We start from the raw sequence: 72,089 nt of genomic DNA on the forward strand, positions 1-72,089 counted from the left end.
AATATTCATTGGAATTTGGAAATCATTGTCTTTTTGAAGTATATATCTTTACTTTTAATGTTACAACTAATAACTTTGCTGATTTCTAATCAAATTTATAATGAAAATATTTTTTCTAATATAGTGTTTGTATTGTCTATGTTGTTCAAATTGCATTAATTCTCAAGTCTTAAAAAACCATGCATTTATATAGCTCATTGATCTTTCAAGTATCATGATCATGATTTATCACACACAATTGGCTTAAATTTTACTATGTTCTATTGATTTGTACATAATTATGATTTATCACACACAATTGCTACTATGTTGCATTGATTTGTACATAATTAAGATTTAATGCCTTTATTGGTTACATTTGGGAGAGAGAAATGAGTGTCTATGAGCATGTAAGATGGATATATTTTATTATCAGCTTCATGCTTGCAACCCTCAAAGGTGCAAGTGCTAGTATTTATTATTTTTACCAAACATGCATTTGATTAAGTTAATCAAAGACTCCTTGCAAGGAGGCCTTTAATTATAATATTTTCTTACAGATATGTTGACCTTTTAAATCTAAGACTTGTATATTTAGAATCATTTCATGAATTAAGTTTAGTTAATTAAACTATTACAAATTTCATTCCCTAGATAGAAGAATATGTCATAAATGTGAAGACCACCACCATACTGAAAATTCAATTTGGTAATGAACTAGTATTGCATAATCTTGACATCTGATAGAATCATAATAGGAGAGAGTTATTTAATGTTAGGAGAAAGTTATTTAATGTTAGGAGAGTTAATTAATCAGCACAAATTAGTTAGAAGAATATGTCACAAATGTGAAAACCACCACCATACTGAGAATTCAATCTAGTAATGAACTGGTATCATATAATCTTGACATCTGATAGAATCATGTTAGAAGAGAGTTATTTAATGTTAGGAGGAGAGTTATTTAATGTTAGGAGAGAGTTAATTAATCAGAAAAAAATTGTAAGAAGAAAACAGTAATAATCTAACTTGAAATCCTAAAAGTTTCAAAGAAAACATTAATAATCTAACTTGAAATCCTAAAGGTTTCAAAGAAAACATTAATAATCTAACTTGAGATCCTAAAGGTTTCAATTTAATAACTGTAACAACTTAGTACATCTATAAATCTTTCATGTAGGTTTTTCCCATAATTACCATAAAGCTAACAAAACTAAAAATAGCCTTAACGTCACAGATCTCAAGTTTATACGTTTAACAAACAAGGAATATGCTACAAATATACTATTTTTAAATATGCTTATTTGTTAGAGGACTAACTCAGGAGTTTAGGTAGAATAATATATCAATCAAAATAGTTGATAATATTACACTGATTTATTTGTAAGGTGAAAAAAAGATCAAAATATTTCTTAATATTGTTAGATTCCAAATAAATTTTTGGAAGAATGACCTCGATGTGCCCTCTTAGTTGTATATATCATGAGGATTTTTCCATAATCAATATAAAACTTTAAACTTAGATAAAAATAACATTAGCCCGAGAAAATCCATGAAGTTTTGAAATTTAAAGATTGGGGAATGTGCTAGTCTTAAATATGGTGATTATTTGTTTGGCAGAGACATACTGCCTTAGTTTAGGCAGAATGCTAAATGGACCAAACAATAGTTTGTAACACCATTCATTTTTGTGTATGGTGATGACGATAAAAGTATTTCCTAATATGTTAGGTGTTATTGTGGAATTTAAGGGGAGGTAAAAATAATTAAGTTCAGGAAGACTGGTTATTAAAATATGGTATCGATCGTTAGACAGGCAAATTAATCTTCAAATAATTAGATAATCCACTCATGTCGCATTTAGTTTACAGTCAAGCTTCAGCTGACAAATCAAATTTGAATAATTTCCATTAGCTCCACTTGCTCTCTTCCCTTCTATATAATGCCTACTATTTTCATGTATCAAGTGGTGTACCTCTTCATAAGTCAATGAAAGAATGCACAAAATCAGAATGCATTCATAACTTGTGCAAATAACAGACTCTGCATATTTTGAATTTTCTCCCAAAAGCAATTACATTTTGGGCTTCCAAACAAGCATACTTCTAAACGCTGGCTGCTTTTTCTGTTTCTGAACTTCAATAACAACTTCCTCACTAAATAGGGGCAGAATACTGGCAATATTTTACTCCGTCAAGATCAAGATTAAGGCCTTGATCAAGTGAATCATGATACAAATAGGAGGCCTCCAATGAAGAATGTTCAACTGTAATTAATACAATAATGTATCTCAAAAGAAAAGAATGAATTAAAAAGAGAGGATGCCTGTAATTAAATTTACTAATCAGGTAGTAGCGTGAATGGAATCTGAATCACAGAGGATTTGCATTGGAATTGATTTTGCATTGGCAGGAGAATAATTAAGACCATTATTTGTCCATGGAAACCATCTCTGTGTACTTTTTGCTCTTTCTTCCCAGAGTTGTTCTACCTCTTGGAAAGAGAGTCCCTTGGTTTCCGGAACAGCTACAAGGACAAATGCTAATGCCAACACAGACAAACATGTAAACAAGAAAAATGTCCCAGCTGTTCCTAATAAACGCGTGAGTGATAAAAATGACTGTGCAACAAGAAGATTCGAAACCCAATTTGCAGTTGCTGCAATTCCTCCACACACCCCTCTCAAATGTGCAGGGTAGATCTCTGAATTTACTGCCCATGGAACTGGGCCCATTCCAGGGGAGAATGCCATAATGTACAGTACAAGGCCAACCAAAGCTAGCCAGCCATAGTTGCTTGGGCATGACTCGGTGTACCAAGATCTAGAGCTACTAGTGCAAATATCAGCAACAGTCCCATTGTGAATTAAACAGCTACCAGGTTGCATCTGCAAAGAGTAGACACAATATGATCAGAATAGATCTTTTAGGAAGCATAGGCTTTCTATAAGTGATTGGCAATAAATAATCTTTCAATTTTTTAGGTTGCTGTCAAATAGGATGACAGATATACCTTGTTTTGAGAAGCACCACAAAATGCACATGCTGTATGCAAACAGTCAAGGCATGATATAGACCGAGACGTGTGTTGCTCAAACTGTGTGACGGGGCATAGAAGTTCAGGAACGAAATGGTTGTCTGGTCTCATGACATTGGGTGCATCTGTTGTGGTAAGATAAAAGCCTACTGATAATAAAAGTAATGCTCCTGTTACACCAATCAAGCTCACCAATGCAAGCCGCCTCCTTCCAGTTCGATCTATTAGCAAGATGCCAGCGACTGTGCCCATTGCATTGACAGCAGCAACAACCAATGACAGCAGTAATGCTGTCTTATGAGCAGCAAATCCAGCCAGCTCCATTATGGATGGGCTGTAATACATTACTGTATTAATACCCACCAACTGCTGAAAAATCTGCAACAAACCAATTGACCCCACCAAATGAATAGACATAAAAGACTCTCTCCAAGTTATATCATTTTATTCGTTTGTAAATTGCAGTAACAGGCCACAGCATGATCATTCTCAAATTAACTTTTCAATTCTAGAAAATAAATGGATAAACAACAAAAAAAAGAACAGGCAGCACACTGACCTGCATTCCAACCCCTGCTATAAGTGCTAACCTCATTTCTTTTGTACCCAAAATATCACCAATGCTTATATCCTTTTTAACTCCATCACCCTGAGATTCTTTCTCTGCTGCCTCCATAATTTGCTCCACTTCAGTTTTTAAGTTGTCTGGTGAGTAAATCTTCTTAAACACAGAAATGGCCTCTTCAACCTTTCCCTGAGAAGAAAAGTTTATTTATTCAAATTTGAATTGGAAAAGTTGTCAGTTCCACTTCGGACAGGCATGCACATAGAGATTAAATATATATTTCATTTTGGCAGGGTGAGCTCTCATACTCACCTTTCCAAACAGCCATCTTGGGGACTCTGGCAAAAAGGAGAATGCAATTATCTGGCAAAGTGCAGGTACACCAGCAATTCCCAACATCCACCGCCATGTCCCTGGAACCTAAAAACACAAAATATAATTCCATATCAACTTACCACAAACTTAAAACTGGTACACGTCAACTCATACAGCTCAACAGTTGATAGTTCGAGCTGATAATAGAAGCCACAGTCAGATATGCCATACTTAAGTTACGTGGTGAGTGTACATCAGAAAAATGGGACTACATTACGACAAAAATAAGCTACTGATTTGGATAAGAGGAACCCAATAGAAGTAGTAACAGATTTGTAATTCGATATCCACCTTACTTTTCAGCCCATAATTTTGTCACTAACTCTCCTCCCAAATACACCTTATCTTTGCATTTCTGTAAATAAATTACAGGTTGCATTCACAAAATTGTTTTAATTTGCTTTCTCTTGTACCTCTCTATGGTTTATACTCGTAATCTTGTATAGCACTTATAAATATTGATATTTAGCATTTACATATCATTCTGGTCTGGCATGCGTTCAATTTTACCCACATGTTAATCATAAAATAAAAAGGAGAAATTGTCATAAGCCTTGAATTTGAAAACAAAACAAAAAATGGTAAAGAATCAAGTGTGGCGAGGATCGCAAAGTTGTTGAGCAAATAGGCAAGTAGGAATTAGGCACAATGTACCCCAGTGGAACTGTGCCAAATCTTATCATAAAATGAAACTAGCTATTCCATGTACGTAAAGAAATACGTTATAATGGTGTGCACAAGAGTATGTTATATGTAAGAGCACATTCTTCTTCCCGTGTGCAAACTATGACACATATTTGAGTCCTAACAGGCGCACATGGAATACATGGGCATAGTTGAATGAAGAGAAAAAAATAAAAAGTACTGTTGCAGATTGTCTTAATGATGAAACTAATGGAAATGGAACACGTGAGGAACATCATTGGAAAAGAGCAATGCTGACAATGATAGCATAAGCCAAGACATTGATAGAAAGATCCAATTATTGAGAGACATGCCGTACAAACAGAAACTGTTTAAATGGATTGGATTGAAGAATACAGAAGGATTTGGAAGATTGTGTCATCAGCAATACTTCGAGTTTACAAACTAGGATGTCCAGTTCATCCACCCTAGAACCACGGACCAGCCATGTTATGAACTGGTACGTGGTTCTGGTCCAGTCCAGGGGGGGTGGTTTGAACCAGACAAAGCCCAGCTTGGACCCAGGTGAATTTCTGAAAACCGCAGACAAACTTGGCAGGGACAGCCAGTCAAAGTCAGCGAACACATGGTTTTTTTTTTTTTTTGCAACTTTAATATTTTTTTGACACCCACAGCCCTTAAAAGTGGATTCTAAAGACTTTTGTTGCCTTCTAACTTCCATTTTTGACATATTTTTTCATCCACTCAGTAAAGTGCAATAGATTGCAATCAAAAAGTGTGGAGAACTTGATATATGTTCATTGCAACTTGTGTCTTGTCTCCCACAAGAATAAAGAACACAAAGAAAGGGAGACAGAGATGTGGGATTTACATGTAAAGCATCTGAACTTGGATGCTTCTACATCTCAGCTGGCAGTTGATGAATTTGAAGAATTTGAAAATTGAAACCAATAATGTTATTGGTGCAGCTGATCCCATTGGCCTTAGCACTGTTTGTGAATCAACTAACGCCAATGAAGAAGAAGATGATCATGATGATGATGATGATCAATAAAAAAATTCCATTAGTTGAACTTGAAACAACTTGAACTCAATGCTATGATTTATCATTTCACATTTTAATATTTTGAATTTTTGATGTTTAACTTGAAGTATATGATGCTATGATCATGATTCATCATACTATGATTACAAGTTTATGGTGTTTTTGTTGTTTTATGATACGATATGACCTAATCTTAACTCATGCTTCTACGCTGCAAAAATATGTTTGCGTATGTGTGGGTGGGTGGATGGGTGTGTATATATACATATTTTTTGTACTAATGAACCCAAACCCCTTTTCAAAATTGCACCATACCGGAAAACCAGTTCTTCGAACCCAAAACCAAACCAGCAACTTAGTTTACAAAGATAACACTGTAAGAGGACCAAACGAAGATCAATTATTCAAACTAAAAAACAATTATTCCAACTGAAAAAAAAGAGAATGTAAAGTTGAGAGAAAATTGATTTAAGATTGTGAATTAGATCATTAAGTAATGCTGTTGCACTAGTAAAATCCTAAAATGTAAATGACAGCTGTAAAGCTTAGATACTGATACTTGTCTATAATGACTGGATACCGAAGTGGATGTGTGCGGAAGCTCGCAGGCAGACAGATACCCTGTGGGTGCCACCAGGATGCCACTCACAGGCACCCAGATGTGGGCAGATGCCTATTTCAGGCATCCGGGTGCCTGTGAGTGGCATCCAGGTGGCAACCGCAGGGCCCCCGGGAGCTTCTGTCAGCATCCATGCAGAAAAAGTAACTTTTGAAACTAGCATTAGATTGTGGTCTTCATTAGAAGAAATGTGTGTTCTATTGTGTCATTTATTTTGCCTTAGCCTTTTTATGAAAATAAATGAGAGGTGACAAATGCTGAATCATTTGCTTTAGTTGTTTGATCAAAATCACAACTAAAAGAAAGTGCAAACCTGGCTATCTATTAACAGCCATATTTACAATTGCCTAGTCCCTCTACCTTACCAATACTATGAATAGATTTGGACTTTTTGTTTCTGATAAGCTTCTTTTCAGGGATCTCCATCTACATGCTGAACTTTATATTTTAATAATATTTTGCTGCATTCTGATTTTCTTTAAGGTATTTTTTATTTTGTAGTTTGGAATCTACAACTTCAGTGAATTTCAATGTGAATATTTGTGCCTATGAAGTTTAATTTGAAATTTGAACCATTTAATTGACATGTGAAATATCTTGAATCCTGAATCTTGATCAATGGTGAAGTATCATATGATTACCATCAAATGATGTACGTATATTTCTTAGTTTCTCAGTTCTTGTATTTATAAGTTTCTTAAATTCTTTGCATATATATTACTATTACACACATACAGATATATATACACATACACACACACATACATTTCTAAATGCATCCGTACCCAAAAAAATCCCACACCCGTATCCGCTTCTGGATCTGCATCCAAATCAGTAACTTATAGCTGTAAAGGTAAAATTATGGATGTTGGGGAAAAAAGTCATCATCAAAATATGGCAAATCAAGATCGTGAGAAAGCACCATCATTGGCAAATTAAGCCAAGGTGGTTATTAATATATATCTGACAGCATTGTATACTTTTTCAAAACAGTAAGCTCAGAATTTACAAATTCATCTATGGCAATACCAATTCATTAATGACAAGTTCATCTCAAAAGCTATCTGTGTTGAAGGCAGTCTAATTCAAGCTTGTATATCTGGAGGCATATATTTCATTAAAATTAAAATTTGGCGTTGATGTTTCATCAAGGGAACATTTCAAAGCATTGATAACAAAATTCAGATAAAATTCAGTGTTTATTTTTCATCAAGGCAACATCTCAAAGCATGGATAATAAAATTCACACGAAGAGTTGGCCGGTAGTTAACAGTCTAATCGAGGATATTATAGCTGGAGACTGTGTGTGATATTGCTATCAGGATTTAACTGTGTAGCTTTTTTAAGTAAAACTCATTGACCCATGTTTCATGAGTAGTGATTCACACATGAATCCATCTCTCATGAGAATAAATGAAACACTTAGCACTCATTGGATCTAGGTGATGTTCACAGAGGTGAAGCACCAAGACTTCCCAGGAGATCACCCATCCCAGTACTACTCCAGCTCGAGCGTGCTTAACTACGGAGTTTCCTCTATGGTTAAACCCACTCTGCTTACAAACCCATTTGTGAAACCTTCACCAAGTGTTGTGCCTTATGAACCATTCAGTAAAAAGCCCCTTAAGCTCATCAAGTGATAAGTAGGAGATATTTCCACAGCAAATCAAATTGTGATATTGCTATCAAGGTTTAACTATGTAGTTTTTTGAGTCAAACTCATTGACCCATGGTTCATGAGTAGTGATTCACACATGAATCCATCTCTCATGAGAATAAATGAAACACTTAGCACTCATTGGATCTAGGTGATGTTCACAAAGGTGAAGCACTAGGACTTCCCGGGAAGTCACCCATCCCGGTACTACTCCAGCTTGAGCATGCTTAACTACGGAGTTTCCTCATGCTTAAACCCACTCTGCTTGCAACCCCATTTGCAAAACCTTCACCAAGTGTTGTGCCTTATGAACAATTCATTAGAAAGCCCCTTAAGTTCATCAAGCAATAAGTAGGAGATATTTCCACAGCAAGTCAAATTTTGATATTGCTATCAAGATTTAACTGTGTAGTTATTTGAGTCAAACTCATTGACCCATATTTCATGAGTAGTGATAGATGTTGGAGACACATAGTTCAATAGGATAAATGTTGGTGCACAGTTTTTTAATAAAAGGCAAATCTCAAATCAAAATAAAGGGCACACTTGAAAAGACAAACTTATCAGCATTCTGAAGGTCTTCGAATTTCACTGGACCTATTTCTTTTCAGTTTGACTTAGGTATAGACGCATAAAATGGCATATCAAAGGTCTCCATGTAAGAAGTATTCTTCCAGAGGAAATCCAACCTTTAGTAAACAAGCATGATTATACTAACAGCTAGAATAAAGTTGGTAGTGAAAGATGGTCATGCACCAACATAAGATCATGTTTCCAATAACACTATAAAAGTTCTCTTGAAGACCCCAAAGGTCAAATCAATACATCTACATTATAGGAGAGACCCCAGTACAGGGTGTCATATTATCCTCTATTGACTAAAAATAAGGAAGGAAATGGGCATTTCTCTAGTCATGAGAAGAGGAGGAAATAAAGAGGGAAATCATTTGTTTAAGAAAAATTGGTCGAGGAAAAAATGGTATACAATAATTCAAATAAAGGAGGCTGTTGACTCCTCTTGGACAAATAACCAAGCAACTATTACAAATTTTATCCAGTTAAGAGGAATAAACAATGAGAGCTAATAGAATAAATCTACAGGAGAATATTCAGCTTGAGGTTGTGTGATATTATATAGCCAGTGTCCCCATCATTAGCCAATATCAGGTGTATGGCATAGGTTAGGTATGGAAATACATCCCACCCTTTGGGGTGTACATTTCATCTAGGAACTATAAATATTGACCATCTTAGCAAGTTACACCTAGGTCAGCTACCAAAACAATTTACCACTAGATTGAGCTTTAAAAACAAAAAAGGCATCTCAAGAAATAATAAGGCACGACTAAAATTGCATTTGAAAAATGAATGCAAACACAACAAGCAAGCTAGCCCATTTGCAATAGTTTCATTTGGGTTTGTGTTAAAGGGAAAACAGAATCAATTGCTGGGAAGTTTGCAAGGTACCTACCCTATTGTCTAACAAATATAGCTCAATTTCAACAAGACCTCTGTTGGTCCCAACCAATACTAGAGGGGGGGGGGCGGGGTGGGGGGGGGGGGGGGGATGGGGAATGAATCAATACAAACTTTTCTACCGGTTATAGCAGCATTCTTGCTCACGAAACTGGTTACCATTCTCTTCACTAGTAAGACAATGAGAAATGCAGTACAATAAAACCATATGAGATCACACAAGAAAGCATACATCAATGACACAGGTATTTATATGTGGAAAACCCCAATATGAGGGTGAAAGCCAAGGTGGGAGTAATATAACCACTAGCCTTTCCTTGCAAGAAAAGGGTTGCCCTGTTAAAGGCTTACATTTGTTCCTTTTAAAGGCTCACATTTGTTCCTTTTGAGAACTTATCCTGTCGCGAATGAACATTATCTGTTAGGATTACAAAAGCCTACTAAGGCTACCTTGTCAGAGAATTTTGATCTCTTTTTGAGAGAACTTGTTAGAGGATTTCAAAGACTCGTTACAAGTCTTCCCTATTAGAGGCTTACAATAGTCGCAATGGTAAGAAAGCACACCAAGGGTTATATCTAGGAATATGGCACACCTTACCTTGTAGATCCTCTGTGATTACCTTCGAAGATTCTGTTATATCCTACCTCTTATATGGCAATGTTTTGTGAACGCCTTCTGTTCACTTCTCTCTTCTACATGCTAGAGCACGGGTCTATTTTTCTGCTCTATGTTCTTCCTTTCTGATCTGTTTTTGCATTCTCTGCAGATCTTAGAGCAGCAACCAGCAACCAGCAACTTTAACAACGATGTTTAAATGTCTTAAATACATTCATACATTCTGGGTTTCAAAACCATAAAATTATCCCACTCAAAACATGTATTCAAAATTTGATAAACATAAGCGAGCTAATCATAATATACTTGTGACTACCTATTCATAGGTGCCTTTCATGTAGGCCTACCTGTCTGCATGTAAGTCTACATCTAGACTTGTGTCCTTGCTTTCTTCAGTTACTTCAGCTGCTTCTCTCTGCGTGCATGTCACATCGTTGTCAAACTATCCTCTAGTCCTATAACATCATTCATGACTCAACTTAGATGATCCATGATCAACTAATGTCTACACGTCTGCCGATTGTAGGCTTGACTGTACCATTCCTCTTATCATGATCAGAATGTCATTCTACCAGTGGTTGTTGCACTATCTTGCAACCTTCTTTCTCTTGTTAATCTGTTGCCAATCAATGACAACACTTCAATACTTACACAATGCTTAAGTCTTTGAGATGCTACAACTTAGTCATCACCATTTTGTTGGTCTAACATGCCATTGTAACTACTTAGTCCAAGAACAACCTCCAAGGGCAACCCATGGAAAACAGGGAGCAGATGCAGTTTTGCCAATGGCAATGGTAAAATGACTATTGTCTCGTCAAAATATTCATCCTGCATGGTACTAGCACTGAGGTAAAAGACTAGGCTTCAATGGAATTCCTTTACCTTTCTCTTGTGTGCCTATCAGCTCCTCAAGTATAAGGGGCTACTCAAATTATCATTTATGCTTGATAAAGTTGCAATCCCAAATTTTGAAAAAACCGTCTTCATACAAACATCTAGGGAATTATAGCGGGGTTTTAGATTAGCAGCTTCTCACATTAGTAAAAATAACACCAGCAAACCACCTTGCTATTGGAAGAACTGAAATGAAAGATTAGGATGACCTTGTGCCCCTTTCCAAGCTGACTCAATGTGTTTACAAATTAAACCCCGGAACTTTGGAAGCCCCACTATATCTTTCCATTCTCATTATTTAACGATTTGGAAAAAAACTATTATCAGAACTAAATAGGAAATTTAAAAATTAAACGATAAAACTCATGAAATAGTCCCTTTCCCACCCATGACATATAACAGCTCACCATAATGATGTTCAAAGCATTAATGAAGTTTCATCTCATTCATTTGTGACACTTGCTACGTAAAATACACTCTGCAAACTCTATGCAATTGACTCTCTAATTCTGAGGTCTTCCCTAGAATTTTCAACATGTCATTATTTATGGCTCTATCACCATTCTGTAGATACTGATCTGTCAAATCTAAAGCACAAATATTTGGTACAATTCAGGGACTACAGAATTGTTGTCCTTAATTCACTTCAAATGAAAGATATAGAATATTCGCCGGAATGCTTAAAGACTACAATTACTGTTGTATTGCAGAGGGAACATGATCAGTACTTGCAGCAAGATGTAAGAGTTATAAGAACTAAAACAAAATAAAGCATAAAGAATTATGAGTCCTCTATGCAATCAACATTCTAATTCTGAAGCCTCCCAAGAATTTTCCAAGTGTCATTCATTGTGGCTCTATCCTTGTTCTATGGTCACTGATCTCCAAAATATTGTTCTACTTGAATTCACTTCATATGACAGTTAAAGAATATTTGCAGACTAAAACTGATGTATTGCACAGAAAACATGGACAGTACTTGCAGAAACAATGAAACATTTAAATGCGAACAAAAATGTGAAGAAAACAAAACTAAAAGATATTGGCAGCCAAATTTTACCCTGGAAGCCCCAGTGTGGGGAAAATAGATGGAAATAGCACTTCCTTTGCTTCCTTAATCTTCTTATGGTGAGAAAATAGATATAAAGAGCATAATTAGAACTACAACAAGCAAATGTTGTTTCCTCTACAAATCAATTCATACTCTTGATAGCTATTATCTTCACAAATGCAAACTTGCCCACTACTTACAGTGAACAGATAATGTCCTTTATGCACTAAGTACTTTGAATGGTCACGAAAAGAGATGACAGTAATTTGTCATTACTATCCCTGCACTTCTTTTGGCAAAACCACCAGTTTAGACAGACAGGCAAATAATCATCCTAGGTTATCAAATCACCCCCATTGGAAAATGTAGTTACACAATAGTCCTGATGTCAACAAATCACCAATGCTGGAACTAGCAGTTACAAATTTGTCACCATGGAAACCATTAGGTTTAAAAAATACTGCCTGCATGAATTACAAACATGCCAAACTGTCTAACTGTCTAATTATAATTGCAGTCAAATCATGTATGGAAGCTCTAAATTTAGAGTAATCTCTAGATTTGAGCTGGCTTCCCTATTTGGGTGCTAAAAAATTGCTGTGAAAAGGAAGAAGAAAATATCTAAATCAAAATTAAACAAGGGAAAAACAAAAGAATACTTGATCATTCAAGCTCCTCACAAATCAGCATAAAACAAAGTACTTTTAAAATAAAGCTCTTAACATGAATAGCTAGGTAATAAAACCTAATACTATTTCAATTTTCAGAATGATAACCATCTATAATATCAAGCCAAGAGCTAAAATGACCCACAAAACATTCCATTAAACACTTCAAAAACATGCTGAGTTTCAGAGATTTAACAGCTTTAATAAAAAAAGGCGAATATCTTATTAAAAAGTTCGCAAAAAGACCTTAACTACAAATCTTGAGTTCTTATGACTATCTATATATTACTAATGTGTTTAATGTACTAGATCTTTGTCACACACCAATCATGCTACATTGCAAGCTTATAGATGGTATGCAGATGACCCACTTAAGCCCCAAAGTGGGTAGGTATGTCACATTTTAGCAAATTCTGAAAGGTTCTAGAAGAGATTTTATTACTCTCCCTGCAAGCAATTCCTTTCCCAATAGCATCCTTGACCACTTTTTAGTTATAATTGCCTTGATGCACCTGCAGACAATCTTCTTTATTCTTCATTTATCTCCCAACTTATCCACACCAAACCAAATTCCAAGCAGCCATTCTGTCACTTTACCTGCAGGTATCAAGCTTGTTTTCATATTTCCTTTAGAATGCATGTCATTTACTTGCAGGCATCAAACTTTTTTTTCACATTTCCTTTAGTCTCCATGTCATAGTTTTACAGGAAGCCTTTTATCAAAGTCAACAACATGGATCGAGATCCATTATGCGATTGGGCATGTGGTTGATTACAACTGTTAAAATTTTGAATAATGGGAAAAGAGATAGAGTGAAGCGGGATATCTTTGCTGTAATTGAGAACAATGCAACTTCAGTTTAATGCAAACTCCATCAGAAGTGTGAATTCATCCACAATAGCTCTTTATGAATGATCAATGCCAACTGTGAAATAATCATGTTCACTCACAGACCAATGCAGCCAAGTCAACTACATCAGCTTTGTCCAACTTAATTTTTTTCAAAAGCGTGGACTCCTAGGCCTGCAGTAACAAATCTGTCAAAAATCTTCGCAACAGTCAAAATGTTCAACTATTCATCTATGTGAGAAAAAGTACATATCCTGGAGATGCCCACCATCTGTTGCTAGCATTCTGACCTCTGTCCTTAAATTTGTGAAATCAAACGTGGTCTTTCCTCTAGTAAAATTACATCAATGCAACCTAAGGATGTCATAAAGACTTCCAAGGCTTCAAATGCCATGTCCCAGAATGCTTGATTTGCATCTTTGGTTATATTCACAGAGCTGCTTGTTCATTGTTCTTCCTTTATCTTACCAATTAAGTCCTTCAGCTGATTTTCCTTTAGCCACGGCATCATCTTTATTTTTTAGCATTTCACTCGGTTTGGCACATCACTTCATCCACAAGCTTTCTGATTTTCAGAGAACTTCTGTAGCTTAACATCTCCATTCTTGACTTCTGCTCGAGCTTGAGAAAACTAAAATTGACCATCTTACAACACTTGTTGCATCTGTTTAGTCACTGTAGAGGTCATTTGGTCATTTAATGTAGAAATGTTGATACCATCACCCCAAAGTTGGGCAGGTGCTTCTTAGCGTAAGCTCAACAAAATGAGAAAATCAGGCAGAAGCTCTCTTCGCTTTGCTGCTTCTACAAATATCTTTCTGTTTCAACGACCAATTGGGAAAAAGATAGTCTGTTGGATGTCTGAAATGTAAAGAAGTAAAGGAAATGGACAAATAAATGGAGTAAAAGTGGGAGAAGGGTACATGTACCTACAAGACAGGTTGAAGACATCCCAGGGGGGTTTTAACCAGGGATTTAGATAAGGGGGAAGATTTGAATCAGAAACAGTGTCAGTGAAAGAAGGAATGAGAACAGGTGGGCATTTGCAATAGGAACAGAAAGCATAAAATATGTTCCATGGTGTTTCAGGAACTGGATGGAAGGACAGCAAGAGACATGTTCTGGGTACGCCTGTCCAGCTTGTAGAATCTCTCTCTCTCTCCCCCCACACACACAGATCTTTTCTTCTAAACATTACAAAAACCTGCATGGCTGTTGGGGACATCTGGCAACCCCCCGGATGGTGAAGCAATGTCTCAGACATCCCCAGCTGACTCAAGGATGACGAAACGTCCCCATAATATTTCCTATTACTGCAACACGTGGAAATATTTTGAAGATCTTTGGTGATGGCAAAGGGACATCCCCTCCTATCTCACCATAATCAAATTGAACTCAAAATAATGATACTTTAAATTGATATTATCATTTTTCATTTGACATTTTAATATTTTCAATTTATGATGTTGAACTTCACATATATGATGCTATGAATGCATGAGATCATGAGTCATGATATATTATTACAATTCTAGGGTGTGTACATATACATACATACATGTATGTACATGTATGTATGTACGTGTGTATGTATGTGTACTAACGGACCCAAACCCATTTTCAAACCTTTGCCATACCAGTAAACCAGTTCTTTGAACTCGAGCCCAAACCGGCAACCTAGTTATAAACCCTGAAACCCCAATCTGTTGCAATTTAAATGATTCCAACTTTTTTGGCACTAGATTTTCTCACATCCCTTCACCATCATGCCAAATCTACTTTTCCACCTCAACTTCTAAGTACAATCATTTGCATTAAGTCTTTCAGCAACAAACCATTGGACTTTCCCATCCCCAAATACCATCTCTTGCCAACCACTACTGTCCCCATCCTTTTCTAGTTGAAGAACTGCCTAAGTGTTTCAAAATTTTGGACTTGATACTACATGCAACTTATTGCTTATAAACAAAAAAAATTAGCTTTTACCATCCATAAGTATCCTTTTTGCCCTGCTAAGAATATCGGTATTGCTTTTGTTGGCTTTAACTGACCATTGGCAAATGATTTTAACAACAATCCTAGAAATTGCAGCCCTTATTTCCACAAATGAGATACTTTTTTCCCTATGAAAATGGATTTGTCTATTTTGGTTTTCGATTAACCTAATGAACCACTCAGACATTCAAGCTCTTCTTGTCTCTATCAAGACATATGAGCCAATTTGACTTGAGGGGTTCTATCAAGACATGCGAGCCAATTTGACTTGAGGGGTTGCAGGCTTGCCATGAATTGCCTCTTCTTGTTGAAGCAAACTTATCAATTTTTCAAATAATTGGTCTCTACTAGCCACATTCAAGCAAGTGACAAACACTCAAAATGTAAGGACAGATCTCTAAAAATGAGGGTAAAAGAGATTCATTTAAAACAATTTCCCCTAGCACTTATGGTATGTCCACAATTCTACAACTCTTTTAATGCAGTTCTCCAACATTTCAGCATTCTACATTTTCAAGTAGTGTAACTAACTCTACAAATGAAGGATCCAATTCTAACTTTTTATTTTATTTTGAGACAAGCTTAAGTTTCTTAAGCAGCCATTTCGATGTGAGATTGAACCTCATCCATAATGCTGAACATGATGTTCGATCTGGCCTTCCAGTTGACCTTATCAAATCTTCCCTATTCATCTGCACCTTTTGCTGATCTAGTGATTGTTCCAACAACATGACAAGTTTGGACTGTCTTCCAAGTCAAATAATTATCAGCTATTAGTAACTTAAAACAAAAACATAAATTTTAGAACTTCAAAGCTATTCTTCTGAATGTGAGGGGTCCTTATCTCTCCAACAAGCTTCCCCGTTCTATATACCATCAATCCAATATAGTAAACCTCTATATACACCCACCCCTGTAATATACCCAACTAATGGGTGGAAAATGATTGTCCTCTCAGCATATGCAACTCCATGTGAAACTCACCTTAAGCTAACATGTATGAGGGCGGTACACTGTCCCAAGATAGTACAGGAAATTTGTAAAATTATTTTGTGACCTTACTCCCCAACAATTTGTCGGGTTGATGTCAAAAACATCATTGTTGTGGCTTTATCAAGCATTATATGCCGTATTCCATCACAACAGCTTTACTAATAAGAGTATGTCAAAGGCATCATTTATAACTGCCTGTTACAAAACATAACAAGTAAAAGGATTATAATTTTCCAAGTCTTTTCTAAAATTTTGCTCTGAAATACAAGTTTCATAGGGCAAGAAATCAACCCAATATAATTTTTGCCTTTTTCGTTATTGACTTCAGTAATAAGCATTTTTTTCTTCTACAAATCAACTTTACAATATAACAAAGAGGTAAATGTAAGTATCTCAAATGCAATTTCTTTTATCCTCATGTTTAACTTCCCTCATTACCACAAATGTTTTGGAAGTGGGATAAGCAGTTAAAAAAATGTGAAAACTTCTTATAAGCAGCTTTCAGCTTTTAGGGCTTCTTTCTCTATTGGCAGACTACACACATTCGCAAGGTAAAATAGCTTGAACAATTATTCACAGCTGATATGTAAGCACTTTCAACTTCCATGCTTCTTCAGTGGCAGATTCTTCAAACTGCTACTTTTCTTCTCATGACAAAACCCCCACACCACTTTCTAATTTGCCATTTTTGTTTGTTTGCAACGTTTGGCAGCAGCCTAAACATCAACAATGTCTAGCACCATGTTTATGCCTTTTCAACAGATTTCTCAGTATCTTTTGACATTTTGTGAATAGGGGTGCAGTTTACCAGATTTTACATTTTCTCATACCAATTTTCCATGCTCCGAAGAGGGCTACAAATCGCACAGGTGTTTGTATTAATGTTTACAAATTACAAAAACACTTGCTGATCTGCATTTTTGGATAATATGATAATGCTAAGATTATCTTGAGCACTGTTTTTGGGGTAGTATTCCATCTCCGTTTCCAAAATTAGAACCATCTTCAACAACCTTTATGTGCTTTATTTGTTTCCTCTCGAGTTCATTGACTTTTAAGTTTTAACTGCTGCTTCCAAGTTCTTCATGGCCTCATCAATTCACTGGCAGACAATCAATTTACTTGGATAACACAATAATTTCATGAAAGCAAGGAGCAGTTTATTATTGAAAGAAGGCTTCAGTAAATACAAAGAGATGTTAATAATCACAATAATGATATAATTGATTAAACCAGGCATACCCAAGCACCAACTACCCAGCTGCCAATGTTTATAATAATACAATACTTATTAACATTCACACAATGATGTAATATTATAGTATTATTCCATCAAAACCCCTTTAACAACTCTAGAAATTGTTCCTCCACTTCATTACTTCCAAAGTCATTGCTTTTACAAACTAATATCTTTTAATGGACATTCTACCAGCACTTGAGTCTCTTTTCTGTGATAACATCCAGCAAAATATCTTAGTATTTCAATCCTCATTAGCACTTCAAACTTATCCTTCAAAAAAGTAGTATAATTGCATATTAGTTTAAACAAGTCTTGTTACATGATTAGCACTTACCATGCCAATGGGCTTTCATTGACATGCCTACATTGATATATTTTGTCCTATTCTTAAGGCATCGCCTATATTTGTTAGCTCTCCTTACAAAATAACACCCATTAGGTACACAACACCTCAAATGCATCAATACAATTCACATCAACTTCTTCCACAATTGTTAGCTCTGGGTCAAAAGTGTTTACCCCTCCTTTTAAAAAAATGTTCAAGGGATTTTTAATGAATCTTAATTTAACACCCATATCTCAATTTAACTGCTTGTGAAATGGAAATTAACTGGAGTGGTATTCTGATTGAAATGGTAATCTTGATCTGAACAAATCAAATGAAAAATTCAAGCTCTTTAGGTAAAACTAAATATTAATGTAAGTTCATAAAGCCTTATTGGAACTATCAATGCATTAATGTTTGTATCCTGATCATCTGTATAAGAGAAATTAGTTTACATGATTCCACAGTTGTATTTGTAGTAAGTACAGCTTACTCGCAATCTATTAACCGAACACACTTCCCTCAGGCATCCTACTAATAGATATTAATCATAAACATTTCATTAGTTACACATATCCTCTTTCTTTTAACTAACAACAATATATCATTTATATAGAGAATAAAAGTACCTGAGTGAAAGCATAATTGACGACATAGGAGACAAACTGACCAGTTGTAACCATAAGAGTGTTTACACTAACTAGTGCTCCTCGGATGTCAGATGGTGAAGTTTCTGCAATATACAAGGGTGCTGCCATTGAAGCAATCCCAATGCCAAGACCAACCATCAGTCTTCCACAAATTAATATTGATGGAGATGGTGCCAGAGCCATAAGAAGGGAGCCAAAAAGAAAAATTGTATCAGCAATGAGCATGCTTGTTTTTCTTCCAAAACGATCACATGTTTTACCACCCAAAGCTGCTCCCAAGGCAGCTCCACCTATAGCTGTGCTCACAATGGTCTCCTGTTCATGGATGACCACCCTGTCAGACGACATATATTAAAAGCCATTTAAAGATTAAGAATCTACCCCTGGCAAAGAAAAGATCAGAACATAATACATTGTTGCATGGAATTATGATCTGGAATTCACCTGAAGTACTGTGCTCTTCTCGACGGATTCAAAATCTTCACGAATATAAAGAAGAGCACCAGAAATCACTCCTAGTTGTCATCAACACAATCATGTAAGTTATCTTCAAAAAGGGATTTTAAAATGACCCACCATTCGTGTTTTTGTCTTCCCCGTGTCCTTTTCACATTTCCACATTAGTCTATATAAAAATATGCATATATACAACTAAGTCGCTATCAAAACAAAATTATTCACCTATTTATGGTCATGAGATACATATTAGTGGACTTTTGATCAAGGATTTTGATCTGTGTGTCTTAAATTTTATGATACAAATCCCATTTGTAAAGTGTTGTAATAATTTCTGTATTACAAAGCAGTTACAGAGATTGGTTCAAATAAGCACCAAAAAGATGTTTGTAGGGATCACAAGCAAACAAAAAATCATCCAACCCTGCCACTGATCTTAACATTAAAAATCAAAACTACTTGTTAAATTTTAATTTTTATCAACTTTGCCACAAATTATGGTAAGCTTTCCACAGGTCAGACATCAAATTAAATAGATAGAGTGCAAGATAACAATAATCAGAATATCAGATGTACACATCAAGAAACAGAATTTAAGCATTGGATCAAGCTCAAAAACTGGACTAAGCTCTCCACCAAAAACAAAAATTTATTAAGCAAGAAAATTTGAAAACATCACTTGAACTTTCATTAATCAAACAAATCGATCAACTGAACCTTCCAAATGTTAAGGCCCTAGAAATCAAGTTTAAGCACATAAATGAAAAATGAGCAATCCGCCAAAACCCAAGTTCTGTTTTTGTGTATGTTTAAACTACAGCACATGTTAAAATTACCTTGGGTTGCAGTTTATGTTTTCCCTACTGTTTCAATATTTCCTGTTTGTATTGTTGTGAACTAAAAAATACCATATTCCTTAGATGGTTTTGGTCAAATTGTCCTACACCATGCTTTATTTTAATTTTAGATCTCTTGTATGTTGTTAAACTACCTTGTAATTCAAAGCACCATATTTTTGGGCAATTGAAGTCATAATCATGCAACACCCAGAGGGGCAGAAGGAGGTCATTATCGTCGCTAAGTGATACATAACACTATACAAAAACACCGCAGAACATACCATTCAGACTATTTGTCTGGTTGTTACTTTTAGTTACCACCTTTGCTTGGCCATCTGTCCACTAAGGATAAACAATTATTCACAAAATATACACACACACACACATATATATCCAAACCAATTCTTCACAGAAGATGTGATGATGGAAACCATCATTTTATTGATGTGGCAGAACAAGAGCTCGTCAACTTCAAAAGAAACTACCCCAAACTTAAACAAAGGAATAAACTAAGGATATTTAAAAGAACAAAGAGATAGGAAAAACTGTGGTGAATAGTTTAAAACTTTAAACATCCAAAAGCTTTGATACTAATCTTTTAGGCATTTTTTTCATAACCTGTATTCTCTTCATGTGAAAACCATATGTTCTTAATCAGCATATTTGTTTAACTAGTTAAGCACAACAAGCATTTGGCCTTTGCCTTCCTAATACTAGCAGTCTTGAAAAAAATGCTATTTCCCACTTCGACAATGAAATGGCATTTGATTGAAAGAGATCTGGAAATGGAAATTTTTCCAGTTAGTTATGCTGGTCACTATGAACATCACATTGTCAGGTTCCAAGTTATGCTAATTGAAACCAGTTATGCATGTTATCTTCTATGCACATTTTCTCATAAACTGTGTTCTTTGAATGCCAAGGTCTCTGAAGAAACCTTATGTTCTTAATAAGCATAGTCAATTAATGGAAAAGGAAATCTTTCCAGTTTGTTGTGCCATCATGTAATACACTCAACACTGTATGCATTCATACTATGCTAATTGAAACTGGTTATTCATGTTACCTTCTACACATATTTTTTCCTATTACCTGTCTTCTCTGAATTCCATGGTCTCTGTAGAAACCATATTTTCTTTAATCAGTAGATTTGGTTAACTGGTTAAATGCAAGAGAGACTGATGCTAGCAGCCTTGAAATAAATACCCCCTCCTATTTCCACTTTAAAATGACATTTGATTGAAGAATACCTGGAAACAGATATCTTTTCAGTTTATTGTGCTGACAACTCCTACACAGCAATATGAACATCACATTTTCAGGCTCACATTATGCTGAAACTAGTTATGCAATATATCCCTGTAGCTTTTCCGGAAGCTTAGATGCCCTGCAGTGGAGTGTACCTGCCCATGCTTATGGGCCTTTCAAAAAAGTGAACTGATTCCTGAAGCAGATGTTAAATTTGAGGCTGATATAGTTTCTACCTGGATAAGCCTTCCCATTCTTTTCATGGGTCATCTCTTGCCTGAGAAAGAATATAACAGTCACTCCTTTTAAGTTTCATCTTAAACAAACTCCTACAATTAAACAACATGGGAAATGCGCTTGCATGTAAATGATGTTCCATTACTTCGACAGAACAGATGCCACTATACTCTCTTTGTTCCTCCTGTATGCTGTCTCAATGTCCACACTCTCAGTCTATTTCTTTTGCCGCTCTAAATTGTCTCCTACTTAGAAGATGCTACCTAGGAGAAACTAATACAATTTGCCCGCTGCATGCAACAACAGCCAACATCCTTTTCCCTACATTGACATGCAACTCCCTATTTCATTCATAATTACATAGTCAACCAATGAAAGTACTCACTGAACCTAGATCCAAAGCAATCAAAGGCTTGAAAAGATCAGAGGCGGCCAACATGAGAGCAGAAAAAGGTAATCTCCAAGTCTTCCAAAGGTTTGCTAGACTTCAAACAAACTAACAAAAGCCATATCATTCCTGGTGAGGCCAATAGAGAGTCAAGCTATAATGAACTGCTTAACAAATCTATGGCTTAAGCCTGTTAACAGCATGTATCAGTGAAGCTTCTTAAAAACCTTCTACATACACAACTTCCATTGAAACAAGATGGCTAAAAGGGATCCAAAAATATCTTAAAAACTTGTATTATTGGGCATTTAAAGCAGAACTTAGGGCCATTTCCAAATGTTAAATTTGAGGATGATACAGTTTCTACCTGGATAAGGCTTCCCATTCTTTTCATGGGTCATCTCCTGCCTGAGAAAGAATATAACAATCACTCCTTTTAAGTTTCATCTTAAACAAACTCCTACAGTTAAACAACATGGGAAATGTGCTTGCATGTAAATGATGTTCCATTACTTCGACAGAACAGATACCACTATACTCTCTTTGTTCCTCTTATATACTCTCAATGTCCACACTCTCAGTCTATTTCTTTTGCCACTCTAAATTGTCTCCTACTTAGAAGATGCTCCCTAGGAGAAACTAATACAATTTGCCCACTGCATGCAATAACAGCCAACATCCTTTACCATACATTGACATGCAACTCCCTATGTCATTCATAATTACATAGTCAACCAATGAAAGTACTCACTGAACCTAGATCCAAAGCAATCAAAGGCTTGAAAAGATCAGAGACGGCCAACATGAGAGCAGAAAAAGGTAATCATCCAAGTCTTTCAAAGGTTTGCTAGACCTCAACAAACTAACAAAAGCCATATCATTCCTTATGAGGCCAATAGAGAGTCAAGCTATAATGAACTGCTTAACAAATCTATGGCTTAAGCCTGTTGACAGCATGTATCAGTGAAGTTTCTTAAAAACCTTCTACATACACAACTTCCATTGAAACAAGATGGCTAAAAGGGATCCAAAAATATCCTAAGAACTTGTTTTATTGGGCATTTAAAGCAGAACTTAGGAACATTTCCAATATGTAAAATACTAGTTTAATCTGACTAAACTTTAAGTGCTCCCAATTAATATGTTAGCCAATTCATGAATTATAAAAGATTAATACAGCATCAAGTGAGCTATCAAATGGGTCAACTGTGAATGATTACTATGCAACAATACTTAATAATATATGTAATTATGGAAAGCCATAAACGTTGTTGGCAAACATCATGGAAGATTGAATTCTTGTTTTTTCTACTGGAGCATACTCATATGGATATTTAACTAGGGTAATATTGGCTTTCAGTCAAGAAGCCATATTACAAACTCAAGTTGTACTCCAATGCATTTGTCCCATTCACTATGCTGTGACATTGGATTGAAATTTAATGGATTATTCTACCTCTGAGTTATGAACCAAAGTTAGAATAATGATTGCCCATTTGACAAAGAACCTGATAAAGATCTATAGTCTATACTTTTTACCTTTAATGTTGTCAGCAATGTATTTTAAGGATTTCACTGTGTTTAGTCTAATCCAAACATTCTAACATTATAAGGTAATTTATTTGGAGAAAAATGATCACTCCAAACAATCATCACCTTTATCTGGGAAAGGTAGGTTTAGCCTCTTACTTAAGTTTGTTTCCAGGTAAAAATATGTATGATAAGCAAACTATTACGCAGCCTCAAGGAACTTACCTCATCTTGAAAGGTCAGATTTGTATCCAAATCTCCCATACAACAATCAGATCTACCAAAAAACTTAAATATATACATAGAACTTTTCACTGTATGAGCATTTATTTTACCCCAAAACCATCATAGAGTACTCAGTTCTGCCAAAATACATGATAAGAAAATGTGTCCAGAAATTCTGAGCTATATTTTACAATCAAACCCCTCGGTTCTGCAGAAAATAGTTGGATAGGTTACTGTCTCAACAATTTGGCTTACAAATTGCTTTCAAACTACTCAACGTTAAACAGAAAGCAAGTTAATTAGAATGAAATAAACAACGGCTAACCTTATTTTTTTCACATTAGCAAGTTTGGGTATAGCCAACAAAAAATTTGAACTCGCCTTCAAACTATTCAGCTAAGGCATTCCGCAATTTAGCTCCTCTTCTGATACTGTACTTCCAACGTTTCACATACTCTTCCAGATCATAAAATTTCACTTTCCCAAGATTTTGACACATATGTGCCCAATCATTAAATGTCCCAAAACCCCTTTATAGCTAAATCTTTAAAATTTTGGCACATATTTGTGCCAAATCATAAAATGTCACGAAACCTTGGATAAATCTCTGTCCAATTTCGCAAAAGCAACCGTGTGCATCAAAAAGGGAACGTCTTACTACATATAATTTGCAACATTGGAGCAGTGCAGATCCACTTGAGATAGAGTGAAATACATTCGATCTGTTATGTCGTGCATCAATAGATGCAAACGGGCATATTTGTTTCTTATGCTCTGACCTAGAGGAGAAATAGTGAAATTTTATACGGTGGCTAGTTAGTCCAGGTTTGCTTCTCGCTTGTTATAAATGGGGAATCGACTCTCTCCCGCCAAAATATAGGGTTTCCCTAGCACATTGATCAACAGGAAAAGCTTCTACCTTTGGGTCATTAAAATAGCCAAAGAAATAATCTATTGATGAGATCAGCACAACGTGTTATCTTCAAAACCTAACCTATAGGAGATTTTACATTAAGTCACCTCAAATCACACAAGCATTCCCCAAATCTAGACACACATTTTGTGTGGGTTGCAACGCAGATGTCAATGAGTTTAAGACTAAACAAGATCTGAGTAGGCAAAGACTAACCAGTATCATATCCGAAGAGAAATCCGCCTATGCCAGCAACCAGAGTGAAAATTACTACGAAAGACTTTGGAGGCGACCGTGCACCTTCCAAGGCTATGAGATCTAAATCACTTCGTGACAGTTGAGGCTTCAGCAGATGGGCTTCGTCGCTGTAGTCAGTTGCAGAAGCCCTGCCTTGTTCTGGGTCTTGTCTTTGTCCTTCACCCGCAGCCATGGTATGTCCTTCCTTCAACACGCTTTACTCCTCTGCAATTTGTTCACCATTTCACAGCAGAAAAGGCTTGAACGTCAACAGCCTTTGCAATTGTGTTTGTTTTTAACCTTTCTGGAGGCGATCTAGGTCTGAAAGGGCTTGTTCAACCGCTATAAGTAATAGTAAATTGAAGCGGACTGGAATATAAAGCTGAATGGTTGCGATGGCCCAAGAAAGCGCGTATGTTAATTGGTGTGCATGTTAGTCTCAGATCCAACAACACTCTGTTGTGTGATGCTTACCAATGGATTACAGTACACGCATGAATCCGACGAAATTGACGTACGCTTCGGAATTCGAGACTCCGGAATTCTTGGAGTGATGGAAAAATTTGTGCGGCAGGCGGAACATGTTGAACGAGTGAATTGGATGGCATTCAAATGTCCAATTCGCCCAGCATGCACACGCCATGAATTTAACCTATTTGTCGTTTTAATGGTTTAATTGTCAAATTATTAAGATCCACATCGTTTCAATTGTCTATGCAGCTATTAGTTTTTTAAGAATTTTCAATTAATCAATTTATCCATTGGAATTGGTCAAAGGTGTTGGGATCAGTTTTTTATTAAGATCTTATGGTGTATGATGATGTTCTAGATAGAGTTGATTTTGTAACTTCCACGTCAGAAAAATTGATGTTTAATATTGAATAATATATTTGCTAGTTTTTTATCTTTAAGTGTTAGATAAAGACAATTTCAAAATTTAAGAGTTTTCTTTTTTCACACTTATAAAAGAATAAAGTAATTTCCCACATCATCCCATGTCTATTACTTTGAGATTGACATACAAAAAGTCAATTTTGGGGATCTAATTAAGAACATAAAGTTAGTTAAAAGTCAATTTTGGGGATCTAATTAATAACATAAAGTTAGTTGTGAAAGTAGATATCCTTATGACACATTAAATTTTGAGGCATAATTAGTTGTGAACTAAAAGAATTTATGAGATTATCTAAACTAGTTACATGTTTATATTAAGTTCAAGTTTTTACACGTGGAGTATAAGGAAGGGTTTATATCATGTTCAAGTTTTTACATGTGGAGTATAAGGGAGTGTTCGTGCATTAAGGCTTTTTTATCTGAGTAAAATGAAATTTAGGTTTATAGGTCAACAAATAGAGTGAAAATCTAGTGCTTTTAAAAAATTGTTTTGGATATTTAAATGGAAATTCTTGTAATTAAATAGAGTTATTTACGACATTTAATTTTGATATTTTAATTATTATTTTTAACTTATTTTGTTTTAGAGTAGAAATAAAAAGTTGAGTTCACTTCTCATGGAAGTTTTGGACTTAGTCAAAAGTGTGAAAATGCATCCACAAAAGTAATACCTCATTACACGTCAAGATTTTTTATCTTAATTTAGAACTAGATCTTGATACACATTAAGATCTCGAGCCTAATCCACACAACAAGACCACATTTATTACTAAATAGAAAGCAATTTTGTACCACATTTATTACTAAATAGAGAGCTATTCTATAAATGTGTTTTTTTTTTAAATAACTATGAGTTCATTTTTATCAGTGTCATTCTAAAAAGTTAACACCCATGATTAGATGCTCTAGGACCTATTACACCCCATTTTGGTGATTTCAAAGTCCAAATGTTTCTTATGCTTGATCACAACATGTATTTCTTCCCTTTGCGACATCCCTACAAATTTTGAGCCTAATTTTCCCACAAGTCAACAACTATAAATGGGTAACTTATCCCTTAAATTTGGGCCCAAACTTTGTCCAAGGCCTGATGGGCAACTTTCTTCCAAGGTTGAGATTTTTTGCTATGCCCTTAATATTATTGTATATAGGGTTATGAATAGTCAACTTGTGGCTATCTTAATCCTTAATTAAGTCATGTTATCATTATTATATTACAATTTAGGTAGGTAGGTTGGCCTAGGTGTTATGAAGGGTTGTGTCTATTCAACCTAAGCATAATTAGGTATATATAGGAGGTTGTGAGTCTTATTTCATCATCATATTGTGAAATGTTTTCTCATTGGAAATATTTGAAGGATTGCCCCCTCGAAGTGGTCTATTAATCTTAGCTATTATCAAGTATTTGTACAATATTTCATATTATTTCTTCTATTGTGCTAGTTATTTCATTACAAGTGGTATCAGAGCATGATCTTGGCATCATAGAGGCAAGATTTTTTCTCAACATTGGGGCAATTTTGTGAAGAGCATAACTTTCAGATTTTAGTAAATTTTTTAAAGATTTTTAAAGGGTTTTTGAAGAGCATATTAAAAAAGCTATAGTCCAAAATTTAGAGGAATTGGAGCAAATTTGAGGAAATTATTGCATAATTACTATTTCTACACAATTTTTTGAGATCTTCATATCTCTCACAGCCTGTCGAATTAGAGTATAACTTGTATTGGGTTTTTCAATACATAGTGGAGGAGCCTAAATTCAAAGCTTGGAGAAATTGAAAAACAAAAATGAGCAAGATATTCTCTCAAAAGACAGCAAATTTGCTAATTTTTTTGGGGATTTTTTCCAGGTAAGGATTTCTTGGCCCAAATAAGTTATAGTAAAAAATAAATAAATCAAAGAATTTACATTTCATTTGTGTGATTTATTTCAAAAATATTGGTTTCCATCATGATGGGACCTCCAACAAGAGGCAAAAAAAATTCTACCACATCGAGGAAATCCTCTGATCAAGATTGGGAAGCAACAGGATAGTAAGCCCAATGAGGAACTTAGTAACTTTGAGGAAGAGGTTAGGAAGGATATGTGTGACCTACGAGGAGATATATCAGATATATGAAGCATGTTAAGCACCTATACGAAAGAAACAAGGAAGGAGCTCTCAAGCAATCAAGGTGAAACCTTCAAGTCGACTACTAATGACACAAATTTTATTAAGCCCACGAGATCTAGGAATTTTTTTCCAAAGGTGAATATGCACAAATTTAATGGCAAGGATCCTCTAACATGGATAAATCAAATGGAGAATTTTTTTGAAATACATCAAATCCCATATGGACAAAAGGTTACAATGGCTTCCTTATATCTAGAACCAGATCAATTCATTTGCTATCATTGGTTTTGTACTCATAGGAGGAAAAAGGGTCTCACTATATCATGGTCAATTTTTATAGAAGAACTCAAGCACAATATAGCAATAGTGTGACAAAATACTTCTTTAGTCAACTTGCTAAGCTTCAACAAATAGGATTAGTTAAAGATTATATTCAACAATTCCAAAATCTATCCTTAAGAGTGAATACAGTTACAGAGGAGAACTTGAATGATTTATTCTTGGGTGGTCTCAAGGATCACATTCAACATGAGGTACGCATGTTTTGTCCTAGTTTAGTAAATAAGTCTTTTATGTTGGCACATAGGGCAGAGGAGAAGTTCTTGATTTCTAGAAAGCAAGGGGCTAATGTGACAAGAGACAAAGGATATTCAACACCTTATCTTCCTCAACCTACTAGGTTGACTTCACAGCAAATTGAGGAGAAAAGAACAAAAGGTTTGTGTTTCAATTGTGATAGCAAATATAGTCAAGGACATAAATGTAGTGAAAAGAAATTGTGCTATATTGAAGGTCCAAGTGAGGAAGAAGAGGATGAGCCCATATCAAAGGAGGATAGGGAGTCAGGTGAGGAATCACATGATTCTCAACCAATCATTTCTTGTCATGCACTTTTCAAGTTTCAGTGCACCACAAACTCTCAACGTAGTGAGTTTCTTAAAGAAGTAGAAAGTAACAGTGTTGATCAATTTAGGTAGGACTCATAATTTCATCAACAAAAAGTTGACAACTCTTCTAAATTATTTTATGTATCCAGCCCCAGAGTTTCAGGTTTTGATGGTAAATGGGTGCACAGTTAGTTGTTTAAAGAAGTGTCATAGCATCAAATTATCCATGGGAAATTATCAACTTGATACGCCAATGTATGTGATATCCATGGGTGTAACAGATATTGTTTCGAGAGTACAATGGCTTACTACATTGGGAACAATTGAGATGAACTTCCAAGAACTATCCATGTCATTTCAATCACAAGGAAAGGTAATGGAGCTAAGGGGATTGAAGGCAAAATCCCCATAGATGGTAAGCTCTCATCAAATGCAAAAACTTCTTAAGAAAGATGTGGATGGATTTGTGGCCCAGCTATGTTCATTAGAAGTCTCTCAATCTAATGCTCTTACTCATCTAGATTTACAAACAATAATTGATTGTCACTTAGTGTTTCTTAGAGATATGCCTAAAGGACTTCCTCCTAAGAGGGATCATGACCATGACATACAACTAGTTCTAGGGAGTCAGCCACCAAACATTAGGCCTTATAGGTACCCACACATACAAAAAAGTGAGATAGAATTTTTTTTTGAGGAAATGCTAGAGGCAAGAATTATCAAGCATAGCCAAAGTGCTTACTCCTCACCTATTGTGCCAGTGCGTAAGAAGGATGAAACTTGGCGCATGTGTCCAGATTATAGAGTGCTCAACAAGTATACCATTAAAGATAAGTTTCCTATTCCAGTCATTGATGATCTTCTAGATGAATTAAATGGAGTTATGTATTTTACCAAGTTAGATCTTAGATCGGGTTATCACCAAATTTGGATTAAGGATGAAGATATTTGTAATATAGCATCTTGAACTCATAAAGGTCATTATGAATTTTTGGTGATGCCACTCAGTCTTACCAATGCACCATCTACATTCCAAAGTTTGATGAATTCCATTTTTAAGAAGTTCTTGAGAAAGTTTGTGTTAGTGTTTTTTGATGATATATTAATTTATAGCAAGACTTGGGAAGAACATTTGCAACATGTAGATCAAGCATTAAAATTACTCGAAGATCATCAACTTTATGCTAAGCCATCCAAGTGTGCTTTTGGTCTTAAGGAGGTGGAGTATTTGGGATGCATAGTTTCACATGAAGGAGTAAAGGTGGACCCTAACAAAATTAAGGCTATTATGGAATGGCCTATTGCAAAAACTATTAAGAAGTTGAGGGGTTTCTTGGGATTGACAGGATACTATAGAAGATTTGTGAAGAATTATGGTTTTATAATAGCACCCCTTACAACTCTATTGAAGAAGGATTCTTTTCATTGGAATGAATCTACTAATGTACCATTTGAGCAATTGAAGAAGGCTATGTGTACAACTCGAGTGCTTGCCACTCCAGACTTGACCAAGGAATTCATTGTGGAATGTGATACTTCTGGAAATGGGATAGGAACAATTCTCATGTAAGAAGGTCGACCAATTGCTTTTCTAAGTCATCAATTAAAAGGTAAAAATCAACTCAAACCTATTTACGAGAAGGAAATGTTAGCAATCCTTCATGCAATTAAAAAATGGAGGCCTTATTTAATGGGTCGACACTCCAAGGTTAAAAGAGATCATGATAGCCAAAAATATTTTTTGGAACAAAGACTATCATCAGAAGAGCAACAAAAATGGGTCACTAAGATGTTGGGATATGACTTTGAAATTGCATAGAAGAAAGGTAAGGAAAATATTGTGGTCGATACACTTTCCAGGAAGGATGAAAAAGATGAAGCCTTATTGTGTGCCCTTTCAATATTACAAGGAAATTGGGTGGTAGAAGCCAAAGAAGAGTGGAAAAATGATGTTGCAGCAAGTAATCTCATCCAGCAAATAAAAAGTGACCCTAGTAGTTCAGATAAGTTTTGTTTAAAGGGGGATATTCTTTGGTATAAAGAACGCTTGTATCTCTACAAGAATTCCACTCTTGAACACAAGATTCTCAAAGAACTACATGAGTCCCCAATTGGTGGTCATTCAAGATTTTTGAAGACATATCATAGGGTCAAGCAAGATTTTTTTTTGGGGAAGGGCTAAAAGGTGACGTTCAAAAGTTTGTGGCTGAATGTTTGGTTTGTCAAAGAAATAAGGGGGAAACAATTAAGATAGCAAGTCTCTTGCAACCTTTATCTATTCCTAGCCAACGTTGGGAAGAGGTATCAATGGACTTCATCACAAGGCTCCCCAAATCTAAAGGTCATAATGTCATCATGGTAGTAGTCAATCACCTCACTAAATATCCACATTTTATTGCATTACACATCCTTTTACAACAAGTATAGTGGCAAAAATTTTCTTGGAGAATGTAACGCCCTACCAAGGGATCCAAAAGAATTAACCTAAAGTTTTAACTAAGTTTGCCAAACTTTTTTTTCAACAAGAAAGAATAACATACACATCAAACATAAAGTAGCGGAAGCAATAACATACAATCATAATTAAGCAAACATAACATATTACATTCCTTAAGGATCCCAAGACATTGAATCACATTTAAATATAATTAATATTAAATCTAATAGATACCACATCCATATGAAAGAATAATTAAAAGTCCAAAGTCCATTTAAATAATATACATTTGTTCTGAATGCCACTTGGCAATAAAATTCAGAATGCACAATCATCCATTGTACATGTCACAGGGTATGAAAGGCTAAAATAATATACATTTATAAAAATACGATTACATTATTCTTCTCGGATCCATGATACAAAGTACAATGGAATAAATGAAACCATCCATCATAAAAAATACAAACATCCATCATAAGATATAACCATCCATTATAATGATACAAAGATAGAATGAAAGGAAAAGTAGACAAGGAAACTCGAGCCACGGTATCAACAGACGAATCTCAATGATAAGAGTAAAAAGCACTACCACTCGACTGCATGGTAACCCAAAAAGGCCAACTCCCACTGCCCTAAGGAGATAGTCTCAAGTCCTAAACAAGATAACAATCCAAATATCAAAAGTACTCTCTAAGTCCAGGAAACCCTAAAAGTCATCTAACTCAAAGGTTCCAAGATAAATTAACATCTAAACTCAGAGGCACACAAAGACACGTAGGGAACCTACTATGTAAGCAGGCAAGTGTCATCGCACGAATCACGCTAACGTTATCCTAGCAGTCTCTCAGAACCCCAACCCCCTAGCGACCCCTATACGGTACTAGTATCCTCTCATACTGACAAGGCAGACTAATGATGCATGGTCGCAACCAAGTGTTCTCTCAACTCCCATCCTAGTCTGTACTAGCACTCGAGGCATGGGCGAGAACATACAAAGACTCTTGTTAGGTTCATTTTACTCTCATTTAGTGTAGTGTTTTCACTTATTATACAACTTACAATGGGTTACCCTGGCAGCCACTTAGGGCCCCAGCCTCCATTGCAAGCCCCTTCCCAACATTACATATAGATAATCTACCCTAAGCTCATGAAATCACAAAGCAAAGAATCATAGTAAAATCACCTTAGCCCTATACAAGTGACTAAAAAGCATCCACAAAATAAATCACAATACCCATCAGTTCTCTACGAGCAACTGGATAGTTATCTCAATAATATTGATTGAAGACTCAAAATGGTTAAGTCAAATATATCATAGCACTTATGTCACTATCCCACAATGACAATGAAATAAGTAACCAACAATATAATCACACTTATCATAGAGCATACCAACGCATTACCATGGTTAAGTTAAAATAATCAAGATCAAGTCAGCATAATACCACGCTCACAGAACTCCCAAGCCTCTGGTAGACGTCCTAAAATTGGTCAACACTCTAGTCAACCCAAACCCAAAACATAGATAACATATAGATACAAAGTGTAGGTTTCATAGTTTGGTTTGATTTTGAAAACATAATGATGAGTTAAATGTAAGGTTTCAGTTTTCATTTCAAAGTACGTTTCAAGTAAAAGATTCTCAATTTACCCTACAAGTCAACCCATTCATTTATTCAAATAAAATATAGAATTACCCCATTATATTTTAAGTCAATTACCTAAAATATTCTAAGGATAATCATTTATTTATTTATATTATTAAAATAGTAACTAATGATCTTTCAATAAAATCGTTTCAATTTTAATAAAATCATTATCATTATAAAATAAAATAAATTTGAATCCATTAAATACTCCTTATTTGTTAATTAAATTAATTGATAACCATACAAATGAATTAACTATATTAACACCCTTTATTAATAATTAATAATTAAATTGATTAAATTGAATTAAATTTAACTATATATTAAAAATTTATTAAGACTAGCAGTCGCATGCTTTTGTGCATGCAACAAGTGCGCCAATAGGAGAAGAGATTTAAGAGAAAAATGTAGAATGAACATTAAATAATGTAAATATAAGTTTTTTTTAAATGAAAATACAAAAATAAAAAAGTTGGAGATTAAAACATAGATATAAAATTTATAATATTTAGGAAATTTGAATATTGCTTTAGAAACATGTTCAATAATTTCAATATTTTACAGTTAAATTCAATTTATCAAATATGAAAGAAATAATCATTAAAAAAAACCCATCAAAAAATTTGTTACGAAAAATTAATAAGAGAAATAGAAAAAAATAATATGAAAAATAGAAACATCTCTAACAAATATTCTATTGACTAAATAAATTATAGAAACTGGAAAAACAATATTTAAAGAAAAAACTAAACTAATATATTTAAAAATAAAATTAAAATTAAAATAATTTAAAAACTAAAACCTAAATCAATTTAAAAAATCAAAAGTTTAATAAATAGAAATCACAACATAATCTAATGTGGAGATCACAAGTAATTATTTTAAAATAAATAAGAAAATAAAAACAATAGTTAAAAGTGAATATTTAAATTATGATCTTATGTGAACAAATTAAATTATTAATAATGTTTAATTTAAATAACATAATATATAATAAAATATTTTAAATAGATTAATAAATATTATTTATTTAAATTAAATTTATCAAATATGAAAAAAATCATTTAAAAAATCCATCAAAAACTCTATTATGAAAAATTAATAAGAGAAATACAAAAAATAATATGTCTAATAAATATTCTATTGACTAAATAAATTATAGAAACTAAAAATATATATTTAAAGAAAATAATTAAACTAATATAAATAAATAATAATAATAATTTAAAAACTAAAATCTAAATCAATTTTAAAAATCAAAAGTTAATAAATAGATCACAACATGAGCTAATGTGGAGATCACAATTAATAAATGGAAAAAGAAAAACAATAGTTAAAAGTGGAGATAACAACTAATAGATATCAAAACAAGAGTTAAAAGTGAAGGGAGATAAAAAAAATTGACCAATAAATAATTAACGGAAGGATTTTCAATTTTCTAGGCAAACTCTTGCAAATTTTCTGTCAAAAATTTAATTTCCGAGAACAAAGTTCTCACAAATAGCCTATCGGCTAAATTAAAAATTAACTTAATAATAAAATTTATTAATTAAAATTAATAATAAAATAAATTTAAAATATTTAAAAAAGAAATACGCCTTTATTTTAAGGCCCGCCAACCTTTTAGCACATAGTACCCTACTCTCGTAGGCCCTGTGGCAGTAGTGGTACAGAGTACCACTACTATCGCAGTACTTGCGACAGCGATACTCAGTCGCGAGTGGACGGAAAGGAAGGGGGGGTATGAGGTTATTCCCACCCCTCCCAACATTAATTTTTTTTTTATTAATTTTTTTATATAACATTTTTTAAGAAATGATTTCTTTTAAATTAATTTATTTTATGAAATTTTGTAAATATAAAATTAAATAAAACAAATTTCTTTCTTCGTTAAAACATTTTTTTTAAAATCACAATCCCAACATTAATCCGATGGGGAAGATATAGCAAACCCATCAATTTATTTTTTTGTTGTAAAGAAAATTCCCATTTTAATTCAAACCCTTCCCTAATTAATTTCCCATTTTTAAATCTATTGAAAGAGGGTTGTATTGATCTTTTAATCTTCCCGTATACAAAGGATTTAACATACATATTAGAAATACACAATACTAAAACATTCGTCACAAGAATTCTTCAGATAATCATTCAACAGTCATGATGAAGACAGGAAAAGAAAGAACGTAATAAACTGAGGGAATAATCACAAACGTCTACCTGGACTCTGATGTTAATTGCTACGCCCAACAAAAATTTCTCCTCTCAAAACCTTCTCTTTTCCGAAATTTTTTCCTCTTCCAAAATTTGTGATCCTTTAAAAATGAACCCTCAAATTGTGATATGAGTTCTCTCCTAAAATCGGGGCACTAATTGTGCGAAATCTCTGCTCACCAAAATTTAACTGTTTATTAACTTTTCTTTATCTTTTCTTTGTCTTTTCCATACACATTTATTGAATTATAAAATAACTTTATTTAATTTTCACTTGACTTCTCTTTTTTAATTAATTTATTAAATTTTAATCTCACGCACATATCATGCAATCTTAAAACTTTTAATAAATTAATATATCTTCACTTCTTAATTTATTTTCAAATATTTAATTGATAAAATATTTATTAACTTAAATAATAATAGTATTTAGCATTTATTTAAAAATGAACTCTAAATATATTATTATTGAATTAAATAAATATTATCACGTTCGAAAATTAAACTTATAACTTTTATATTTAAATTTAATTCTTTTTATTTAATTAATTTTTTAATTAATTAAATATAATTAAATATTAAAAATACCATTATAATTTTCCATTAAATTAAATCATTAACTTAATAATTTAATTTGACTTAATTAATAGAAAAATCACCAAAGACTTATAGAACAAAATACGAAAACCCATAATAGAAAACCACATACAAGATCATACCAAAGGGGTATGGTCTCGAATTAACATCATACAACGCATTCAGAAGGTAATCAACTTAAGTACTTGTCCTAATTTTCTAGGACAAATGGCTTTAAAGGTTTAGGATTTGGACATAAGAATTTATCTCCCCTCTCTTACCATTAAGATAATGTGATAGGGTATGCTCATCCTGGCAATTCAGGGAAGTCGATACCCAATACCTGCAATCTGTATAAAATCCACGCATGTACAAACACAAATATACTAAGCTAAACATATAATGGTAGGAAGTGGTGCATTGTGTAGATCCCAACTAGCAGGTGACTACGACTCCCTTAACCACATCAAAAATGTCATACATAAAGAAAACATACACACACACACACACCATACACATGCAATATGGGGTAAGTATGCATAAGAAAACACATATGATAATCCATCTAACTAATCATCATCAATAACTAAAAACACTATAATAATCATCATGCATACATGAAGTATAGAGTACCAAGTAATCTCATCATAAATCATCTAAATCTGAAACAATATTTGATAATCTCTAAACAATACTACTAGTCATCAAGCATAAAATTGGCCTAAAAGAGTTTGGCAATAATAGGAAATGTAAACTAGGGGCAGGCACTATAAAGAATATCCAAAAGCTACATGGTACACCTAAGGTTATTGTTAGTGATTGTGATCCTATCTTTACTAGCCACTTTTGGAAAGATTTATTCTCATGTTTGGGTGCACAATTGGCTCATAGTTCTTCATACCATCCGCAATCAGATGGGAAAACTAAGGTGGTTTCACTTCAGAAAAAGAATCTCAATGGGTAGATTGGCTACCTTTTGCAGAATGGTGGTACAATACTTATTTTCATAACTTATCAAAAATGTCTCCATTTTTGGCACTTTATGGATATCATCCTCCTTCCATCACATCATCATTAAAGGTGTCACCAAGAGTTCAAGCAATAGAGGATCACTTGCTTCATCAACAAAAGATACTTTCAGGACTCAAGGAGAATTTAGCTATGGCACAAAATTGAATGAAACAACAAGCAAACCAACATCGTAGTGAAAGAAATTTATAAGTTGGGGACTGGGTCTTCTTGAGATTGCAGCCTTATAAAAAAATCTCAATGAAGCAACAAAAAAAGAACAATAAGTTGTCTCCAAATATTATGGACCATACCAAATCATGCAAAAGATTGGTAGTGTTGCCTACAAGCTTGAGTTGCCACTAACAACAAAGATACATCCAGTTTTTCATGTTTCTTGTTTGAAGAAGGTAATTGTGTAGAATATTCCTACTCAAACAGTACTACCATAACTTGATGAAGAAGGAAGAATAATTTTGGAACCAGAGTGCATCCTTCAAATGCACACGAAGAGTTGAGGAACAAAACACTAACTCACTATCTCATCCAATGGAAGAATTTACTAGTTAAAGAGGACACATGGGAGGATGAAGAATTCATACAAAAGAATCCACAATTGGTTAGCATTGAGGACAATGCTTCTTTCAAGAGAGGGGGCATGCTACACCCTTGATATTATTGTATATAGGGTTATGAATAGTCAACTTGTGGCTATCTTAATCCTTAATTAAGTCATGTTATCATTGTTATATTATAATTTAGGTAGTTAGGTCGGCTTAGGTGTTATGGAGGGTTGTGTCTATTCAACCTAAGCATAATTAGGTATATATAGGAGGTTGTGAGTCTTATTTCATCATCATATTGTGAAGTGTTTTCTCATTGAAGATATTTGGAGGATTCCCCCCTTGAAGTGGCCTATTAATCTCAGCTATTATCAAGTATTTATATAATATTTCATATTATTTCTTCTATTGTGCTAGTTATTTCATTACATTTTTGGTTGGCCTTGATCAAAATTGAATCTTGAATTGGAGGGAGTTTAGTATAAAAGGACATCCTCTCCCCTCATTTGACAAACATCCATAACATGATAAGAGATCCAAGTGCAAGTTATCCATCAAGCAATTCAAGTTGTACAATTGAAGATTTAGATTTAAGATTTGAGGGAAAGCATCCAATTCAAGAGTGACACGTCTTCGTTTCTTTATGATCCATCAAATTGAAGGAAAGCTAATTAACACAATTTTCTCTCTCTTAATGGCCAAGTAGAGGAATTCCCAATCAAGAAAGAGGATCCATCCATCCATTCCTCTTTCTGTTCTTCTTCATGTGGTTATCAAACATATTTACAATCAAGATCTTAGAGTAGTAATCATATATATGCGCATTTGTGAAGGCATTCTCAATTAGATACATCTAATTCCAAGGTCAATTATTTGGGTTCCAAGAACATTCAAGCATCTTCATGGATTTGAGTGATTACTACATTTGTTCATTAGAATTTCATAGTAGGTGAATCAACAATTTACCTTATTAGATTATTTTCCTTTATGACATTTCTATCATATTTTCAATGATGATTCCTAAATAGGGTTTTGACCAAGGTAAACTAATTTTCCAATTTTTTTTCCTATTTTTCTATGTGTAAGAATAGGTTTTGGAGTTGCAATTCCAAATATAAGCAGTACAGGTACAATTATAGGATTTGGGAATTTTCACTAAAGTTTGTCTGGTACATGTTGCCAATGGTGACTTATCCCCAAAAAATTTACTTATCCCCAAGATTGAGATTTTTCTTTGTCATTTTTTTAGCTAAAATTATCGAGCATAAAGATATAGGTCCCTGTTTTCCAGATTTGTAGTTACAGTTGGTCCTGAGGTCCCGACAACAAGGAAATTTGGCTTTAGAGTGCCATTCATTTCCAAGTTTACTTCCACCTACTTCATTGGAGAAGATACTTCATTACATCTTAGTCTAATAGGAATTTAAAACCCTGTAAAGCATAAATCTTGCATTGGCACACGTCCTTCTTTTAGTTGGGTTAATGTAATTCATTTTGGGGGAGATTTTGTATTCCAATGTATCTAAGATTTTGATGAAGGTTGCTCCCCTTAATACCACAACACACGATAGAAATAGAGAAACAACGCAAATTGAGAGAACAAAATATGGGCTTCTTATTATTACCGCAAATGCAAAATTACAAAATTATAATATGCAAACCCATTTGGGCACCTTCCTCTTACAATAGTCTACAAGACTAAGATGTGACCATCACTAGAACTGCCCTATATAACCTATGGGCCTTCCTTATATGGGCACTTTCACTGCCATAGAATGTTTTAGATAGTCAGTCCTAACCCTTGAAGTCAACTAATCTCATATTAGATTATTTCATTACACTTTATTACATAGGATTGACTAAAGACAATTTACAAATTAAATTTTTTGATGGGTCCACTTCTGGAGACCATAACTAGCAAACCATTGACCCGATGGGCTATTATAACCCTATTTTAAAATCATTGGGTAGTGATCTACATCGGCGAATAGTGCAAACATTTGTTAGTTAAGGTTTTGCCTTGTTTCAGATCCATTTAGGCCTTCATTGATGGACCTAAAGTTTGGATAGCCAAAATCCATATAAAAAATCTGCAATAACTGCACCAATACATATGATATGACAATAAAACTCATCTAGCAAGTTGATATGTCAAAGATGAACCTCCATATATGAGATTAGAACAATCCATGAACATAATATCAACTTACAAAAATTAGCAAGCTCCCTAAAATAGTAACTCTGCACAAGAATGACCCTTATTGAAAATGAAAGACTGGAAAATTAGAAATTGAAATATTTTTGGATGGTGCAAGATTGCCTTTACACCCAAGATACTTCTGTATCAAACACCCAAGGTATTTTGAGAAGTGACCCTATCACATCTTAGGTAGTTAGAGGAAAACTAAGCTGGTCAACCTCCTCCCTTGCTAGCCATGATGAATCCTCCATTAGCCTTCCTTTCCATTTGACCGGATACTATTCATATGTTTTGTTCCTTCTGCTTCTTCCCACACGACTATCTAATATCTACTCAATCTCTTTTGTAGCTAAAGTAGATTTCGAAATACTCCACTATGCTTCTGGAATTTCATCTCCATCACCTTCTATTAGAATATATAATCCACCGATATCACTGAGAGTGGGGGATGAATCAATTTTCCAACTATTATCACAATTATCAACTTTAAACAAACTTAACCATATGAGTAATATAAACTAAAACCACAAGATACTCATACACAATAACACCATATAAGTTAACTAGGGAAACCCTTGATCAAAGGGAACACCCTAGTAGGGTTGGTACTCACAAGATAATGTACTAATATAAATATTCCTTGTTAGAGGATGGATCTTGTTAGGAGTCTATGAATACATTCAATACATATGAGTCCCTGTTAGTAGACTTTAAATCCCTATTAGGAGATTCTAACTCTGTTAGGAGTTGTGCCAACCCTGTAAGGAGTTGTGGAAGATAGCTAGACCCACTCCCCAAATAGCTTCAAGGGCAAGACCAATGAACCCACTATCCAAATTATCTCTGTATTATTCCTTGTAGAATTATAGAATGGTATTGTATTGTTCCTTCCTCTTTCTTTGTCTTGTTAATCGAACCTCTACTCCTTATGATCTTGTAACTAGATCACAAATCTCACATCCAATAATCCCTTGGATCACTTGCATTGATTTAGTAAGCACTCTGCTCCTTTTTGCATCTTGCACTTCATACAACGATCACAATACTTGAACACACATTACAATCAAGGAAAAAATCTTTCCTTTATACCATATCTTCATAATAATTCCTTGAGTCAGTCTTCAGGATTTCCCAACTAATTATAATAATATAATTATAATAGCACTATCGGCTCACAATCTTATACAAAACTTAACACGTGCAATACTACGGCTTGTGCACTCACTGACGTCACCACCTAACTATCTTTTGTTAATGCCTAATTGTGCATCTCTTCAATACATCTCAGATGTAAGATAGCCAACAAATATCAGGAATTTCTTTCCCAATACTATGTCTCTAAACTACTATTTATAAATTAGGTACAACTTTTTTACATCTTCGCCTCGAACTCTACGCACTTTACCATGCCATCGGGACATTATGCCGAACATGTTGATAACTGCACATCACCAGACAATCAAACCATTATTAGTATCATCAAGATCTACTCAGCCAATCTTTATAGAAATCATGCTAAGTTGACATCAATGACAAACATAATCATGAATGCAACATGTCAATACTCTCCAATGCTTAAAATACCTCCCCAATATGGTATCATCAACATTCATGCTGACACCTCCTTCATAATATTCAGTCAAATTTGAAATGTTAAATACTAGTAAAATATTCAGTTCAGGCAACAACTCTACTTCATAGGCATTTCCAGAATCATGTCTTTTCACTATCTTGCATGGTCCAAACTTCTTCATTTTCAACTTATTATATGTACCCACTGGAAATCTCTCCTTCATCAAATAAACCATGACTTCATCTCCAATTTGAGATTCCTTATACCTCCTTTTCACATATCTTAGCCTTAAACTATGTATTCATCCTTGTAATGTGCTTTCTGACCTCCTCATGGATGTTCTTCAAATGTTCAACAAAATCTTATGCTTCAAGACTACTTATCTCTCCTTTATCCAATTGCCTCAATTCAAAAGCATTTATGGGATTGCTCCCATATACAATCTAGAATGGTAATTTACCAATACTCCTATTGACAAAATTATTATATGCAAATTTTTCTTGTGCTAAAATTAGATCCCAACCTATTGACTTATCTCCAACCAAACATCTTAGCAAATTTTCCAAACATCGATTCAAAACTTTTGTTTGTCCATCAGTATGTGGATGATGTGATGAACTAAACTTCAAAGTTGTCTTAAATTTCTTTTACAATTTATGCCATAAATACCAAACAAACTTGGTATCTCAATCAGATCCTATGTTCTTTCACAAACCATGAACTCTCATCACTTGTCTAAAAAATAACTCCGTTACATGAACAATCGTTGATATTACAGTCAAGTTTGTTTATTAGTGACATACACACACTTATGGTTAGTAGCTACTGAGCTTATATTGCAAGTAATTCAGGCTCTACCGAGTTTTACAGTTGCTATCGAGTTCCAAAAACAATATTTAGTTTGTACCGAGCAGTATCTACCAAGTTGATAATTATCAGTGTAAACCAAGCTTCATAGTGTTTACTATGTTTCTCAGTGTAAACCAAGTTCTCTAGTGTTTACCAAGTTCACAGATTTAGTGATGTGAATCTAGTGTTCATTGAGCCAGGATGTGTCAACCAAGTGATTCAATTTATACCGAGCTTGCAGAAATAGTTTTGACCAAGCTATGTAGTGTTAACCAAGTGATATGTTGAGTTTTGTAATGTTCACTGAGTCACTAGTGATGACCAAGTTCAAACTACTTGGAAGTGATTAGTATGAAATGAGCTTCTACATCTACCAAGTGCATGACAATGCCAAGTGTTGATAATGGTTGTCGAATATCTGAACTTCACTGAGTTTGTCTTCAGAACCCAAGTACCAGTAGTTGGACCGACTTTGTCTATTTTGGTGAAACTTGTATTGTAGTCGACTTTGATGAATTGTAAATTGGATTGGTATATATGTAATGTATTGTATCACATCCAAAAAAGTGTGAATTTATAGAAAGATATGTGTAAGAGTAGAAGTGTGAAGTAAGAAGGCTACAAGCAGTATAAGGAGCAACAAAGATTTATCTATCACAACAAGGTGATCATTACACTCCAAAGGAATCTCATTCAGAAAATCAAAGTTGCAGATTGGAGATCAACCAATGGTTCATCTTAACAAGTAGAATAATTAAATCCTTTCACAAGGTAGACCTATCAATCTTTTGTAAATCTCTTTATCGAGTGCATACTTCACTATATGTTTTGTAAATCCTTTTACAAGGTGGATCTAGCAGTCCTTGTTGCTCCTAATAGGGCAAATCATTAGAAGTGATCATTGTAAGCCTTAATCGACCAACTTTATATTATAGTACTAAAGCTTGTGGGTATCATCCCCACCCCAATTTTACTTTCTTTTTGGATGGTTTTTGGGTCACCATATTGTGTGTCAAAATGTTATGAATGTTTTAATCCTTTTAGTTTCTCATGCACGAATTATATCAGAATATATATGAAGGATTAATTGATGAAATAAGAATAAGTTTTAGTGGTTCCATATTCACCCCTCCCCTCTTAGTAACCTAGGCTATCTTATATTTCCAACAACAACATCACTAGTCTTCTTGCAGGGAATGAAATGTGTCATTTAAAAAAAAAATGTCAACCACCACAAAATAGAATCATGCCCTCATTGTGTTCTTGGTAAACCAAGAACAAAATCCATGTTGACATCTTCTCATGGTTTCTTAGGTATAGGTAATGGTTGATTACAACCCAATATTCTGCTTCACTCATTTTGCCATATGACCTACTCTACAACTATGTACAAACTTATTCACATCTTCCTGCATCTATGGTCAATAATAATTCTCAGCAACCAAAGAAATGGTTTTATCTCTACCAATGTGTCCAACCATTCCTCCATTATGCTTCTCCTTAATTAGATCCTCTCTCCTTGAACTTTTGGGAATGAAAAAATAACTTCCCTTGAACAACATACCATCTTGGATAATGAAATCCAACCACTTTGACCTGTCAAGTGTAACAAGTTATGTACAAGCTTTCCAAGCCTCACCAAAATCAGGATCCCCAAATTTCAAATATTTGAGTTCCTTGAACCCAACCACTTCAATCTGCATTTATGTCAATAAAATGTCTCTTCTACTAAGAGCATCTGCAACTTTGTTAGACTTCTCACTCATGTGTTTCAAAAAAATAAAAAATATGCAAGAACACAACCCACTTCAAATGCATTTGGTTCAATTTTCCTTGACTATTCAAATATTGTAAATCTTGATGATAAATATACAAAACAACCTCCTTAAGAAGAAGATAGTGTCTCCACTTCTTTAATGTCTAAACTATATCAAAATTTTCTTGATCATAAACATAAAACTTTCTTTTGGCATCATTTAATTTCTCACTAAAATAAGTAATAGGTCTACCTTCTTGGCTCAAAACAACTCTTATTGTAGTACCACTAACATCATAGTCTACTTGAAACACCTTATTAAAATCTAGAAGTGCTAAAATACGTTGTTCTATGGCTTTCTATATGAATAGATTAAAAATCTTATCTACTCTTATAGTCCACTTGAATTCTTTACTATCTCCTCGCATTGTTTCAATCAAAGGTCCACAAATACTATTAAAACCTCTTATAAACTTTTTGTAAAAACTAGCTAGTCCATGAAAAGAACTTACCTCTATTGCACTCCTTGGAGTAGGCCATTTGAGGACAACTTTCACTTCCTCGGGGTCCATTTTTAGACCTTCTATTGATACTACAAATCCCAAGTACACCAACTCCTTCACAAAACTAAACTTCTTCAAATTTATCAATAACTTTTCCTCCCTCAACTTATCAAACACCTTACGAACATGCATAAAAGATCTGCCAATGTCTTACTAAAGATCAAAATATCATCTAGTTTAACAACGACAAACTTGCACAGGATCTCCTTCAATCCCTCATTCATGAACGTCATGAAAGTGCTCAATGCATTGCTTAGCCCAAAAGGCATGACTAACTACTCGTACAATACTTCCCTTGTCTTGAAGGTAGTCCTCCACTCGTCTCCTCTAATGTGAATATGATGGTACCCATTCTTCATATCTATCTTTGTGAAATACACAAATCCACTCAAATAGTACATAATATCACCATCTGCGAAAATGGAAATTTTTACTTGATTATGATTTTGTTGATAGCCTATGAATATGTACACATCCTCCATTCTCCATTCTTCTTAGGTGCCAATACTATTGGTATAGCACATGGACTTGGACTCTCAAATCAACCCCTTCTGCAACAACTCATGAACTTGTCTGTTCAACTCTTCACTTTCTATTGGTGTCATTTTGTGCCTTGTCTTTTTTGGAAAAATTACTCTTGGAATCAACTCCACCTAGTGATTGTTCTTCCTCACTGGGCTAATTCATTAGGTATATTATTTGATACAATATCAGGAAACTCTTCCAACAAATTTGCAACTTCTACAGGTAACTCCTTGACTTATTCTTTACCATCTTTTGGAATTATAGTAAAACACATATGCTCACGCCTCATACCCTTGAAAATTGTTTTCCATCAACAAAACATATTCTAACAACACTACATACCTTTTTGTCTTTCTCCTTTAATGGCTTCAGCTTATGTTTCACTCCATCCTTTATAAGAGTGTAGGTATTTGCATGCCCATCATATACAACATGCATGTCAAACTTCCACGACCTACCCAATAAAATATGACATAAGCATATAGGCATGATATCACAAAATACCTCATCTCGGTAGCTTCTAGTCTTGAACTTCACAAGGCTCTACTCATTGACGATGACCTTGTGGTCATCCTACACCCAAGCAATGTGGTATGGATGTGAGTGTTTCTACCTCTTGAGATTTAACTTCATGACCATCTTATTTGATACTAGATTATCACTACTTCTACCATTAATGATCACATCACAACACTTATTTTCACATTTGCACCTAGTGCAAAACAAGCTCCTCCTTTGATTAGGTTCATTCTCACCACTCATCAAGACTCTCTTGTTAACTAGGACATCTCCTCTTTCAACATCTTTAGAATGTGAGGATTTCTCACCTTCATCAACATGTGCAAATATGGTTTGGCCTTTAGTCCTTCTATCAATCCTTCTATCATTCCTTCCTTGGTGCTAAGGACAGTCAAATGCCCTATTCCCTTCTTCTCCATAGTGAAAACATGTTCCACAAAAACCTCCTCTGCTAGATCCTTGCCCACTTCCCACTCCTCTCTAATCTTTATTATTCTTATCATGGAAATGATTTGTTCCCCTTTGATTTTGGTTGCTATTGATAGCCTCATACTTCTTCTTTTGATCATCATTTATGCCTCCATAAGATGTTCATGAGATCTTCTAGCACAACCTCTTCTATTATTTTTGTTATCAAACTTATTTTTCAACTTTTCCTCAACTCTTAGGAAAAAATGGATTACCACTTTAATATTGTTCAATCGAATCAAACTCAATTCCTCTTGAATACTTGACCTCAACCCATTACGGTAACAAGCAACTTTCTCCTTGTTAGCTTTTGGATGGCCTATTCTGATGAGAACTTGGTAAAACTCCTTGGTATACTCTTGAATAGATCTTCTCTCTTGCTTTAACCCTTGCATTTTGTTTAAAAAATTGAGCTCATAATCCATGAGAATGAATTGCTACTTCAATTTAGCTATCATCCGGTCTCATCTTGTGATTTTGTAGTACCCTCTTCTATTTTGCTCCAACTTAATCTCCTGTCACCAGATCTTGGCATGACCCTTCAGTTTGGCCTTCACAAATTTGACCTATTTGGATCTTCAATATCTTCATATTTGAAGTATTCTTCTAGTTTATTGATCTAATCGATCAACTCCTCTAGGTTAAGATTTCCCAAAAATACAGGAACCTTAATCTTACATCTTTTCCAATCTTTGAGATGGCCCTAAAAGCCTTTCTTCTTCAGTGTTTGAAACTTGCTTCTTCCACAATATTTTATTCTTCTTCGGCTTCATCCTCACTTTTATCTCCTACAACAAGATTCATCCCTCTCTACATTTGTTCTTCCAATGCTTGCATTTGCCTCTAGAGGGCTCTGAAACCCTTAGGCGTAACATGTGTGACTCTTCCACCATGCTCCCTTGTGGAGACATTTTTGCACTTCCACTGAAACCTTGGTGGAAAATGCCTCATAATCAATTATTTGTCTATACGCTCAACCCAAACCATGATCTTGGTGCAAATTATCTTTCAATCGGCGATCTATTTACATACTCAAGAACTCCCACTTTGATACCACTTGAAGATGAGTGCTCTCGTTAATACCACAACACACAAAAGAAATAGAGAAACAACACAAATTGAGAGAATAAAATATGAGCTTCTTATTATCGTCATAAATGCAAAATTACAATATGCAAACTCACATAGGCACCATCCTTACAATAATCTTTAAGACAAAGTTGCGACTATCACCTAGAATTGCCCTAGATAACCTATGACCCTTCCTTATATAGGCACTTTTACCACCCAGGAAGGTTCGAGACACTAAGCCCTAACCCTTGAGGCTGACCAACCTCATATCATATTATTTCATTACACTTTAATACATGGAATTGACTCAAGACAATTTACAAATTATATTTTCATATGGGTCCACTTCTGAAGACCATAACTAGCAAATCGTTGACCCAATGGGCTTTTATAACCCCATTATGAAATCCTTAGCTAGCAATCTACAACCATTAAAAGCACAAATGTCCATTAGTAGAGGTTTTGCCTCGTTTAAGAGCCATTTAGGCCTTCATTGTTGGACCTGAAGTTTGGATAGCCAAAATTCATATCGAAAATTTGCAATAACTATACCAATGAATATGATATGACAATAAAACTCATTCGGTAGGTTGAAATGTCAAAATGAACCTCCACCTATGAGATTAGAATAATCTAAGCACATAATATCAACTTACTAAAATTAGTGAGCTCCCTCAAATAGAAACTCTATAGAGGAATAACCCTTATTGAAAACACATAACTGGAAATAGTAATGTATTTGGGTGATGCGAGATTGCCCTTACACCCAAGTTGCCCCTGTAATCATCTAAAAATGGTCATCTAGACTATTAGCCCCCTTCTCAGCATTTTGGTTAAATTAATTTAATCATTTACCTAGACCAAATTGCTAATAATCAATTTATTTGATTATAACCTATAGTTTGACAATGCTATCCTAAGTTCATTATTTGATTAAAAGAACATGTCCCCTTTTAATTAAATAAAAGACCCCATTCTTATAACCCACTTAAAATGCACACATAAAGTCCTTTTTCTATTTTGCAATTAAAAGAAAAGGCTTTGTGACTTTTGTCTTATATGACAAGTCAACTTATATTCTATTGGTTGATTTGTGTGTGCACATGGATCACTCCTATTTTCGAATTCCACCGTTGATCATCCACCATCTTCATCTTGATCTCCACCGTCCATACATCTTTAAAAGGGAGAGAGCTTTCCCCCTCAATCCATCCATCTTTTGAACATTGTTATGCTGCAGGTTTTCTAATAGGTTTCTTTGGAGCTTTGTGGAGAACTTCTATTTCTTGTCTACATTCTCTCATACCATAGCATTTTAGCTTAGATTCATGTTGCATGTTAGTTTAGCTTCTATTTTGCAATAATCTCTCACATAGCTTAATATTTGGGTTGTAACACTCTCATTCATATTCTAGCATAGCTGCATTTGACATTCTCATTCTAGCTTAATCTTCATTTGCATTGCATCCTTGAGGAATTCCTTGAGACATTTGCATTCTTGCATCTTGCCTTTGGAACCTCCCATTGCATGGTTTACTAGCAAGAAGAGTATCTCTAAGGCTCATCTGAGAGCCTTCTTATTCTTGAAATATACTCTCTTGCACTCCGTGGATAGGGAGCTCTAAGCCGGCATCCAAACATTTCGAACTCATGGAATCGTTTGGATAGAAGGGTTTAGAGAGTGACACTTTCGAGTGTACATTTTTGGCGCCCACCGTGGGGCTTGAATCAAATTTTTAGCTCCATTTGCTTTCATTTCTTATCTCTGGTTTTTTTATAGCAGCATATTGGGTCTAATCAAATGCTTTTGTAGAATTATCACTTTGGTTTTAAGGCCAAGCCATAAGTAAATTGGTTTGAAGGCCAAAAACTTAGTTGGTTTAAAGATTTGATCATATCTTTTAAACCGCTTGGAGTTTGGTTTTGAAATTTTTTTTGCAGGTTGGATATATGCTCAAAATGTCTCAGTACGATTTACAGGGCATTTGGACATGATTTTCGAGAGTTATGAGTTTTTCTTTGTTTTTCATAAAAAGTCATTTCTGATCGCAAATCAGCGATTTTTTTTAAAAAACTTACATTTTCAGAAAGGTTTTTCAATTCTAATGGGGGTTCTTTCTTTGTGTTTTGAATTTTGAGATCGTATTAAGGATCAAAAACTCGATTTGATAAATTTGGCCTGTTTTGACAAAATCAATCTCTAGGGAGCAAATGAAGAGATTTTTTAAAATTTCTTGCATTTTTGGAAAGCTCTCTGATTTTTAACAGGGGTCTCTTTTTTTCATTTTCATTTTTGGATACGAAATCATAGAAAAAAAGTTCAATCTTGTTGACTAGGTCAAAACCAAAGAGTAAAAATGAAAGCATTTGTGATTAACTTGCACTTTCTTTGCATGTACTTGGTTGGAGGATAAATTAGATTTTTGAAGCAACTCACCACTTTTTATTGCATATTTTTATGTTATTTCACACTAACTTTTGTTGCTAACAAGTTGTGATTTCAGGTTGCCATCCTTGTGAAAAAAAATTGAAACATTGCATAAAAAGAACGCATGTCAAAGCTTCAAATGCACAAGGGCTACTAACGATTGTTTGCAGGGCTGCCCAAAGCATAAAAACCCAAATTTCTTGCTTTTTTGTTTTTATGTGTGGCATTGAATAATTGTTCATTTTTCATAGGCACATAAAACTTGTGATTGGAGTCTTTTGGTAATAGGAGAGTATGCTCTTCACCCTTGTGGTGAATCAGAAATCTTGACTTGCCATTTGGTTTCAAAAACAAGGGGTAACTGAATCTTCTTGGCGTGTTTGGGAGAAAATGATTGGAATAGGAGAGTATGCTCTTCACCCTTGTGGTGAACCAAAAATCTTGACTTCCAAAATTTGATCCACTTTGTGTAGTTAGAATCCTTTAGAGGGCCTGCTCTCGGACAACTTGAGAGGAACGACCCAAGTGGGAACAAGCCGATTACCTGGCTCTTCCAACCCACTATAAACTCAAGGCTATCAAGGACACAAAACCTTGGTAGACGTAGTGTTTATCTTCGTCTAGTGTGATCGCTTATGGGATTTCGACCATAGGGAGATCACTAGGCAAGAATGCTTAAGGTACTCTTGTGATCGCGAGATCGGTTACTCATCGCAAGGTGAGGTGTCCCGTAATTGGGAGCAAGAGGAACACTATGAACGGAAGCCCTATCTAAAAACCCTAAGTTAGTAACTACCTTTTTTAGCCGCTCAACTTCTTGGTGCAAGGATTGATCCTAGTGGACTACCCGGATCACCCCAAGATTTACACTCACCATATGTGTTCCCTTGGTTGTGCTTACGGCACTTCCATGACAAAGCCAATATCTCTTGTGGGCAACCACTTGGTGTGAGGCGAAGGAGCATCAAGCGTGGGCTAAGTTGTTGAGTAATGAACCATGACTTCTAGGTAGATATTGCTTGATGTGTTCTCGAATGTGGTATACTTGTGAAAATCTTTTGAACATACACATGACGATAATTCTAGGGAATTCTTTTGAGACGTCACATATGCTTGTATCATGTAAGGTTGCTTTGTCCCTTGCTTGATTGTTTGAAGACTACTCCATGTGTCACTATCTTGCTTGGAAAGAAATTGTTTTTGAACATCAAACTTGCTATGCTATCAACTATTGTCAAACTTTATCAACCAAGTCAAAGCATCAAGTCTTAACATTTTTCTTGTGTTGCTTGCTAAGGGGGGTTTCATCATTTGATTTTTATTTTCTATGTCTCTAGTGCTTAAACATGCTTAAAGTGGCTCTTTGGTCTTAGTGCTCTTGGTCTTTTTGTCTTCATGGTCTATGCATGCTTGCTAGTTATATTTTTGCTGAAATGGTTGCCTTGATTTCTTGACTACACTCTTGGGTTGGAGAGTTGTTCACTTGTCACCCTGCTTGCTCTATCTATTTGGCTATTTGGGCATCTTGCCTAGCTATTGACTTGAGTCATTCATGTCGTAAATTTCTTGGACATATTGTTTGACAAGTCACTTTAATCTCTCTCTAATATCTTGGCAAGTGAACACTCTACCTCCAATAGTTTCAACATCAAGTTATCTTCTAGGCTCTTTTATGCTTGGCTTTGCATCTACCACTATGGATTTCAAATCTTGTGCTACCAAACTTCAACTGAATCTAGATGATCATGATATCCTCCATGTTACTAAAGAGTTTCAAGATCTATATGTGCAATACAAAGAACTAGAAGAGACAAATGATCTTTCTTACCTTCATCTCTCTAAGCGCATGACAGAAATGAAGTCTAAACTTGAGAAAAGGTTAGAGGAGAAGATTGCATCATTACATGAATCTTCCTTAAGGTCTTTACATGCATGTGAGTCACCTTCTTTGAGGTCATCCTCTTCTTCTAAGTCTACATGCTCTACTTCAAGACATCAAATGTCTTCATCTTCTAGATCTAAAGACCTCCTTAGAGAGAGAAAAATTGATACGTCCTTTGAGCCTATGCTAAAATTTCATGATGGACCTATCTTTGACCAAGCTAATGATGAAGATATGCATGCATACCATTCACTTGAGAAACAACAAAATGACTCTAGACATAATTTTGATAGAACTTTTGCTCCCTTGGAAGATTCTTATGATGACACTTTGCAAAAACTTCTTGGCAATAAGATCATCATGTTACCTAAGTCTAACTCATATGGAAATCCATTCTTGGATACCTATTGTGCCTATCATCGATCTAATGACCATGCTACTTCAGATTGCATTGAGCTAAAACATAAAATCCAAGATCTCATTGATGATGAGATTGTTGATCTTGGAACCTCTAGTGACTCATGTGGTGAAGATACTTCTCTTGAGCAAGATTACATTAATGAACCTATGTCTAGTAGCAGCTCTATTACATCTTCGACTTCTTCCAACACTCGTGCATCTCCCAATGCTTCAAAGCTTTCCAACATGCCTCCATCAAACAAAAAACCTAGTGCTTTCCATATGCAATATGTGTACCCTCAAGGGCTACCTCTAAAAGAAACTCAAGCTAACCTTCACTTGGTTGCAAACCTTTTCCATGCTACTAATCCTAAACATCCTCATTCTCCCTTGTCCTTAGAAGTGGCTCCATGTCAAGAGGACTCTCAAAAAGAAAAATCTATAAATGTTAAGAAAGATCAAGATCAAGCACCCTTTCATCTCTTTCAAGATTTTTCCCCTTCATATCCTATATCTTGTCCACCTCCTAAGTATGATGAAGATAGCACTTCCATTATCTCCCTTGAGCTTACTGAAAATTATGAGAAAAGTTCTCTTCATATGCTATCCAAAGCTACTTGTCAAGATCAAAGCATCCCCTCATGTTCTACTTCTCCACATCCACTTCAAAATTGTGCTCAAGCTTCAAGTTCTTCTATTAAAAATGGTGTTCCTATCAAAGGTACTCATGATTCTATTGATGGCTTTGACCATGTTGCTCATTCTAAAGATGTTGATATCCCTTCCCACTATCCCTTTGCATCTTCTAAATCTATCCTTGGTCCTTATCCATCTAAGCTAAAGAATTCAAACCTTCCATCCATTTTGGGGCCTTATGTTCCTCCATCTCCTACATTCACTCCTAGCTCATCCCCTAGCTCTCCTATATTACCTCAAGATCAAAAAAGACACTCATCCTTGATGACTTTTCACCCATCTATACATCTAAACCAGTCATATCATCCTTATTCATCCACAAATCCCAAGTCCTTTGGAAGTGAGAATAAACATAAGAATCCATTGAAAAAGAAAGATCACTATGTCCCATCTAATCGACATGTGAATGCTAAGAAGGAAAATGCACAAAAGAAACTCGAAATGTCCACTATTAAAAAAGCTAAGTTAAAGAAAATATGGGTTCCTAAACCCATTATTGAAGAAATGTGTTTTGAAGTATCGAAAGGAAAATCTAAAGCTATATGGATTCCCAAGTCTCTTTTAAAAGACTTGAATATTGAAAATACTTCAAAGTTGACATTCAAGCTTCCAAAGGCTTCCATTCCATCTTCTTTCAAAAATCTTTCTAAAAATATTCCAAAGCCTTCCACTCCACTTTTTTCCAAATCTCTTCTACCACCTCATACATCTAAACCTCAAAGCTACTTCATCCATGATTCCTCCATCATTCCAATACCCTTCAAGGTGTGTGTCAACGTTGATCTTGTCCAATATTTCAGCTATCCTCATGAAATCCTCTAAAGCTTACACTTACTTTCCATACATGAACTCTTATCCTCCATATACTCTTTCTACTACCATTTCCATTTCATAACCCTATCAACATCTTTGAGCATACCTTTCTATGGTCTTGGCTTATCATGGCTTATCTTTCCTATAGGAGCACTATCTAAATTCAAAAAGCTTGAGCTCTTTCTAAAAATTCAAAAAAAAAAAATGAAAAAATGAAAAAAATGAAAATATGCCTTGGTGAAAACCACTTCTTGTAGCACCTTGGTAGCAAAAGTAAAGAGAAATAAATTTATCCTATGGTGAAAACTACTTCTTGTGGCACCTTGGATAAGTACCATGATGAAAACCTGGCAAACAGGCATCATGCGTAATTCTTCCATCATCCATCTATCCCCTCTTCTCTCTTTGATCTTGACAATGTTGAGCTATCTTTGCATATTGGCTATCTTATCCATGAGATTTTCTATTGTGCTCTCCCATTCCCTCATAGACTCCATCTTGAGCTTTATTTTTATTGCTCTATCCCATCACTATCCTATCTAGTTGACCCCTTGGTCTTGATCATAATAAATGAAACATGGTTCTCATAGGTCTCTTGACATGGCTACTCTTTTGGACTAAACGCTTTCATGCTATCTTACTCATTAGCTTCCATCGCTTACCTTATACGCTATCACACTTTTTGGCTTCACCACTTATCCTACATGTTATCTTTCTCATTACTTCCATTGCTTATCCAAAACATGCTTCATATGACTATTTCACCTCTTTTCCTAGCTTGGGTACTCTTGAGGAGTCAGTCCTTGAGGATCACTTTCACTTGCTTCATACTCTTTTTTCATCCATCTTTGCTTATCTATCGGCTTGTTTTTCCATCATATCCTATAGCTTGCTAGACATTGGGAGAAAATAATGTGATCTTGCTTGAGAACTGGTGATATCTAAAACCTTCTAAAAAATTCTAAAAAAAATCATATCTATGAGCCTGAAAAAATACAAAAAAATTGAAAAAAAGTCCTGAAAAAAAATCTGTCAAGTGGTGAAAACTTGGAAACATGCACTACTTGAAACCCTTGCACCTATGTCTATCAGTCTCAATCACCTATTTTGCTACACATTTCCTAGCTTGGAATTGTTTCTTGTCCTCGTCTTGGGGGCACAACTGCTTAGCCTATTGAGGTATTCTTGTGGATTAGGGTTTCTTTGACAACTCACAAAATAGTGTTTCTCAAAACTTCCCCCACTTTGACATCAAGTGTTTTTTAACACTTTATAGATAGTTTAGCTGTGGTCTCCGATGTCGCGATATCTCACTATCAGAATCAAGTCTGGAAGAAATGGCCAAGTGACTTACACACACGCACTTTAACACTTAAACGACTGAGCTATGCTAACATTTATCTACTTTTTGTGCTGTCTATGATGATTTCTTTGCCATGTATTCCCTCCCTAATAGTCTTTCAAGGATGTCATTGACTAGAAGACTGGGGGCATGGGACATATTTTCTTGATTTCTGCTTGTGGGTATACCTTTGTTTGTCTATAGTGTTGTAAGCATTCATGCTTGTCCTATTCAACACTTTGACTTATAAATGTATCATCCTTGATTGTTTTGCAAGATCGCACTCAGGGTTTATCCTGGCGCTTATGCCTTGATACAGGTGTAATCTTGCTAAATTAAACTTAGGGAATCTAATCGTGTAGTTATCTTGACTTACATGTCTTTGATGCTTAGATTGGACTTCCACATACCTATCTAATATCGATCATATTCATATCCTCATAGTTATACTAGTGATGGTTGTATGATCTCATGATGTCCCTAATAAATGCTCAATGATGAAATTAAGAGTCTAAATGTTATGCACTTCTTGCTGGTAAACCACTTTGCATATTAGCTTGCATTTTAGGTTCATTTTATAGCTTAGTCTTGCATTCTTGCATATGGGGAGAGCTCTCTCTTCATCTTTTTGTGGACATATCAGCTAACTCCTTTCATATATTTCTTTACTTTCTTCTTGTTCATGTCTTTTCACCTTCTTAATCTTTCGCTTCATCTCTTTTCTATCTTATCATCACATTATATAAAATTTTTGACCTCTTAAATAATTTCAACGTCCTAGATTCATTTTCGGGATCGAAATCCAAATTCGAGTTCACCTTGATGGTCAAAATTGTCTTTTGAAATTCTACTTTCTTCTGAGCAGTTAGCTGACCTTTTGAGGTCTAATCTCTGAATCATCACTGGGGCATCTTCATTTCTTCATGTCTTCATCATTTCCATACTTCATATCTACTTAAATTCACTATTTCATGTCTAAAATCACCTTTCTACTCATTTTGACCTAATTTTTATGCTATGTCCTTCAAGGTCAACTCTAGTCAAACTGGGGCATTTTATCAATTTTTTAATATAGTCATTCTTGGGTTCTAATCATCTATCTGTCATCTTGGACATTGCTATATTCTAATTTTCTCATTTCTAGCCAATTTTTTGCATCCCCTTACCTCATTTCAATTTCGATCTCGAGGGGGCAAAAATACTCTATTGCTGATTGTTACAGCTATCTATTTCTTAGGAGCATTTGTTTGATCTTATCACTTGCTCTCAATATATTCGCTTTGCTAGGTGTTAGAATTCTTTTAAGATCCTAACATCATCTTCCTAGTGTTCAGTACTACTGCTATCAGGCTGTGCATTTAGGACTTGCTATCTATTTCTGCATTTCACTCTTCGAAATCAGACATCTATATCTACCACTACCTACTTGGCTTTCTATTTTCTTTGACATAATGTGTTCCCAGATCGATCACACATTAGTCAAAGAGGGGCAAATGTAATCATCTAAAAATGGTCATCTAGACTATTAGCCCCCTTCTCAGCATTTTGGCTAAATTAATTTAATCATTTACCTAGACCAAATTGCTAATAATCAATTTATTTGATTATAACCTATAGTTTGACAATGCTATCCTAAGTTCATTATTTGATTAAAAGAACATGTCCCCTTTTAATTAAATAAAAGACCCCATTCTTATAACCCACTTAAAGTGCACACATAAAGTCCTTTTTCTATTTTGCAATTAAAAGAAAAGGCTTTGTGACTTTTGTCTTATATGACAAGTCAACTTATATTCTATTGGTTGATTTGTGTGTGCACATGGATCACTCCTATTTTCGAATTCCACCGTTGATCATCCACCATCTTCATCTTGATCTCCACCGTCCATACATCTTTAAAAGGGAGAGAGCTTTCCCCCTCAATCCATCCATCTTTTGAACATTGTTATGCTGCAGGTTTTCTAATAGGTTTCTTTGGAGCTTTGTGGAGAACTTCTATTTCTTGTCTACATTCTCTCATACCATAGCATTTTAGCTTAGATTCATGTTGCATGTTAGTTTAGCTTCTATTTTGCAATAATCTCTCACATAGCTTAATATTTGGGTTGTAACACTCTCATTCATATTCTAGCATAGCTGCATTTGACATTCTCATTCTAGCTTAATCTTCATTTGCATTGCATCCTTGAGGAATTCCTTGAGACATTTGCATTCTTGCATCTTGCCTTTGGAACCTCCCATTGCATGGTTTACTAGCAAGAAGAGTATCTCTAAGGCTCATCTGAGAGCCTTCTTATTCTTGAAATATACTCTCTTGCACTCCGTGGATAGGGAGCTCTAAGCCGGCATCCAAACATTTCGAACTCATGGAATCGTTTGGATAGAAGGGTTTAGAGAGTGACACTTTCGAGTGTACAGCCCCTACATTAGATTTAGTATTTAGTAGTTTCCAATTTTGCATGTCAATACCTAAAAATAACCTTCGTAGAAATAGAAACCAGTTATGCCTAACAAGATCTAGCCACAAAATGATGTCTACTTCCCTCTAGGTTAATAAAAACCTTCCATTTTTTATATTTTGAATTTTTTGTTTAAATTAAAAAATTAAGTATTTTTAATTTCTTTTTAAAAATATTTTACTTTTAGGATTTTGAAATGTTTTCTTTCTAAATTGGGTTTATAAATTTACTTTCTAAATTAAAGTATGCTAGAAAACATAAAAACATCAAGTTTTTCACACTCAAATCAATAATACTTTGAACCTTTGCATAATAACGTGATGTAGGGACTTCTGAGAGTCATAACTGTTAGCCCAAATTGCTCTCCCACCAAAAAATAAATTTAAATAATGATTTGTTCTAACGACCACCTAGGATTCTCATGAAATGATTTAATTTTAGTCATATTCTCTATTTCATGTTATGATCTTAATATTTTAGTTGTGATTGTGTGATTCGCATGGTCATGGGCAATTGAGCACTAATTAAGGTTAAGGTGGCAAAGGTACACTTTGCTTTGATTTCACTTGATTGCATGGTTATGTTGACATGCTATGGTTTGGCTTGCAATGACACAACAAATAAAATCTTCGATGTTAAAGACATATCCTACATCATTAGATCATTCAGATCTACAACCAATGCATGATCACCACAGATTGAGAAGTGTTTAAGTCTTGAGCTGTGATCATGTAATGCCCCGCCCGGAGATCCTTGGAAACAAGGATTCAAATCAAGCCAAGATATTTTTTTTTTACAAGTATGAATGCACAAGACAACATCATACAAGGATCACAAAGATCGCAATGGAAGACTTCAACACAATCCCAACAACCAACGAATCTCTGAACGCCATTACCAAACTGACACACCCAAACAAAAGCCAACAACCACCACAACAAGATGAGGGCACAAGAAAAGACCACTCATCAACGAAACACCAAGCTGGGGTAAAATGCAGAATCCCGAAATTGGCTAAGCCTGAAATCCTGAAGCCCTGAAAATTGGCTAAGTCTGGATTTCTGAAGCCCTGAAATTTCCTGGAATCCATAACTTATCTCCGAGAGGTCTGAAACCTATCTCAAACGATTTGTCGCATATATTAAAATATATCTTAAGTATAAGAAATATACGTCAACTTATACTTAAACGATATATTTTAAACCCCAAGAGACTAAAACGAAAACAGAAAAACTCGATTTCAAGAGAAACTAACAAAATTCAAAATGCAACAACATAGGGTCGAAGAATGCCCAAAAGGGTATCCAAAACCACTCTCAAAAGGATCGGATCACAAAGAAAAGTGCCCGCTGATGGCACACGCAGGTTTTTCACAAAAATCGTGCGACACTTTTTACTAAGGGAGGGCGATACTTCTCCTTAAGGCGTGCGACACTCTTCCAGTGTCATACGACATTTCTCAAGAAGGCATGCGACACTTTTCAGCATCGTATGACATTTCTCAAGAAGGCGTGAGACACTCTTCCAGTGTCGTACAACATTTCTCAAGAAGCCGTGCGATACTTTACAGTGTCGTATGACATAGTTTGCATGGGCGTGCGATACTTTTTAAAGTGTCGCACCATGCTGAACAAATGTCACCCATAGAAACACGAAAACACTCTCAGAAGCAAAAAGGACCAAAATAGAGCAAAGAACCTCCACACCAGGGAGTACCAGATCCACAAAGGCTCGAGGAATGAACACTCGAGTGCAAGAACAACACAAAATGAAGAACATCAAACCATCTAAACTACAGCAGCAAAGAACATGCTAAATAGAAACATCGCAGAGATCAAAAGCAACATTTCAGAACTAAACAACCAAATAAGTGCGCGGTTCCTCCCAACCGTCAATAGCATCATAAGACCATCGTGGATCCTAGCCATCCCCCGCGCGTAACATCCCAAGCCACCGACCAAATCGTCGGTACTGTCGTAATAGGGATATCACTACTAAAACATGCAACAATATAAGCATAAGGAAATCTAACATGCTAGTAGTAAAGCATAAGATAATCCTACAGTAGATAACATCACCTATCACATGCTAAACAACAATAAGCAACAGATATGCTAATACAATAATTCACAGCATCTAATCATATGCTAAACATCATAATAAGGAAATGCGCCAAATAAAATAACATCATCTAAACATGATATACAAGCATCCCAATGAAAGCATAAATCACAAGAAAGCATACTCCAAAACTCGAAGTACCAAGTGAAGACATCCAGCAACGATCGCACTAGGACAAAAGATCGTCTTTGTACATCGATCCCTAGCAGTGGTGAAGGTAGCTACACCTCCCAACCCGCCATGCTGATGGAGATAATGATCCAACCACAAACACACAAAAAGCACAACATCCATGGCTAACACTCACGCCAGACAGTATGATGGCTGCAACCAAGAACCTAAGACAATGCAAGGAGTACAGGTCCTGGTCAGACACTCAAAAGGCTACTAAGTAGGGGCTGACATCATGGAGAGTCGCTTGGCATCGAAAAGCCCAAGCTCGGATCTGTGTAGCTCAACTCCCTCAACGGAAGGCCAATACACCGTGTAGCTCAACTCCCTCAACGGAAGGCCAATACACAAAAGTACCATTTTATTATCTTAAGTTTTATTACCAATCACACATTTTCTTTAATTATCACTTATTCAAGCTCCTCTCAGCCATACCCGTGGCGTCATGATCGTCGGGCTGTGAGATAGAAGCCCCCTCCATATGCTACCCTAACCTACCCATGCTCATCCTACGACAAGTGCCCATGGGCATGCATACTCCCATCCCAACCCCAATGATCATAACTTTCAGCAAATCCACGGAAGATCGGGCCTCGCAAGTCACCCAACAAATGTACGCACACGTACTCGTGTGTGGCGCACCACCATCACGAAGATTATAACACAAGGACAAGAATGAGAACACAATGCAAGGAAAACACCCAACTGAAAGCAACACGGGAAGGACAGATTCTACACGAATCCCAAAGCCAATAAAACCATACATCATTAAATCACTCAATCGGCCTCAATTCGAGAGTATGGATTCTACACGAATCCCAATGATGCAACAAGACCAAACATCATGAACTCGCTCAATCGGCCTCAATCCGAGAGTATGGATTCTACACGAATCCTAGTGTTCACGAACAAAAGCAAAGGTCCAAAAGAAACTATAACAAGTATAAAATCACTCAACTAAACACAATGTCGGGAGTACGGATGCAACACGCATCCCAATGCAAAAAAAGGTGCAATAGTGGCCTGACTGATATCCAAATGGATCATCTCCACGACCCACATTGTGCCAAAAAAATCTGAGAAAACAGGGCGACATGCAAAACGAGGTAAAAACCCCAAAAATTTGGAAAACTTCAAAATTAAAACCCATTTGGCTTTTGGGTTCAAAAACCCCAAAAATCCAAAAATAAATGGAATCGGACACCGTATGCAAAAACGGTCAGCATAACGGCATAAAATTCCAAACCCTCATCCCAAAAACCAGGAAAATGTTCATACCCGCACAACCGAGTAGAACTAACATACAAAAACAGAGGGGAACACTAGTTCTCAGCCTCCAAACAAACGACTACCAAAAACAGAAGCTGAAACGGAGCAGATACAATAAAACGAGAAAGCCCTACCTCACAGCCAAAAGGGCAAAACGGGAATCTGAACCATAAAATAAATATCTCGCAGAAGTAGCTGAAAATCGCGGCAATCCAAGGTTTCCCCGAGTTGGATCCAACGAGCCCAACCTCGTGACGATCCAACGCTCGTAGCTCCCACAACGAACAAAACAATAAATCCTCATGAAGAGGATTTTGGGTTTTACTCTCCAACTTTCCAATTTGAAAGTGAGAAGTGAGGAATTAAATTCCTTTTTGGATATTTATTCACTTTTCGGGTGAATAATCGATTAGGGCATTTAATCAGCCAATCTAGTTAAACCCCGAATCGACCCAAACGAAAACAGGCTATTCCTATAAATAGGAATTCATCTATGGTAAAGCTGCCAGAAATTAAAATAAATCAATTAAAAAGCCTGAAAACCCAAAAACACATAAATCTCTTGAACAACTTTTGCGACAAAGTGAAACTCTAAATGCACAGACACGCTTACTGGTCTAATCACATAATGCAAATGAGTTCGGATTTAATAATCACCGAAAGGTTTAAATTAAAAATTTAATTAAGGATACGTCGACCATACAAAGGCGACATTGGTAAAATATGAACAGCTGAATCACTAACTCCATGTGCCACTGCCAGGGATATACATCTTGCGCACTAAACAACACAATCAAGTGCAATTGCATATAATAACATAGCCGAAGCAATAATGCGTTAAATCACCTAATTTAACCATTTATTTAATTATATTAAAATAATCTATTTACATCACTCACGTTCGCATAAAGCATAACAACGGAGGAATGAAGTAAATAACCATAGCATTAAATCCATCACATAACATAATCAGAGGTATGTCCAAATATCAGATAACTAGATAACATCATAAAACACATTGTCATCTCAAAATAGCATCATCATGCAATATGATTAACTGAACATCATAGTAGTCTAAAATCCATGATACTAAAATCAAAGTGTAACATCTGACCCTCAGGTCCTTTCAAATGTAAACATAACATGAGTAACAAATATCTCTCTAATCAGAAATATAACAAGGTAAATGCCCGCAACACATAACCAAATAATCCCACAAGAACAATCCATTCTAATTACTGAAGCATTTAATAATGATTGATTACACTGCATTAAAAAGGCATTTAAAACACATAAGCAAACATAGTCACAAACATGACTAACCACTGCTACAGGAACCTAGTCCAGTGTAGCATGGTAAAAGAACATAGTGCAATCTCTGCACACATCTCAGGGTAATCACGGAACAACCTCATGATACCACATCGATCCTGGTAACCATTGGCACAAACCTTAGTGAACCAAAAATCACCCCATAATCTCAAAGATCAGTCAAAAGCATAATCAAAGCAACTGATACAGAAACATAAATCCAAACACCTCAACGGTGTAGACCACTCAGGGTCACAATCATGATCCATCACAACAAAAGATCAGCAAGGGTGCATCCATTAGGATGACTTACAAAAGTCAAATGGGAGAGGCACTACAGATCAAGTGATTCCCTTTGTTTCGCTTGGTTGCAAATGTTACAATTCAAGGTGGTGAGGCGATGATGACTACTGAATTGTGGTTTCATAGACAACAATAGTTATTAAAAAAATGTGGTGGCGAGGATGCAATCATGAGTGATTAAATGCATGACATAAGGCTTGGACCATTGACAAGGTGACATAATGGTGAGAAATGTTTGGTCCATGTGGCAGAGCTTGATGATTAATCCCAATTGACTAAAATCACGGTCGAGTTGGTGGATTGGTGACAATAGAAATAGTTCCTTGAATGAATAATCTGATCTTTCTAATCTCCTACAACCACTTTCATTGATCCTTAGGCCTGATAAGTGCAAAGAAATACTCCACTACCATTTTTAATCCATTGATTTAGTTAGAGATTAAATAACCATCACTCTTGACCTCTTAGGGATTTGTTTTGGTGCGAGAGTGATCCTCTCATGTGTGGATTTTACTTAATGGCCAGATCTTTTCAGCTTCACAATAACTATTCTCTGGAGTTTTGATTGTAGTGGTTGATTTTTACCTTGTAATAGAAGTTCTCTAAGTTATGCCCGCACTATAAAGACAAATTTTGTACTCTCTCTTGCGGTTAGATATTCTTTGTTTCTTTAGTACTGCCTTGGCATGCTACTATAAATTCCCTATTGCCTCTGAATTATATGACTTCTTGCCTCATCTCTTTCAACTGTCATCATACTATGTAAATTTATTTGCCTCTCTTCAACGTATTACAAATATCTATTATCTGTACTCTCTGTATCTTTTTTTCCTCATGAATGATAAGAAGTGAAGTATCTTCCTTGTGTCACTCATATGGTTGTTTGATCTATGTGTAGTTTATAGACTAAAGTAGAGTTTGAACTTGTATATCTTTAGACTATCATAATAATAACAATGTGCATGTATGGGTAGAGACTGATATAGATACCCTATTTTGGTGCATCGCCTCTTTAGAATAGACTAGATAATTGCTTTCATGTATTCCTTCTCCCTTTTCTCTTCAAGAATAGTTTAAGTGCATCCTAATAGTAAAGGAAGCTAGACTTTTTCAAAGACTCAACCTCATAGTTCAAGTACCACATCTTGGAGGTTGTTTCCATGTTTCACAAGGTTGTCCTTAGGTAAGACTTTGGACAAGGGTGCTAGATTTTGTGATAACAGTTTTTTGCATGCTCGGTGGGACATTCATATATTTTAATATTCTAAAGTTCACTAGCATTGAGAAAGATTCCTTGTTCATGCTGAAGAAATAGTACTACCTTCAGTATAAATCCTTAAAGAGGCTCATTGTTCAAAAGTACTTGGTGACTCTAAGCTTCAAAGCGCATTTGGTCTCCAGACCAAAGTTGTTGTGATTCATGCCCAAGAGACACACAAGGGCATCTTCCAGAGGTAAGTTCCAATATCAAGAGCTTTCTCTTTCTAACACAAGAAGAAAAGTTAGAGTATCCTTATCACCAGTTAGGGGTGGGACAGTAGCACACACCCCTAAAAAATCCATCTCCACTCCTCCTATTGTTAGATCTCAACCTAGGATAACATCCACATATATCAACAGAACACTTGCTTATATGGCTAGAGCTCACGCTTTAACCACCTTTAATGGTGGGAGCCCCCTCCTATTGGCCCAAAGGCATGACATACCAGTATCAGCTCTCAAAATTGTATATGAGTTTACTAGTGAAACCTCCATGTCCCCTATTGAACATATTCAAGAAGTGTCTAATGTTTGTAATATCCATGGTGTCTTTGAGGATGATGTAGTAGTTAGACTTTTGGCTTCATCCTTGAAAGGAAAGTCATTACAATGGTATAGAGGTTTGCCTCACAACTCTATTGCTAATTGGGATAGGTTAGGGGCAGCCCTATGTAAGCATTTTGAGGACAAAAGTGACCACCTATCACTTTTAGAGTAACTGACAACTATCAAGAGGGCCCCCCATGAATGTATGATTGATTTCAATTATAGATTTCAGTAAACATGGGATAGAATACCTACTACAGTGAAGCCCTCTCCCGGTAATTCATTCTTGTACTACCTTAGAGCCTTCAATAGTGATATCACTACCACCTTGGAATCTATGGGGGGAGACACTTTACTGAATGCTTACGAGGTTGCTACAAGAGTTGAAAATATTTTGATATAGGGAGGGAAGTTAGCTCCAAGGCCCCCAATGCCTTTCTTCTCTAACATGCCTGACCATTAGCTCACCGTAGCCTCTATTCATGTCCCCTCTATAAGTTAGCCTCTTGTTGTGGTTCTAATAGCTTCTACATCCTCTAGTGGAGTTGATAGGATTGAGGCTATGATGCAGACATTAATGTAGAATGTAGATAGAAGGATGTTGGATCAAAAAAGGAAGATGGAAGAGAATAGTGCAGTAGTGTAGAAAATGGGAAACAAGTTGGTGACCATGAAGATGCAACAAGCTCAGGATAATAAGCTTCTCCAACTCCAGAGTCAAGGTCTGGTTCATGTTAGACTTCCAAACCAGAGCCATACCCCCTACAATTAGAATAGACCTATCAACCACTTTCACAATTAGAATATACCTATCAACCACCCTCAGCTTTCAAACACCAACCTAAACAGGGCCTTAGTCCCTCAAAACAACATGGCCCAAGATCAAGATTTTTGCCCTTCTTGTAACTACTCCTATGGATATTGCATGTGCTAGAAGATAGAATCTTACTTGGCCTTAACTATACCATAGTGAGCGATTACCCAACAACATAATGCTAAGCAACCTATTGATACCTTTCAGTAGAATGATTGTTCTTTTATGAATCACCTAACAGAAGAGCATTGTAATGTAAACTAGGATTCTTGTGCTTACAACACCAAGAATAAGAAAAGAGTCATGGAGGAGATGGAAACTCAACCTCCTAATCAACCTTCCACATCAAGTTTGGTGCCACATATATAAGCAATCACCCAGCAACATAATGTGAATCAGCCTGTCGATGTTTCTCTACAACAGAGACAGGATGAAAGTAGAGATAATGTGAACAACCCGAAGACTATCCTATCTTAGACTTCTAATTCTAGGGCTCCTACCATAACATCTAATGTTCCTTTTAGTGTGATAGAGAAAATGAGGAAGACCAATACAAACATTTCTATGTGGGATGTAGTAACTAATGTACTGTCACAAAGGAGATTATTGCAGCAGGATTTGGAAAGCATTGAACTTAAAGATTAGCCACCTAGCACCAAAGAATGTTGTAAACTTGGTATAAACATCAAGGGAGGTAGAAGTAAGCAAAAAGGTTAGACCTCCTCCATTCTATGTTTCTTTACTTATAAGAGATAAGCTAGTTCATAACTATATGATTGACTTAGAGGCCAGTAGTTCAGTAATGCCCAAGTGTGTTGCTAATACCCTAGAAATGAAATATGAACTCATTGTTAAAGATGTGATTCAAATTTATGGTAGTACTATCAAGACCATGGGAATCCTTAGGAATGTTGAATGACCTTACATGCATATCTAGGTTGCACTATAGTTAAGGATATATCAATTGCTGAAGTCAAGCCGCATTTTGCCATTTGTCTGTCAAGGGACTTCACTATTCAAATAGGTGGCTACATATCTTATATGTTTTTTAGAACTAAATATGGAACCAAGGCTTCAATTAAAGCATAACCATTGCCTCTCCATCATATTGAGCCCTATACTCCTAACCTCATCAATATGAATTGTACCATCCTAGAAGTAGATGAGAATGATCCATCAAATGAGCCTGCCACTTCCTTATCTAATACACCTAATTTCCTCTAGGATGAATGGGCTAATACTTATTAGTTTGATCCTATATCAGAGACCTTAGAGACCGGATTTGATTTCTCCTATATTAGAAAAAGTACTATTTCTCATTTAGGTTGTAGTTCAGTTGTACTAATAATGTGGTTGAATACGAGGCTTTGATTTAGGGTCTCTTTATAGCTTGAAAAAGAGGAATCCAAGCATTAAGTGTATATGGGGATAGTGAGTTGGTGATCAATCAGGTGAGGAATCAAAATGTCACTAAGAATAATTTGTTCAAGTCTTACAAACAAAGGGTATGGGATTTTCTTGAAGATTTTAGTGCATTCAATATTCAAAGCATTTCTAGAAAATAAAATAGACTTGTTGATAGACTTGCGATAGCATGTGCATCTCATGATGTTCCAAGAAGCCTCAAAGATGAAAAGAGACAGAGAATTAAGATGGTGGTCAGGCTCGCTATCCCTAATAATGATATTAATTGGTAGTTCTTTGAATTTGATGCACAAATTGTGAGTTTCTTGTAGAATGAGGTAGAAATCGCAAATAGAAATCAAGTGAGATTGCATGACCAATATGAAGATCAAATCATCAACCTCAGCTCCAAAAAATTACCTAAGGGTCTTTTTACCTTAGAGAGTATCTTCAACCCTGATGACCAAGTATGGGAAAGAGGCATGAATCTTACTGCAAACAAGGGAGACCATGTACTGATCACAGTCACTGATGGAAAGATGCTAAACTTGAGAAAGGTATGTTCTGAAATTGAACAAGAAAATTTTGTTCATTTGTGTCAAGAATTCAATGACACATTTTCTTGGACTTATGATGATTTGAAAGGATTTGATCCTAGCCTATTTCAACATACTATAGATCTGGTGGATAATGTCAAGCTTGTTAGATAAAAATAGAGGTTAGTAAGCATGTTTCTAGTGATAGTGATATAGATGAAGATGATGTAGAAGAGCTTGAAGCATTGCTGGCAAGGAGATTCCATAGAGGCAAAGGAAAATACAAAGGTAACCTACCTATCATGTGTTTCAATTGTAATGAGGTTGGTCATATTGCTACTAGATGTCTAGAGAAGAAGAACAATAGAAGTGGAGATAAATATAGAGGTAAAAGAGATGAGAACACCAAAGATTATAAAGACAAAGGAAAGAAATCCTACTATATTGCTGAAGATGAATCAAATAATAGATCTAATAACCATGTTGATGAGGTTGTGTATGTTGCTATGAAGGATGATTTTGATGAAGATGAGGCAACTGCATTAGTGTTTTATGTGAACAAAAGTAACAAATGGATCATTGACAGTGGATGTTCACAACACATGATTGGAGATAAAAGTAAGTTCATTACCATTGGATATTACAATGGAAATAGTGTTAGATTTGGTAATGATGCACCCTATTTGATAAAAGGAAAAGGATTAATAAGATTGACAAAAAAGATCATGTGTGACAATGCTTACTATGTAGGACTTAACTATAACTTGTTGAGTGTGTCACAATTGAATAGTTCAGGTTGTAATGTTGAATTTGATAACAAGAGAGCAAAGATCTATGACAATAATGGAAAACTAATTAGAAATGGAGATCAGATTGGAGGTAATCTATTTTATCTTGACATGAATGCTACTTGTCTTCTTGTAGAATTAGATGATGTGTGGCTATGGAACAAGAGGTTATGTCATGTTAACTTTGATAACTTAGTCAGTATTGGTAACATGAAAAGAGTAAGAGGATTTCCTAAACTGAAGAAACATGATAATGTGATTTGCAAACAATGTTGGTTAGGCAAGATGGAAAAATCTAGTTTTAAAATTTAGATTTATAACTCAAAAGAAGTTATGGAATTAGTTCATACTAATTTTTATGGACCAATTGATGTACAGAGCTACAAAGGTGACAAGTACATTATCCTATTTGTTGATGATTATTCTAGGATGATGACAATTATGTTTTTGAAACAAAAATCTAATGCTTTTCAAATGTTTAAGTGGTACTTAGCAAGAGTAGAAAAAGAGATTGGCAAAAGCTTGAAATGTTTGAGATGTAACAAAGGTGGAGAATTTACATCAAATGAGTTTGAGATATTTTGTAATGCTAAAGGAATCAAGAGACAGACTTTTGCACCTAGCACCCCTCCACAAAATGGGATTGCTGAAAGGAGGAACAAATCAATAATGGACTATGCTAGGACACTAATAATGGAGAACAATGTTGCTTTGAAATACTAAAGAGAAGCTATAAGTACAACTGTCTATACCTTGAACTCAGTGCAAGTTAGGAAAGGTACAAATTACATAACTTATGAAATATGGTATGGATACTCATCCAATGTAAAATATTTTAACATATTTGGAAGCAAGTGTTACATTCTAAGGATAACATAAATCATAAATTTGATGCAAAAAATGAAGAAGGTACATTCTTTGGTTATTCCACAAGAACCAAAGCTTATAAGTGTTTAAATACTAACACTAACAAAGTTGTGGAAAGTGCAAATGTAAAGTTTGATGAATATATAGAGGTACATGAAGCTGAACCTAAGAAGGAACCTGAAGAATACAAATATTTTATATATTTTTATGAAGATATGCCTATTGATGAAGGTGTTGTGAACCGAGTTATAAATCAACAAGAGAAAGTATAAGTGATCATCGATTTACATACAATGAATGTCAAATTGCATTTAGGAGCCGAGCTATCTTCAGGAGCCAAGTTACAATTAGAAGCCAAGGTACATTCTGCTACAGAGATCAATTTTCATGAAAGGAATGTCGAGTTACTTGATAGAGAAGTGCATAGTGATTATGAGATTGAACTATATGTAAGATCTAATATTGAGGAAAGGAGAATAGAGCCAAGACTATCAAATTATGTAAAAATACATCACCCCTTTTGAACAAATCATTGGAGATAAAGAAGACAAACAAATGACAAGGAATAGGTTGAGAAATGAATCATGTTTGTTAAGAATGCATGAACCTAGATTAGTGAAGGATATATTGGAGAATGAAGACTGGAATAAAGCCATGAAAGAAGAGATTGATCAGATTGAGAAGAACAAAACTTGGGCATTGGTACTCAAACTAGAGAACAAGAATATTATTGGAACCAAGTTGTTGAAAACAATTGGTTCATTGTGTATTGTCTTTGATGTTACACAAAATGTCATATAATTACCAGTTAGTGTATGTCGAGTTCACTTGGGTGATCAAGATAGTTTCTTGTGTCAGCCAAGCATTCCAAAGTTTTCCTAGTTCAGAAGATAATGTCTACTGAGTTCACTACGATGACAAAGAGAAGTTTGCAGAAGCTGATTGAGTGTTAACTGAGCTCACTTGATTAATGAAGGAAAGTTGGATGGAACCACTGTTAACCAAGCTCACTTGGTTACTAAAGGAACTTTGTGAATATGCAGTGTTAACTAAGTTTACTTGGTTAACATAGAAAAAAATATTTTTGAGTTAGTGTCTACTAAGCAGGGTTGATTAATGAAGGATTTTCTTATTTTGGAAATATTGTAATAGATTTATTTGTTGGTTTTACTGACTGAGGAAATGAATATTAATTATTTTAAGTTGTATTCAAGGTGACTTAACAATGTGTAAGATATAAATATAAAGTGAAGTTGAGGACTGAATGCATGTAAGTGAATAGAAGATTTGAAGACGCTTTGAGGAAGCAAATTAGAAGCATAAACAAACTATCCTTGTGTAGCTGCAAAGATACATTTGATTAGAAATGATCAAGTATACAAGCTAGAATCAAGATTTGTAATCAGCAATTTAGTTGCATCAAAAATTAGGTCATCTCATTGTTACTCCCTAACCATAATAGTAGTGATCTAAATCTCTTAACAGAGTTGGCTTAACATCTATTTTTAAATCCTCTAACACGGTGACATTTCTAGATTGAAGTGTCTAAAGACCTCTAACAAGGCCACTCCTAATAGGGTGATTAAATCCTCTAACAAGGTCACACCTAACAGTGTATTTTGTAACCTTTAACAAGGTTGGATCCTAACAGGGTGTTACCAATTTAACATGCCTCTTAAATTGTTGTGTTTTACGCTAAACTAAATATGTTTTATTTGCTAACTAAGTGTGTTTAGCTACTGAGAAATGACAGTACAGAACTAAAAGAATGCAGTAAGAAAAGTACAGGAATCATAAAAGTACCAAAAAAACAATATTTTTCATTCAAGTATTCAAAAATATTGTTACAAAGTGTTCATGTTTACACAGTACTTGAATACAATGCATTCAGATACTACTAGTGCTCTCAGCTCCTAACATAAATATCTGAATTAAACACATTGTACAAACATAAAAGTACTGAACATGAGATAAAAGGAAAGGCATCCATTGCCTGAATGGAAGGTTTGTAGTGTTGTACACTGAAGGGCTAATCCCACATCTCCATCTGGGAGTGAACCTGCAAAAAATGAATAAAGAAATGGGTCAGTTCATATGAATTGAGTAATGGAAAAATTTACTATCATCTATACTCTACTGTTTATATAGCATGGTTATCCAAATAACTATGCTAAAAGGCAAAAAGGCAAGAACAATCCGAAGAAAATAAAACATGTTTTTACTAATGAGTTTGTTCCATGTGTAGATATAGGTCTGAAGACTTGAGGCTAAGTTTGTTCGGGCAAAGACATAAGATATTGGGGAGACTGTTGAGGGGGCATACATAAGTTTCAAGTATGGGACCTTCCAGTTAAGCCAATGTAGTTGATTGAAGACTTTGAGGAGATCATGGAAAGGACATGCATAAGTTACAAGCATGAAACTTTCTGGTCAAATCAAGGAGGGGCGAAGACCAAAGACTTGAGGAGATCATTGAAGGGACACGCATACACTACAAGCATGGAACCTTGTGGTTGAATCATGTAGCGGCAAAGGTAAAGGACAAGAGGAGACTGTTGAGGGGGCATACATAAGTTTCAAGTATGGGACCTTCCGGTCAAATCATGGAGGACATATAAAGTTTCAAGTCTGAAGTTAAAGGAATTTCAAGTATTTTTTTAGCATATATCAATAAAGTATAGGTGCAATCAATCACAAGGACAGCCAGAATAATTATCGAGTGCTAAATCAATAGGAAAAGAGGACAAATCTGCTATAGCAAGATATAATGCACATAAACAGGGATAACATCAAAGAAAACATTAATGTATACTGTTTAAACAATTTGATAAAGTGATTACAACTGTGGGAGAATGGGAATGTGACTGGATGGATATCCCAATAACTATTCATATGGAGGAATGAGCTATAGAAAACATGCAGAAACAACAGGAAAGGCTAAGAGACTAGTACTCATACCATGTGATAACATCCATGGTCAAGCATGATGATAGGCCTGTTATCAAGTTATTAATTTCTCAAGTACAATTCATATTGTCATTTGATTCCAGTATTTTAATATATGATTCAGTTCATGATAATTACATAGATTCATCATATTGTGAACAGACAGGAACAAAATAACCATCATCTTGTTGATACAGGAACAAGGGGTTTTTTAAAATTGGTTTAGGATCTCTTGAGAATGGGATGTGAATATCAGATGCTTATGTTAAAACAGATTTGTAACAATACTCTAAAGATGCTGCTCATGTAATGCATGTTTTAAAGTAACAGCACGGTAAGCTCATACTCAGCATCAGATTTATTACCAAATAAAGTGGAGCTAAAAATCATAGAAGATATGCAAGTACACATGCAAATTTATTGATGCTACCTCAACATACGACTAATGTACAGTCATAAAGAAAATAGACCTATGGAAAGAATCTACAAGAGCCATCCATAAAAATAAAATAACCAACATTGCTACCATACAGATCTACTAGTTTTTCTCCATATTTATGCATTATTAGATATATGAAACAGAGTGTGAAAAGAAGAGGTCGATTATATACTCACAGCAAGCACTTGAAGGAGAGACCCTTTGAAAATGGTGATGAAATCATGGTTATATAGCAAGAAACAGTGCCTAGCCTAAGAAGCCGTCCAGCATAGAGAAAAATTTGAGGTACCCATGACATCTATGGCAAGGAATGACCTCACCCAAATTTGGCCATAATCAAGACCATGAACACTCAACTGTGAAGAAAAGGAGCCATTCAAGACTTGAATATTGGCATCCATGAGTTCAGATTTGAACTCCATATGTAATACATAGAAAATGCCCAACAAAAATCCGCATTAAGCTCACTTTTGGAGAAGATTATAAGACAAAAAACTGGCATCAAGAAAGCTCACAACAACACATGATCCCGCAACGAATATAAGCATATACAGATGCAAAGAGATTGCAGCCAAGAATGGAGTTTTTACCATGAAGAACCTGGAAGAAATCTTGCTCAAAAGCAAGATTGAAGTAGCGTAGCAGAGGAAAGCTCAGTCTTGTCATCAAGA

At 35.2% G+C, this 72,089-nt stretch overlaps 1 protein-coding gene across 1 annotated transcript; it reads right to left on the reverse strand.

Annotated features, from left to right (window-relative positions):
* Positions 1-2,004: 2,004 nt before the first annotated feature.
* Positions 2,005-25,105, reverse strand: LOC149552331 (putative inositol transporter 2). The gene is made up of 7 exons (XM_089787867.1): positions 24,735-25,105; positions 19,127-19,197; positions 18,662-18,997; positions 3,893-4,000; positions 3,575-3,769; positions 2,992-3,393; positions 2,005-2,866 (listed from the first exon to the last, which is right to left on the reverse strand). Exons 1-7 carry the CDS (start codon positions 24,946-24,948, stop codon positions 2,324-2,326), a joined length of 1,869 nt encoding a protein of 622 aa, XP_089643993.1. The 5' UTR covers positions 24,949-25,105; the 3' UTR covers positions 2,005-2,323.
* Between the last annotated feature and the right edge of the window lie 46,984 nt (positions 25,106-72,089).

Source organism: Cupressus sempervirens, chromosome 6 (assembly GCF_028749045.1).
Source record: "Cupressus sempervirens isolate cs-2001-9-10 chromosome 6, ASM2874904v1, whole genome shotgun sequence".
In the NCBI taxonomy this organism is placed as follows: domain Eukaryota; kingdom Viridiplantae; phylum Streptophyta; class Pinopsida; order Cupressales; family Cupressaceae; genus Cupressus; species Cupressus sempervirens.

Excerpts from the sequence above, each read along its gene's own strand:
- LOC149552331 (XM_089787867.1), bottom strand. The coding sequence starts at position 24,948 with ATGGCTGCGGGTGAAGGACAAAGACAAGACCCAGAACAAGGCAGGGCT. Across the intron at positions 4,001-18,661 it reads TCAATTATGCTTTCACTCAG|GTTCCAGGGACATGGCGGTG; the intron begins GTACTTTTATTC and ends TTGTGTTTTTAG. Across the intron at positions 2,867-2,991 it reads GTGGTGCTTCTCAAAACAAG|ATGCAACCTGGTAGCTGTTT; the intron begins GTATATCTGTCA and ends TACTCTTTGCAG.